The 72,089-nt window shown below is 37.2% G+C and overlaps 1 protein-coding gene across 1 annotated transcript; it reads left to right on the forward strand.

Moving 5' to 3' along the window:
• The first annotated feature begins 25,510 nt into the window (after nucleotides 1–25,510).
• Nucleotides 25,511–34,058, forward strand: stx19 (syntaxin 19). The gene is made up of 5 exons (XM_088415525.1): nucleotides 25,511–25,673; nucleotides 29,695–29,948; nucleotides 30,191–30,427; nucleotides 31,496–31,708; nucleotides 32,767–34,058. The coding sequence occupies exons 2-5, from the start codon at nucleotides 29,724–29,726 to the stop codon at nucleotides 33,001–33,003; spliced, it is 912 nt and encodes a 303-aa protein (XP_088271651.1). The 5' UTR covers nucleotides 25,511–25,673; nucleotides 29,695–29,723; the 3' UTR covers nucleotides 33,004–34,058.
• Nucleotides 34,059–72,089: the final 38,031 nt, after the last annotated feature.

Here is a 72,089-nt window from a genome sequence, read left to right on the forward strand (position 1 = left end):
ATATATATATATATATATATATATATATATATATATATATGCAACCATCGTTATATTTTTATCTCCAGTTTTCATATTGGGTACCTCAACAATAATTTGCATTCAATCCCAGTCAAACAAGCATATTGGAAATTCATTGTGGTATTAAATGTATCCTGTTGATGATATTTAGGAGTGATCAAAACCCTCACATCATTCACATTACAATATGGGAGGACATGATTATGCAGAAGGCTTTTCAAAACTGTTACGTCAAATCCAGAAATTAAACTTCTATTTCAATCTGCGGTATTCTCACGGTGGTTATGTTGAAATTATCCATCCATTCTTCCATTTTCTACAAATATCTTGGTGCTAAACATGCAGGTATGTTCAGTCTGTTGAAGATAGGATGTTTATGTAATCAGGCAATTAAAATAAAGTTGAAAAAAAATAAAAAAAACCTCCATATGTCATCTTTCTGCATAAATATCTGATGTTACGATTTGCAGTTTATAGTCTTGTTGAGACTTAACCATGACTATATGTTTTTTTGTTTTTTTTTTCAAATGTGAATTTTTAATTAATACTGGTAGTTAGCACACTACCAGTTTTCCTACTTTTGACTAAAACACTGCTAGAATAATGTGAGTTTAATGATTAACATTTTGCACAAGTACTAAAAGCGTGTAACAGTTTTCAACAGCTGAAATCACGAAAAAACGGTGAGAATAATATGGAAGAAAATGGCCCAAAAATGGTCAACATTTTGCACAAAGGTTAAAGCGTGTAACACTTTCCAACAATTGGCACTTAAAAATAATCTTAACTGAAAAAAATAGTAGATATGGCAGGTTGTTCACATCCTGTCCGCCATCATCCCACATCCATACCTGATCATGCATTCACACATTTACCGCACCATCTGTCACCTTGCTGATTCCAGACCAATAAGTGAAATTTCCCTCCCACCCCTCGCTTCAAAGTGGAGATAATATTTCAGCCCATTTGTGATTTTCACACAATCATAGATCATGTCAATTTGCGAGCAGGCTTCATTTTTCTAACCGTGTTGGCACTTGGTGCATGTAAAGGCGGATTTTTGAGGATACAGGTTGCTACTTTACGACGTGTCTAATACAAATGATTCACAATTACATTCCCTCCTGTGGAGAATATCTAATTAACCCAAGCTGCATGCCCTCGGACTGTGAGAACAAATATACAGAGACGCTGTGGGGGGCCGGGGGTGGGGGGGATGCATGTTCCAAATGAAGCAGCTGTGGGAGCCATTCGAGAAACTTCTTGCTGGGAAACGGCATTAGCAACAACTGAGCCGTTAGGTTAGAACCATTCAGTGTAAAAATGTCCAAAATAACCCATCTCCAAAACTCCCAATGCGGTGATTTTCATGACGCAGATACAGAAGAGCAGTGAAGTATGCAAAGTATTCTGAGTCAAACTTGAGTAAATCGGGGTACTTGAATATAATTTCTAATCAGTCTGACCCTCAAAAATGTCAAAAGTGTGCAGGCGGACTCTTAAATGTATATTTTCATGGGATCAACAAAAATTGCTTGTTAAGAGTTTTTTTTTCCATTTACAAAAATATATATGCATATATATGCATATATATTTCAGACACATGGGCACTCCTACAAGACACATGATTGGCTCCAGAGGTGTAATCTGCTCCCGCTCGAGATTTGGATCAACTCCTGCCCTCGTTGGTCGATGGTTACGCCGGGAGCCAATCAAGTGTTTTGTAGGAGTGCACATCTCCGTCATGAAACACACACACACGCTTGTGGGAGACCAAGCTCCTTGACATAATGTCAATATTTAATAAGAATCATTCCTAATTCTGAATAGGCCCCTTTTGCTTTATGAAGCTATCGTATTTCTTCAAGGACAAGTATTTTTTTCCTAATTTTCAGCCCCCAGGGGAGAGGTCGATATATAACTGTATAACTCAAAAAGACTTTTTTATTTTTCCATGTATCAGATTTTGAATTACATTAATTCAAAATGCAAATAAGTAATATCATGTTATTAAATTTACAACGCTTAAAATGATTATCTATACTTTAGGTTGATATAGTTTGCATCCTTTTAGAGAGTTTGCGCAGAACATCACAATAATACACTTTCGTCAAGCGTTGCCTACTTGCCTCTTTGTTGTCAACAACAAGGCTGTGCAGATAATTTTTAGGCTGACTTTGATGCATTATGAAATGGAAAATACGGCATGACTTGCCTCCTTCAGTCCTTGGAAGTGTGGAACGGCATGGACATGGTGGGGGGAGAAACAACGAAGGGCAAACTTCCACACACTGATCTAAGAACAGTCGTCACTTGGGTAAAGAACATCCCAAGTAAGATGATCAGCAAATCATCACTGAAGACCTCCATTTTCAACAGATTGGATGATTACCCGTGGAAGAGCCACGAGCAGGAAAGAGGATGTGTCGGGCTTTTCGACTAATTCGTATTGAGCTCTGTCAAAAAATAAAGCACTGAAACTTCAAATCGTTTCATTGTTGCAACAATAGTTTCACCATTTTTTTCTACTTGCACATTGCGTCGCACTAGTCTCGTTTATGTCCAGTCTCTCCTCCCATAACCGCAAAAATACGTTATTCGATATACAATGAAGAAATCAATCTAAATGTACTGTAATTTTGTCATTTTGATAACACTCACCATGTGTTATAACTGGACAGCCATGACTTATGTAACCACTAAAGTCAGCGGCAGACTTACACCCACGTTTTTGTAAAAAGGAGCGACTTATAAGCGAGGACGACTTGTACTTGGAGGAATACGGTTATATGCAAAATAAGCCATTGCTGACATGTTAATTAGGAGATACTTTTTCGAACTGGAAACCCGAGATAGGATGATATAGAGAGGACTCTTGCAGGACAAATTATGGCACACTTTCTGTTGATCAATGAGAGCTGCAGTACAGGACCAGCTGTGTTATCATTGCTTTTTCATCCCCATCTGCTGCTACTATAGCTCAACTGACACTCTTTCTATTCATTGGCTGTTTCTTCAGAGAAGAACACGCACACACATTGCACGTATTTGATTATCACAGCTGTGTTTCTGCTTTTTATTTTTGGATGTTTGCACTTTGTTACTAACGTGCTCGCAACATCGCAACCCATTTTAATGCAAAAGCTATTCTGTTTTTATTCCGTGATGGAATGGAATTCTCCTTCAATTTGGATTTGATAGAATGAATATAACATAATGGAAAAAGACTGGATTTGTTCTGCAATGGGATCTATCTGCTGTGTTTGTACCAGACAATGAGAATGAGACACAGCCGTGAGAGCTAACTATACATAATGTAAATAGCGTTTGCAGCTCTATCTTGTTTTACATTTATTCCACATATTTCTTGACTAGTTTATCCCCCACCCCAAAAAAAAGGAACCATTCATTAAAAACATTTTAAAGGGTTGTGTTGAGTCCATTTGAAATAAAATTGTAAGTGAGGGAAATTCATTTGTCAGCACAAAATATTGTGCACCAATATGACCCCAGTAACCTCATGCTTCTTTTCCTCGATAATCCACAGTGCTCTTGCTTTGACACGAAAGAAAAATCCATGACTGTTTCATGAAAATCAGATGTAAATTGAGGCTGGAAGAGAGCCTTGCTTTTTTTTAAGCACTGGAACACAATTATACCAAGGTAGCAAAGGGCTTGACAAAAAATGCTCAGACAAAGACAAAAAAATTGTCAAAAATGTTTATTTAAATAAATAAAAACACCACAATTTAAGAGAGTATTAGTAATAGATCATATGCACTGAACGGTGTTGCATGTCGTAATTAAAGCAATTAAATGTTGCACACACACTTTAAAAAATGCTGTTGGATTTTGAATTACATTTACTTATAAAAATATATATATATATATATATATATATATATATATATATATATATATATATATATATATATATATATATATATATATATATAATTATTGAATTGGTAGTCTTGCATTTATGCTTGTTTTCTGCACTTGTGACATTCCCAAGCCTATTTATTTTTCATTTAATGGCATAAAACGGAAAACAACCCAAGGCATCCCTGAAGCAAGAGTGCTGATTTCACACATTTTTCTTGGGACGGCAAAGAGCTGTTTACCTGCCATCATCTCTGGGGTGAATGTCAACTCTAATCACACACTTAATTTCTGCCTGTTGTGTTTCTGCTTTAAGTAGGATTTGTTAAATCATGTTTTTTCTGGGTGTACCTGGAAAAAGAAACAAAAAGAAATTAGTCTATTGCATATTAACAAGAACAATACAAATGTAGTGTATTTGGATTACTGACAATGATTTATGACCTCCATAACTTAATAAACAGAGCATCGTAGATGTATTTTTCTTGTACATACATGGAACTACTTAGAGCGCAATAAAGCCTACACAGTAGACAGATGGATTAAGTTCCAACCCGATTGGACAAGCGTTTGTGATCTATTGTGCGATGAAACTAAAAAGGTCCAAATAAAAGGCTGGTTGAATCCAATCTTTAGTTTAGGTTTTGCTCTTTTTACTCTCTGAGAAGTCCCAAAACCTTCTAAAACAATTCAAGCCTGTGATGTTCCGGTTCTAAAGGGTGTGCAGAGAAACACAGGAGAAATTTCTCCATTTCCAAACTCTCAAAAAATGAAACCTAGCAACAATCACACATCACATTAGTTGACCCAAAGGACAACGTGAAGTGCATTTACACTGAAGAGAAAAATAAAGTGCTATAAAAATGCGAGACACACAATCAAAACAAACTGTTCATTTCCATATTGTACAAAACAGACATTTTAGAAGATAATCTTATCTGCATGGACAGAAATACAAAGTACAGAAAGAAAAGGGTGATCTCTTTGAAAACCATATTTTCATGGATTTTAGGCGTCTTTCTCAATGAACAGGAATAGCATTACATTGTTGTATATACGCTTGTTTTAAAATTGTGCAATCCTGCCTTGTCTGGGTGTTATAACAATCTTGTTTCTTTCTAATCTCAAGGATAATTATGCTCCAGAGTCTGTAGACGGAAGAAAATGGAGACAAAAAGTTATGTAATTCCCCAAAATAAGACACATTTTTTCCCCAAAATGTATGAGTGGATCCAGTAAACGCTAACTTAAAAATTTGATTTATTTTCTTTAGTTGACACCATTTGGGGAAAATTGATAAGCACATAAGCCAAGTTTTGACGCGCAGATGTGCATTTTAATATCGGACGTATTCTAACTTAGAATAATTACTGTTACAACTGCTGTTGCCGCTAACAGCAGCTTGTATTAGCTGATACGGCAATATTTTCAATAAAAGAAGGGAGCAGACTAAACCAACGTCTGAGCCCATCCTTGTTCACACCCAGGAATATTACTAAAACCGTAGAGAGGATCATGTAAAGGTTATCCTGCCTCCATCCGATCCATTTAAACTGCACTCGTTAGAGAACACAGAAAGGTATTCAATTTGACTGGTTTAGCATCTGCGGTCTATTGGAATATACCTACTGTTTTGCTAGTTTTTGTGCATAATAGTCTTGCACAAAGTCTTATGCGTAGTGCATAGTCTTATGCACAAGTGCATTTTATAATTGGAGAATTAGGGTAGTATCTGTATCTGTAGTTTGGATCACTTTTTGATAAGTAAATTTGTTTAGTTTTGCAATTGTAGTATGGGATTTTAAGTATGCCTTATAACATGAAAAATACGGTAGGTATCTTATAACACCACGCTGAATCCTCTTTCATGTTTGGTCTATTGGCGGTCAGTTGTCCACCACTCACCAGACCCATTTCAGAACATTGTATGGTAGGCGCCACTCAAGCTGAGATTGAAAATCAAGTTCAAATCCTGACAACGCAAGCCTTGAGGATAAAACATCTTCACCGCGCGAGAAGGATGATTGCATTCCATTCAACCTTTGTGAACTACGGCAACTGGGATTCGCATCAATGAACATTTCTGAGACTTATCCTCGAGATAAATGCAGGTTTTACACCATCACTAGGTATCAGCTTGACTGGAAGCAGAAGAGTTCACTGCAGGGGGACTGCAGCCCTCACTGTCCTCTGTCATGCCTGCAGGAGAGAGCGAATCAGAGAGAACAAGAGTTTGATGGACAGACTGTGGAAGTGGCTCAGTCAGGGGTCCATAATGGAGATGTGCATCTGCTGCGTTATGCAAAGCGCTCACACAGAGAGCGTCCGCAGAGACGGCGTGAGTCGGATGATCAAGAAGAATTCAAAGAAGGAACGGGGGAGGTTTTGAATTCGAAACAGCAACCTGCTCTGCTATATTTTTACTAGCCTCGCAGAATCACGGTTTATGTAAAACTGTAAAACCGAAAATACCTCATGCGACTCCTACCTTTCCGAGATTTGTCTGTTTCTAAAGAATGCCGGCAAAACAGGCGTACCTCTTCAGAAACTGTCCTCCGTGAATATATTTATCTGATATATGACTCACAGTTATGCGTGAAAGATGAAAATGACGTGAAGTATAAAAACGCCAGCGCCTCCACAGACACCATGACCGCATATAAATAAATATAACCGGGTCTATGAATCACGTCAGTATGGAACCTGAAGCTCTGCCGCGTTCGTTCCCGGCAGCCTTGACGAACGGCAATAACATCTGCAAGACAGTGATCAATCTGCATTACATTTACAAAGTACTAAAACAACACTCACCTTTCCTCCTTGTCGCACAGCACAAAACATTAAGGCTGAGTCCAACAGCCAGGGACACAAAACATTCAACTAAAAGGTCATCGCTCAGTTATTAGGCATGGCGCTGTTTGCTAATAGCTCTGCCCAGAGAGGCAGCTATTGATCAGGACCTGTCCCCGCTCTAACAGGGAGGATTACACACATTTCATTTGTTCTATCTAATTGAGCAGGGTTCACCTTGTGGGGAATCTTGGCGTATGTACACATGCAAAAGCGCCTACAGTAGATGCTCGGTTTATCCTAACATGCGCCTATGTGTACATACGAATAAACATCCAAATGAACACGATGGAAGCGACAAACAACAGAAGCAAATATTGCCAAAACATAATATTTGCACATTGGACTGCAGATAAACTACGGTCTTACATAAATATGTTGACAGTATTGTGTGAATGATCTTGCATTTGATACTTAAGATAGAATGACTGTATTTTTTTTTTTTTTACTACAAGACACACTCAAAATGCTTTTGTTTTTTTTTAAAACCAACAGTATGCTTAGTAATCAGGCACACCTTCTAAGCCTGTGCACGTCATACATAAAGCATGCCTCTCACCATTTGCATCTCAAAAAGTTTTTAAGGTGTCATTGAGTGTTCGTTATAAGAAATCCCCATTTGCATCATATAAGCTCATAAAGCCTTTGATATCTGTTAGTCTTGATCTTGAATGTTATTTAGGAACATATGTCACAATTTGTCTTCCAGCCTTTTATTTTGTCTAGCATATAAAGTTAATTCCTTCTCGGAATGTTTGCCTGAATATAACAGACGTGACAATTTAGGATATTTGCTCTCCAATCCTGCTTTGTTTTTCTTAACAAATAACAGAAATTAAGCAAAAGTTGCTTCTGGATCCTATTACACTACATCGTGACAGGAAGGAGATTTCAAAAAACGGACCTGTTCCATGACAATGCATGATGATCGCTTTGGGTGTTTGGATGAATAGGTATTCTATAAATTTGAGTTCACCCACCAAACACCAAAGAAAACGACAGCAAGGACATCGCAATATAACAAGAATTGACCTTTGCCCGTGGCTTCCTTCTATCGCGGATGACCCGCTGAATGTGTTGTGTTGTTGCCTATTGTTAATCCTCGTGTGTCTGGATCGCTGCTTTGCATTCTACTTGACTGGGAAGAGTTGTGTTTTCACTTTATGTCCGTGGAAGCCCTTTTCGACATATTTGCCCAAGTTTTGTAGGTTCCACGCTATTATTCACTGAAACCAATGGTGTTATGTATTTGTATTTGCTCGTGCACGCTCTCACTCGCGTGGCATATGCTTCCAGAGTATGGCCTCTCTGTGACACTGTAGAGCTCGTTGCATTCATGTAACACCAGCTCACGGCAAATCTAAATTCTTTACAATGCGGCTTTAAATTCTGGATTTGGTATGGTGTTCAAAACTCACAAGTTTTCTCTAGAAAACTCACAAAGCATATTATGTCACCGTGGGTTAAGCTCCTCGAGGATGAACTTTACAAGTTATGTCCATGCTTCCTATTTAATTGTCTTTCATAGGTCATGGGTTACGTGGTTCATTTATGCAAGATTTCTTGCACGGACACATTTTGAATCGAATGAACGAAGCAATATTTGCAAAAGCAAATTGACTTTTGTTCAATTCATCAAAGTCTTGCAAGATTCTTAGGGAACGTTTGATGTATTGCTGCAGTTGCTGTAAAGCCTTTGTTTTGCGGGAGGTCAATATCTCATCTGCGATCACGCAGTGTGACCGTTGTGACGCACTCTGATCGAGAGAGTACGACTCTTTTGGCGATCAGCAGCAAATCTGTCACTGAGTGACACAACCTTAAGAAGCATCTTCAACAGCCCTTGTACAGTGTTTTATCACAGCACAAAAGCTTCTATAGGGCATTTGCTGCAAACATTCATCATTTTATAATTATGCATTGTATGCAAGGCCTTGGCATGTTGACAAATTAAGCAATCTAGAAAGGCGGAAAGATTGAGGGGGGGTTTTAACCAACTATTATCAGATAAGTTTGGACCATAGCATGTTATTGCCAGAGAATAACGTACTATAAGAGGTGTTGGTTGTAAAGATTCACCAAGGATGTCAGCTTGTATCCTTTATAACATCATACGCCTACAGAGCAACTATTTTTGGGAGCATTCTCACAAAAAACCTTTCCTCATTTGGCTCACCCATATAATATATGCCGTGTTACATAACAAACACGTTAGGAAAAAAGTGTTAGATGATATTTCTGCTCGAAGCTGAGGCCAATTTATAATTTCCAGAAATATTATGACAAACAAAGAGATGTAATCCTTTGTATTCTTCTTGAACTAAAGTTTGACAAGATATTTTGGTGAGATTTTTGATGAACTTTTGAAAGACATGCTGAGCATCTGTTCTGTGCATCTACCTGAGAAAATTAGTGTGCACCATATAAAGCTTCCTTGAAATTCTTAAAAGTTTGTAACAGAGGTATTTTCCCCCCATTCTTCAGATTTTCCACAAATCGTCATTCTTCTTAAATTCTGATTGTCTATAAATAAAGTTTGACTGCCTTATTTGTTTTGATGACACTCCCTATAGCACAGCTTTATTTAGTGGATGCAAAGCGCAACCCGAGTCACTACTGTAGCTTCTATTCTGTGCACCTTATAATACGGTGCTTCCTATATATGAAAACAGTTTTAAAATAGGCCATTCATTGAAGGTGCGCCAGTGTTCTTTTAGTGTGGGAAATACAGTAATTAAGTATGCCCATTTAATTATTTCATTTTTTTCCATTCAGTTTTTCATCTCCATTACATCTATCTGCAAATAATTACATATCATTAGTATTTGTAATATAATGTACAGGAACTTAATCTAGAATCACTTAATTTTTTACTTAAATTTTACTTAAATTTTATTTATATGACCATATATGGAAAATTCCAAACTCTGGACTTGCAAATAAATAGATCTACATTCCACAACTCGTTTGAAGGTAAGGGTAGCCAGCCACCATTCAAAATTAAAGGTTTGAATTTCTAATCATAGTTATTGTTTTACCTTTGAACCTCAATATTAATTGTTGGAAAAGATTAAGTCAACATATATTGATGCGAATGTACACTTAATAGTTTTACTCCTTAAATTGCTGTCTTCAAAAGCTATTTTTCAGTCTTTCCTTAGTTTTTTTTTTTTTTTTTTTCCCATTTTAGGAGTACAGGAATAAGTCTGCAATTGGACATTCATACATTAGGCACATCTGGTTATAAGGTGAACTTTGAATTTTTGAGAAAATTAATTAACTCTCAAAAACATTTGTTTCAGACATTTGTTTTCCTGAGTATCAAAAGTCATGATCAGATTTTAAAGTATTGGAATCAACATCATTTTTCGGTAAAGCACGTTGTGAGTGATAAATATTTGTACTTTGTTAAGTCACAAGACGACTGTTCGTGACTGTATATTCCACACCAGTGCTTGCCTACTACACCATGGACAGTTTCAATTTCACAGCCAGTGTCCATTATGCACACGGCAGATTAAGGGTCTTGTGCAGCCTAATCGCAGACAGAGTCAGATTGCCCTCAATGTGGCTTCGCCGGCTCTTAATGAGGCCATTTTCCTGCAGCGAGGACCACTCAAGGGGAACTAATCTCTGGTGTGAAGTCCAGGGGGGCAGAGAGTACGAAAATGGCCACCAGACTTTTTGTTATTTTATGGACTTTGTCTGCTGTCGGGCTATCGAAGGACTGGGCAAGATTTTAGTAAGAAATTGTATGACACTTCAAGTGGAGGCTTTTTAAAGCCACTGTGCCAATGTGCCAGCCTGTCAAGAATTGTGATCTGTTTGTTTTTTTCAGAATTGTGTCATTAAATTATTTCTCACTTGAATAGGATTCAGTCATTGGTCGGAATGAAAGTCAGAAAACGACCATCTACATTTGATGATTCCATTTGCTAAAATGAAGAGTACATTTTTAAGACATGACATGTAATCTAAATGTGAAAAAAAAAAGAAAAAAAAATGTCTGGATTATCCATTATAGCAGTGTTGTCAAACAGTTTATAATCGTCGGCCAATTTGTACTTTTGAATTCTGTTGGAGGGCCGTGATGGGTGCTATTTGGGTGAATTTTACAAAAATGCCATGATATTCCACCCTTGACTTTCGTGGTTACATATATCATGGCTGTCCAATTACAACACATGGTGTGTGTCATTAAAATGATGAAATTACTGAACATCAAACACAGATATGTGGAAAAAAAATGTCCTGTTCTGAGTTATGCGGTTATAAATCGACTTCGCTAATATGGGGATTGAAAAACAGGAAAAAAAAAACAACCTTGACTTGTACTCTGAAAAAGACTATACCTATCAGAGAACCAGTAAAAACACCACAAAAGGGGATTGGTAAAAAAATGCTGGTTGTTTCCTAAAAAGTTGGCCAATAGGAGGTTGTGACGGGCCGGATTTGGCCCCATGGGCCTTGGGTTTGACATATGTACATTCCAATTCGACGAGTCATCTCACAAAAATGCATTGCTTCCTGGCAGTGCAAAACTGGAAATCATGAAAAGGGGGGAACTTTGAAGATACAGTGGGAAAGGTAAACAATAAGAATAAAAACTTGGGTAAGCAGTGAGTAGGCAAAAAAAAAAACATTAATGAATAAATAACATGCGAATCCAAGCAAACCAGGACAAATTCCAGAAAGTAATGAATACGGAAGTGAAATCTAAAAGCAAGAGGGACACTAACAACAATAAAATGAGGGCCTACTGCTGAGTTGGGAACACTTGTCAGAAACAAAGTTTGAAGACACTGTCCTAGTAGCCCTATTATTTCCTAAACAAAGTTGAGTTTTTTGTTATTTTTTACATTTTTTTATAGCAATATTGGATAGACTCTCCTCACAACGTTAGTTTATCGTGTATGTGCAAAACACACCCCAATTTTTTTTTGTTTATTTACTCCACTATTGCTCCCAAATAAATCATTGACGAGCAAATAATGTATGCTTCAGACTGCTCTGTTTAATATTTACTTTATGTCCATTTTGGATATCACAAAACAGTTCCTCCAGTAAAGCCTTAGCATGCATATTTCTGTGAAATCAAATCTTTGCAATGCTGAAGATTTATTTCTACAGCGGGCTGGAGATCATATTTTATCCTAGACACAAGCAGATTATTGATTGAACTGCTTGCATCATCACAAACATACAGTGCTAATCTATCAGACCTCAGGTGCTTTTTCTTCAACAAAATAATCAAGCACACAGTAATTAACGAGTTGTCAATGAATGTTGACATGAGAGGGTAATTTCGCAAAACAATGTTTGTGAATCAATGATCAGTGATTGTTATACAAGTACGTTATTTGTGAAAGATTTTGCATTGTTTTTCCCTCAGAAAGCATGCATCTACATAATAATGTTTGGTCAATAGAATGAGGGTATTTACCATGAGAGCCGGTAGTTTACTGCACATAAAAAGTTTATTCTTCTTTCCTGTCAAAATACATGCTGACACATTCACTTGAACATGAGCATTTTGACCATTGGGGGGGAGGGGAAAGTCTCATTAGTCCCAAAAATATACCATTATAATAAATGAATTCACATGCGAGACGTGATGCCCCCCCCAGTCATGTACATGTTGTGCGAGATATATTGTAGTGTCTTTTTGTTGGTGCATGTGTGAGATTTCTTTTTTTCCAGACTTGAGCCACGCCCTCTGTTTGGGGCATGGCTGAAGACTTGTTTGGTCCCCTCCCCCAAATGTAACCTTATCTCTAGTAAGATTATCTATCTATCTATCTATCTATCTATCTATCTATCTATCTATCTATCTATCTATCTATCTATCTATCTATCTATCTATAAAAAAAGTTGACAAGTATCAAATGTAGAGGAAGAGCTGCTTTTATTTCTTAAGGAAGGATTGCTATCACTAAGTAGTCATTCGTATTTTCTGGAAATAAATAACTGAAAGGAACCTCCGAGGGGAAGGCCATTAGCAGCTGCATGGTTTCCATTGAGATAACAGCGCCCAAGTAAAATGTTATAACGATGGCTGACAAAGACCTTGCCAAGACAGTCAGCGTGTGATGGATTACAATTTGGACACTTAACAACTGGCCACTTGCGTTCACTGACCTGCTTCTGTGGAATATTTTCAGACTTTTCATTTCCTGACAGCTCCAAAAGGTTATGATTTACATAAAGGAAATGTGATTTTGATTAAGCCTTTAATAATGGAGGAGCAAAAGCAAAAAGGAAAGATGGCTGTTTGGAGACCACTAAGAAGTTGAAGCCTTGACAGTATTAGTGAATACTTGCATTAATTTTGTGCTATTAATTGAACAGCACAAACACTGCACATTGATGCAAAAGCAATTCCTGTGAGATCTGTCGGAGCAAATAGAATAAAAAACAATACAATCAAACATTCATTGTCATTGTGCAGATATATGACTAAATTGATTATTTTCTTTCAAGACCTGCAACTTGGCACTAAGCATTCGTATTTTCATTTCATGACCATAGTCATTACAGTGTACAGGATACTACATTAAAAAAAATAAAAAATAAAAATCCTAGCCTGAATGAGGCTTGTGATTTGGCCTGAACGCACCATTGCGGAGATAATCTGTGCCATAGTGGTGGCATGTCTCAAATGAGGCAGTGCATGAGCAGGTGTGAATGAGTCAATTAAAAGTTTTAATGAAAGGGAGGCTCTGATGATGGAAAGGGGCGGTAGGAATGGATACGCATACCTAAGTACGAGACTTTGTTCTAACGAGGCTCTCGTGTGCGTCGTCTTAAGGCTGACGAACCGTCTATCTGTCGCTGCCAGTTAAGCACTTGCTTCGTTTGCGAGATCCCCTTTGAGTACGAAAGTAGAAAAAAGTAAGTGAAAAAGTTTGACACAACATTAAGTATTACATGAATGTAATTGACACCCAATTGATACATTTACTTTTGGGGCTAATGCAAAACATCACTTTCTTTAATAAAAGTTGTCCTATCATGAAAACTCAACTTTTTTGGAGCTTTTAACCATACAACAATATCGATTTTGTCACCCCTAAAGTGTATATTTTAAACATGACTTGGGAAAAGATTTGTGCCCTTCTACACCAACCTTGTACTGCCCATCCATGAGTAATTACACACCGGCCTTATCCACATCTTTGAGTTTCGTTGAGTTTCTGAGAAAACCTGTATAAAGCGATAGTGAGGGTTTTTACAATCTTAAAGCATGTATGATATTTGTAAAAACTTTAAGATGGCTACTTTGTGGCTTTTACATCATTTTAAAATGTATTCCTCGTGATACAAGAGGAACCATTGTATTTAACTGTGAAAAGTGTAAAAATATCATGATCTAGGTCAGGGTGGGCAAACCTTTTGATTCGCAAGCCACAAAAAAATTTGACAAAAGGGCTAGACCACGAGAAGACATGTGGAGTATTTTATAAGGAAAAGGAATGCGGGATATTTTGAAGATGTGGTTTAATTTCAATAGAAAATGAACAAATGAAACAATAAAAATCACATTTCTCATATTTTTTTCTGATTGATAATTTCTTCAAGTTCAGGCATGCATGGTTTGCGTCCTAACAGTTTTTGTCGGAATCTGGGCTTTGATATTGTATTCTAAACATCCTGGCGTGGCTCACGACTGGCATCACTATGTTTAAAAAGAAAAAAAAAAATGGATGGGGCTGTTAAAAATAGTGACCCAGTTTTGATAAAACCACTTTCTCATTCTGTGCAGACGCCGGATTGGCTTTATATCAGTTTCATTTTCATTTTGTGACCAACTCCTTTCTCCTGCTCGCCGAGTGGGCCTTGTCCCCAGGCCAGAAGGGATAATTAGATTTGGGAATGCAGGGAAAAAGTCAAGGCGCTTGCCAATACAGTAGCACATGCCCAATACGGTCTAGATTATGCAAATCAGCAGCTCCTGCTTCCTTTGAAATGTACGGAGATAAACAGAGGGTTCAGACAGAGGACAGCAGAACGAGTCACATCATCCCGCTGTAATTGAGGCCGCATCACTCTCATTAGCTTTATTGCTTGTTAAAGCTACGGTACGCCGTGTTTCAGCAATTGAGAAGGTATTTATAAATGGAATTCTATCAACATTATAACTGACACTCAATCGGCATTCCCGTAATCCCCAGCCATGTTTCGCGCCACTCTTTCCACTACTGCTAAATGGCAGATTACTTTTTTCAAGATATTACAATGGCTCTTTACAAAGACTCGACTTCCATCATTTACAGGAGAGAGCTATTCAAAAGACTCGTTTTGTGAACGTCATAACTAGATATTGCAGATTTCACTTACTGTGGAGGTGCTAGTTAAATTCAGTGTTGGCAGGAGATTGGGGGGGAGTCAAAGTGAGAGGGGTCAAGTTGCTGTAAAGTCATTATCAGAAATGTTCAGCTAGTATTGTAATTTCTTTCATATCAATTAAGTTTACTTATGTGGGATATTTAAAGGGGCCATAACATGAAAAGTCCATTTTTCTGAGCTTTTAACCATGTTCCAATGTTGATTTCTCAACCCAAACACTCCCAAAGAATTATCTTTCTTCATTTATGCATTTCTAAGTATTCCTTGCTTGTGCTGCGCTTCCTCACTGGCCCCACCCATGCATATGAAAATGGATTATAGTTCGCTTATGAGGACATGAGCAAGTAGCTACTCCCCGCACCGCCCATCCGAGAGAAAATACACGCCAACCTTATCCACGTCTTTGAGTTGCGTTTTGGTTCCATAGTTGAGGAGGAAAGATTTTGCACCGAGTCGGCCAAGTAAACGACAACATTTCATTTGTTAACTGCAATATTTTACTGTAGAAAATGTAGAAGTTGCCAAAACGTGTGTTTAGGAGCACACAGACGGACATTCATCATCAGTAGTAAACAATTCACCTGCGGGTGGAACTATTGTTATGAAAACTGGGTCCCCTTGGGGACTAATTTGATAAAAGGAACGTGTGTTAGTGATAGTGGCGTATTGACACCGCTTTCCATTTTATCGTCAGTAAAACACATGTTTTCGGCCCCGTTATTAATACTAAAGTAGTCAGCAGCAAGCCTCAGGAGAGCGAGCGGTTAGGGTTAAGGATGGGTAAGGTGCAAGGGTGCGCGGCAGCTTCATGGTAAGAGCAAACGATCTGTTTTATTTCCTGGTTAGAAAAATCGGTACCATAAAACGCATATTTAACAAGAAATTAAATCGCCAATGTGCCAAAATGTAGTTTATATGCACATATTACCCAATGAAAAGTATTTAAATATCATGTTACGACCTCTTTAATGTCCAAGATGGAATGATTTTATTTCCCTTCAAATAAACAATTCGGAAGTCCCCTTTGTCATTTGCATGTGCTCCCCACGTCTGTGTGGGTTTTCTTCAAGTACTCCTTAGTGTGAATGCTTGTTTGTCTCTGTGTGCTCTGTGATTGGCTGACAACCAGTTCAGAGCTTAAGACAGCTGGAATGAGCTTCAGGACGCCCACGACACTGGTGAGGATAAGTGGCAAAGAAAATTGATGGATGTTTTTCTCAAATTTTACATAGTTATTAAATGAATAGAAAAAATGCAGATTTGTACAAATTTTGCAACAATATCATATGGATGCACCTGTGCCTTTGGGTCATTGTCAGTCCTACGATGGTTGCAAACATTGTCTTTGTTGCCCTTAAATGACCAATAGGAAACAAGTCATTTACGTATGCAAAGACCGCAAAGAGACAGCAGTAGAGGAAGAACAAAAATTAATTTGTTCTGCATATAATAATTACTCATATGTTTAACTATTATAGGAATGGAGCCCGCTGATATAAATCCAATTAGGAGAAAAAGCAGGGTGACAAGGGAGTGCTTGTGGAGTCTGCATTTTAATTTAACTAACAATCCAAACAACAAAACACAGACCTATCCTTTTTCAACTGATTTTCGTATGCAGACCAGGTTAGCTTGAAACTCAAGGGAGTCAATCGTCGGTGATACAAAAGCAATAACTTTGGAGACAACTACCCAGTTACCATTACTGTTATACACCTGAAGGCACGATGATGTTTTTTTTTTTTTTCTTTCAGATTTTAGTTCTAAATGGTGAATTTTCTGTGGCCTGGAGAAAGCTGCGGCAAACATAATTTGCATGAAAATGGCCAACCTGGCTGTTTTGCTAGCGAGAGGCGATTGAATGTGTCTTATGTTTCCTTAGTAGCCGAGTGGGCGATGGCCTGGCCTCTGTCGTCTATTAAGCAATCTTATTAACTGAAACTCAAACACCATGCTTCATCATTAGCCTGTTACAACTCTGATGTAATCTGCGCTCTTTTATGAATTAAATTACCTGTGTCCTACATGAATTTAATAGACTCTTTGCAAGAATTTATGACAGCTCTGGGGTGATCACTGAAAGGAAATGAATCATTCCTCCGGGATTGGAAATGTAACTACTCTGTTTAAGGTTGTCTAGGTGAATCACTAGACATGATTTTACCCTCCAAACAGAAGGAATTTATTTGCAGTACTATTGGGAGGGAGACATGCTTTCAATTGCCCTCTTGCATATTTTATTATGCCAGGGTTTACATTTGAAAAAAGATTGGGGTAAGTAAAATCACAACAAAGGCCTTTCGAACAATTGTCTTCTTCACCTGTCTTTTACAGGAGTTCACATGCAGGTCATGACAACTTACTCGAAGAAAATAACATGTCAATAATCAGAGAGCAGAAGCCATTCTGCTGCCAAGCTTAGAGAGGCATAAATAGCCTGGAGGTATGACTTGATGAGTTCTAGCCAGGGCTAGACAAAACCTGGTACACATTTCACCTGCTGTTCTTTTTTGGGAACATGGAGTTTTTTTTTTTTTTTTTTTCTTGGCAAGAAATAAACTGCACGGTTTAAAAGATTACTGTAAAAGAAAAAGTACCCCAAAACTCCACCGCAAACAGACTGCAAAAGAGGAGTGCTGCTGTGTGATTTTCTTTTGATTGGTGAAAATCAGATATGTGCTGTAAATAATAGCAATATTTATACAGGTTTGGCCCATTTAGCTAGCTGTAAAATACACCGATTTCCCATAAACTTGCCGACTTAATATTTGGATAAGAAATAGATGAACATATAATTGATATTGCAACTTGGAATTAATAAACAAAGTCCACCCTGCCGATAGCCTAAAGAGTCCCAAAGCTGTACTATCTTGCAATGAGAGATTAAAAAGTAGAGATGAGAGAAAAAAAAAATCCAAGTGAATGACATTTGCCAACCCCTGTTTTGTGTAGTGTGAAGCAGATTTCTGGAGGCATTTGTGCTATGCTCATGCTTTATCATCAGTCGGCTGTATGTTTACTCTGACTGCAGTGATTCGCAATCCGTGACTGTGATGTGTTTACATAATGTATAACTCTGTGGTTTCAATATTCTGCACCTCACAGCAACGGGCACAAATATTCCTTGTAAGAAACAACATTATATCAACATGGCAATGTTATTATTATTTTATTTTTGTTTTGTTTTTTAATGTCACACAAATGCAGACAATATCCCAAATAAGTTTATATGCCACCCGGGTTACCTCTTTACTAATCTGAATATGTAGTTATGAAAACACATTCAGGTTGCCTCTTCTGAGGAGGCATTGGTCTGTTTTGAATATGTTTAATATACATATGCTCGTTACGTGAGGGTCTTTTTAGTATCTATCCGCATCGTGGAGGGGTCACCATAGGGAAAGGTAGAAGCTACACGCGTTACATTGCCACATTGAGAGAAATTCAAACGCAGCATCAAACCACACATTTGAAACGAGGAAGGGAACAATTGAATGACATTTATACAATGTGTTTTATTGACACTAGAAAGTAAGAGAATTTAAACCATTTGCATAATGATGTTATCCATATGTTGCCGTTTCAAGGTGACTCAATTAAATAACCCCCTACGATAAAGTGCGTATAAGGTGCGTATTTGTAAATGCCCCTGGCACTCTTCGGAAATTGTACTACTATAGTACACATATTTACTTAAATCTTAAATTGTTAAAACCGTATACAGTGACTGTGCTGTTATCCCTTCCTTTCGTCCTTCTCTCCCTATGCATCTTCCTAACAGCGTGTGTGAGTTTCATGAGTAAGATGGGCACTCATACAAGACACATGATTGGCTCCCGGCACGATCATCGACCAACGAGGGAAAGAGTTGTGATCTACTCCCGCCCGGGAGTTGTATCTACTCCTGCCCTCAGACTACAGCTAACGGATGGAAACGGTAACGGATAACTGTACAGTTACTGTATAAGGTTTAATGATTTAAGATTTAAGCAAATATGTGTACTGCAGTAATATTTGTCCTAAATATGTAAAGTATGCATAATTATCAAATTAAAAAAAAGATCAGGTATCCACATACGCACTTTTTGCAGGAGTTTTCGGTCCTTATTAACTCCTAAAAACAAGGCATTACTGTGTTTCTAATTATTTAATATAAAGTCATTTCAGCAAGTGCTTGATTTTCAAATGATCACATCAATAACACTTTTTGGAAATTACGTCCAATCACGTCAGAGCTACTTTTAGACCAGATACGTGGCCTATTCATGAGGGTCACCAAGTTAATGACCTTACCTATACACGCCAGGATACAGTCCTGAAAAAAAAAACAAGGACAAGGAAATATAGGGAATGGTTGCTCGGATTGGAACAAATAGTAAATGTGATAAAAATCTCTATGATGTAGGCAAAAGTTTGATATTGTCTGCTGCGGACAAAGGGCTTAGCAGACCGCAGAAGGACACTAAATCTGAAGAATTTTAACTGCACAATAAAATCAATACATCTGGCCTTCCTGCTCAGCGGATGTACCAGTGGCATGGCCTTGAGATGGGATGTTTTTTAGTCTATTGTTTAGCTTTTCTGCTTGAATGGCGCATACACATAGGCGAAACCGCACTGAGACAAAAGCAATTTTTTTTTCTTTCACCTAAGTGCCTTCAGAGGAGCAACAGGGGATGGAAGGCCCTTGGCATTGGCTGCCGCGTTTAACGGACTGGAAACAAGACTTTATATTCAGCAATTTATGATCTCAACATAGGAAAAGGAGTATGGAAGAAAGGATCGGGGAGGGAATAATGGGAGAGACCTCGGGAGGTGAAATGAAGGACAGCGTCCAAGACAAACTCCCATCAGCAGATGTCAATGAGAGACGCCCAGCTAACAGGAACAAATGGGATTGCTTCCATCTCAATTTCACGTGTCGTTTTAGAAAGGCTCTTCTTGGCATTCGCTTTTTGTCTCCCCGTATCTGACCTCCAATCTGTACTTTATGTAGTTTATTTTGGAAGCTCACTGAAAGGTGACAGGAAAAATACAAATACAATATCATATTATCTTTTTTTTCGCAGTGATGCTTTCCAAAGAATAAAACGGGCATCGCTACAGGCACATTGAAAAAGAAAGACCGGCGCCATAACAAAGCAAGGATGACAAAAATGTTTATGGGAATATGAAGCGAATTAATGTGGTTAATTTCTCTTCCCTGCCATCTCTCTCACTTCCCCCTGCTGTCTCGCAGTTTAGCAGTTGGCAGAGTCTCCCTATCTCCTGACAAAGATTATGTTGGCAGGTAGTAGGTAGGTGATTAATCCGCCCGTGAGGGAAAACAACATTAACCTGCCTCTCCGCATTTGCCACCATATCACCTCGCCGAAAATACATTGGTCCAACAGTAAATTACCCATATACAGCTTCTACAAGCTCTATAGTATTTTCTTAGCAATTATTGGATGAATTAAAACGAACACATCAGAATAGGTCATGGTAAATCACAGCCCTGAAACATTTCATTTGGGACAAATGCAATAAAAGTCAAATTAGATATTAAAGATAGATATTAAACAGTTTTTTTTTTGTATGTTTTTTTTTCCAACGATTATTGTACAAAAATATGCTTGCTTCCCTCCAGGTCGAGTAGAAACACTTGTGGCAAAAGCCAAACTGCGGCAGGGACTTTCTTCTGTGGACCTGGATTTCCTGCCTCAGATGAGGGGACGAGTGAAAGATGTTCTCAAAGTGTTGAATATTGTCCTTCAATGGGGAATGATATGGTACTATACGTCACTGTCAACCAATCGACAAGTGACTTATCGCATCGCAAACACCTGAAATCAATCATTTTGAAAATGTATTTTTTGGTCTATAAACCACAACAACAATAAATGAACAGAAAATAAATGTTGTCATATTTAGGCTGCGGATTGTGTCATTAGATATTTTCAAATTGTAATAATGGAAAAAAGATGGTAGATGGAACTGTTTTAAATGTTCTTTTTTCCAAACTGTCTGGTTATAGAAACATCATTCCTCCAACACAGACTAAATATGCCTGTGTGTAGAAATAAGTGCAGCACCCATATATTTTCAACATAGCACCGACACAAGGATTGTAAAAATACTGCACCAACACAACAGTAACGGGCCTGTGCATTTACTAGTGGAGAGTGCCCCGTGCTGGTAGGTGAAATAGCAGTTCAAACTCAAAATCAATACTTTGATAGCATCTTTTTGTGTCTCCCTTTGCTTACCGGGAGAATGCCCCCTGGTGGCCAGTTAAAAAAAAAAAAAATATATATATATATATATATATATATATATATATATATATATATATATATATACATACATATATATGCCGCACTCGATTATTATCCATAGGATTCAATGCATGAGAAATGCATGAGAAAAAAAATCAATTTATGAGAGTTTAAAAAAAATAGATTGCACAATAATAAATGTGGCCAGATAGATAAAAACATAGAGATGTATTTTATAGTTAACAAAATATGTTTTGTTCATCTTTTTTGATGCATCACTCCTGCCTCTCTTCCAATACAAGCCAGTCCTCTGCCATCGTCTCCATCTGTCTTCCTCTCTGTTTGGTGCAGATGGAGCAACATGACAAGGGCATGGAAGCCAATCCATTCGCACCTTGTCATCTGAAGGCATTTCGATCTGCTTCTCTGTCGATTAGGGCCGGCCGGCTGCTGGGAGATGAGTATGGCCATGTTTGCGAATGTACGTGTGTTTCGTTGGGATATGCAGGAATGCCGTCTATTGCATTGGTAACCTGTCCCGTGACACCTCCCACTTCTTCCTTCTTATCATTAACCTGCCGTTGTCATCGTGTGGATATGAAAAATGCTCTCATTTTATTCCCACTGTTCTGGTTATGTTAATGGGCATGTATTGCATCTTTGTCTTTATACACAAATATATGTTCAACCCTTAGAGGTGCATTGTGAAAGAGATTAAGTTATCATTTGGAAAAATACAGGCAGATGCATACATGTTTATATGTACTGTAGATATACTGTACAAGAATACACATATATACAAGTAAATGTGGTACACGTATACATGTGTACACCTGTGTATATGTATTCGCGAAAATATGTCAGTCTCCAGTATACAAAAAGTACCATATATTCCCAAAGAAAATGTCAGCCTATACTGTATTTGTACATATATATTGGTCAAACATATGGTTCATGTACCCAGATATATATATGGATATGTATTCCTGTAGGATGAGAGTCAATTTATCTTTAAAAAAAAAAAAAAAAAGTGTGGGAGCAGACAGGAGCGGGAATATGAAAAAGAAATAGAAAAAATATTGAATAGATCTACACAGCCATTTGTAACTGGGAATGTTGTGGGAGAGGAACTCATTCTGACGAATGAGAGTAAGGGGGAATTTGAGTAATTTTGAATGAGTTGGGTAAGGATTTTTTTTTTTTTTTGTTCTATGATCCTGGATAGGCTACAAGAGATTTATTCTTTTATTTTTTTTTTTGCTGTGGGATGGGATGGGAATGGAGTGAAAATACACCTTCCTGTTTACACCTCTCGTGTATAAGTTTAAATCCAGTTGGCTGTTTAAGGCTTTGTGGGTAGTTCAGACCAACTTTCTGCCACCAAATTGTCAATCCAAATGGCAAGTTTACAAGGACACACTATCATGGCACTGGAAAGCCGATCTTGGCACAGGCCGGCCAATTTGGCAAAGATTCACAGCAAACATTTACAAAAATTAGGATTCACCAGCATTTGCGCTGTGCAGCAGATGCGCTATGAAAAGCTCTTCGAGTACCTCAACAGTTAATTTGAACAGGATAGTAATGACACCCTGTTCCTTAAGTAACATTAGTCATAAGTTCAAATTGCACCGAAGGGAACATTGATACACATTCTTAATTCTTCATTTGAGCGAGCAAGGCCACAACCTCAGTATCAATCTCTCTCATTGGCTTAATGATGGTGGCTTTGCCCTCATTATCCTTGCTCCTCTGACCAGCCATAGCACCATACTCATTTATCTTCTCTAGCATCTTTCTCTTATGACACGTTGGTGAAGTTTATAGGGGTTGTGATGCCACTTCATTGTCATTTGGAATTGTCTGATTCAAGCTAAATATAAGACAGCAAACGCAACCATTTTAGTAAAAATTGTTTTGGTTTAACCACACTGGCCAGCAATTGTACTTTGGCTTGTTCACTGTCTCCATTGTATTCTACTCAGTGAAAATGCATCACAGATTTGGCGGTATTGGGATACCACTTCTGACAGAAAGACATTTCCTGGTATTTCATAGTGGCAGTTATATATGAGGTCTTACTATAGTTTACGCTCTACAAACCACATTTGTAGAATGCACCTTTAAAGAATGGCCTATTTTAAAACTGTTTTCATATAAAGAGCGCACCGGGTTATAAGGCACATAGAATAGAAGCTACCATAGTGGTTGCGCTATGCATCCACTAGATAGAGCCGCGCTGAAGCGTATGTCCAGAAAAGACGATTTGACAAAAAGGCAAGAAGGCAGATGAATGTTTTGATAATCCTCCTCTTGATAGAAAAAAGTGTGGTATATTTCAATAGGAAATTAACAAAAGCATTACAACAGTGTTACTCAAGTCCCATACTGTATATGTAACTATTTATAGAAATAACAGTGTTATTCAAGTCCCATACTGTATATGTATCTATTTATAGAAATGACTCTAACAAAAACTGAAAATTAAAATGAAAAACACCATTTTACTGTTTTAACGCACTGATAGTCCAGTTATCACTAAATTCAGCACCCTGGATTAAAGAGTTTAACTGGCCTCATCTGTGATGAATGTAACAATGATTGTGATTGACAATGATTGTGAACTTCCTCTACAGTGACAAAAGAAAAAAAAAAGTACTTTTTTCAACTGACTGCCGAGACAGTCAGTCAATCAGCTCAAGGGGCACTCTAAGAAGACATGGGCACTGCTACAAGACATATGATTGGCTCACGGCGCGACAATCAACCAATGAGGGCAGGAATTGTAACCAACTCACACTCAGAAGTTGCGTCTTGTAGGAGTGCCCCTTTTTTAGGTGCGCCTTATGATGCAGAATATACAGTAGATGTAACTCACTGTTGACATCATTAGGCAATACATTTAGTCAGCAAACAAACAAACTAGCCTTGTGGAGGACCGAAAAATTGACCAGGTGCTGTAGTATGTAAATGTCGGTATGTGGCATTATTTTTAGTTTCTTTACTGACAATAAAATATGCATTCTGAATTATTTTGATTTACAAATGTGCAAAGATTGATGATCTGACTCATAGCTTGAGCTAACAGTTTCACTTGAAGCATAGGTAGCTGATGAAGGTGAATTGTGAAGCTGAGAAAACCGGTTTTGCTTTGTTGTCATAATATCTCGCCTTTAGGGATGACTGACTCATGGTTAACATAACAACGCAGCCTAATTACATTCACAGAGGTATAGTGGAATTAATCTTCACCGAGATCATTTAGCCGAGTCATCATATATCTAACGTGTCTTTTAATTGTCACGCTGTATACGAAACAATACCACCCACTACAAAAACACCGAATGATGATTTTCAAACTTTTAGAGATTTAATTGGTCCACATTGTGCTGGAAAAATGAATCAATTAGGCCAACCTGCTATGATGCAAAAAAAGAAAAAATGTAAATTAAGCTTCAGAGTCAGACTAAAATATGCATTAAGGTTAATTAACTCTCTGACCCTTTAACCTATGTACTGCCTCTGAGGCATATTTAGCAACCACACCAACAACATGCTTGCTGCAAGGTTATGAACACATAGTAGGCAAGGGGAGAAAAAAAAAGAAATATTGCAAGCCGCCTTCAAAGTTTTACGTGACCCAGACAGAAGTGTTGACCTCCCCAAACTCGTCTCATCTACAAACTCGTGACACCAAACTTTGAGCTGCTTAGCCGAGTGTGTCGCTGAAAAAGCGTAGAGGTTTTGGGGAGCTTGTCACTTGAAATCTGTCAAAAGTGCTCAGTGGACTTACTGAAGCCTAAGGAGAACAATACCCCAGACCCAGAAGACTTATTCCAGGAACTCGGACATTTCAACTTTGTGCATCAGAAACCTAACCCCAGTCCTATTGTCTGGCTCCGGCATAGTACATAATACATTTGTATTTGCTGTGCTCTGTTTACCTGACCAGAAATAAAGGGAGAGATTCCTCATGTTGTCTTTCCTCTTTCCTTAAGTGAAGGTAATCACGTCATCTGTTGTTTCTTTAGATAAGCAAATTAGCCTACGCTCGGCCCCTTTCCTAGTGGCTCAATCCGGGCCTTGATCAAAAAGAAGGGAGGTGCTCCAGAAGACTTCCTGAAAAGTTTCCCAGTTTGTGAGCGGAACTTTTCCCATGAGCAGCTGGCCGCTGCTATCCAGAGCTCAAACACCACCAATGAATGTTAGATTTCAAGATGACTGATGCCAAGCCTTGTTTACCGTGGATTATATCTCGGATACAATTGTGTAGGACAACTTAAGTGAGATCTTACAATGGAATCCTGACTTCTCAAGGTAAATCGAATCTGTTCAAATTTGATTTTGACACACATTCGGGTTACTTTTATGTTGGTGTTTTTATTTTTAAGTCTTGGAGAAAATAGGACTGAAATGTGTCAACTATTACAATTATGAAGTGTAGGTTCATGTAGGAAAAAAAAAAGACTCCTCTTCCACCTCTATGAAGTCACGGACTGTCACTTGGCAGTGTAAACAAGAAACAGGCTCTGTTTTACAAGAAACAATCTTTAGTCCGTCGGTTGTCAAACATACGGCCCGCAAACTGGTTTAACCCTTCCAATACAGATTGTGTTTAAAAAAATAATACAACTTGTTTATAAGTCTAGGGTACTTGGAAAATTAGTTGAAAAAATTCCCACTTCCATAGATTAGGTTACAGGCCCTGGGATTTTATCCCATTAGTATTTTAGAATGATAATAATATAAATGTGCCAGAGAAGTAAAAATGATCACCAACGCCTGTAATAGAGTAAAGTATAGTCACATACAGCTTTATAGCACATATTATCAATTCGTATATTTCCGCAGTACTAGATCGTTTATTCACGTGACAATTGTAACACAACCTACCTTGTTGACATTGGGCCCAGCACTGGTTTGTTGTGTATGAAAATGTTGCTAAATGCCACTAGAATCTGTAAATTGATGTGTAAAGAACTGCTGGGATGTCATTTCATCTTTTTGCTACCATTTCTATACACACCGCCATTTTTTAATCTTTTTTTTTTAAGCTGTGGGAAGCACTGTCTCAAGGGTAGTGAAAGGGTTAAATGATTTTGTAACGTAAAGCATAACAACGAGCTGATCTTTTTTCACTAAATGAAGAACCGGAACTGTTTTACGATTAATAGTAATGTTAATGTTTTATGCTTAATAGCTATAATGTGCTTGTACCATTTTGGACAGTGTTAAGAAAGAATAAAACAATCTGAAATCCTTGTGGCATTATTTTCAATTTATGGAAATTAGTTTAATTTATTTATGGTACCATAAAAGAATCAATGGGGAAAAAAAATCACTAGGTAGCTGAAATTTCCAGCAGATAATTGAAACATGTAAAATTCCAGATTGCAACAATTCTGACATTTCTACGTGATTGCAGCTGGATATGCAAGATTTTGGTTACAAATGCAATCATTGTCCAAAATTTGGACCATATGAAACCATTATAATTACATTTCATTTTAATAGGATTGCTTTTCAAGCGATTTTTGCAACATTCCCTTGATTGACGGTCAAACTATGTCAGCAAATAGAACATGTTTTTTTGTGCATTTGTTTTTCACCTCAAGACAGTAGGTGGCGGTAAAGTCCAGCTAATAGCAATGTCTTAAAGTGTAATTATCACGTCACAGACTACAAAGACAAACCATACAATTTTTCAATTTTTTGTGGGTCTTAATAAATGTAACCTACATATGTTTGGACAGAACAGATGCCACTGAACAATTTGAGTAGTTGAAGGAAAAAAAAATAATTATTACACCTTTAAAAGCATTTATGAAATTAGGGGAAACAATGCAATGTGTATAGTTAGCAAGGTATTTGCACAAGGCTTAGAGTTGTATAAATACATACCATGATTTTATTGGTATGGCCCGCTCAGGAAAAGGTTTTCCTGGTACCGTCGGGTATCGTAACAGAAATCATTTATTCAAGTGAAACAAACCGGGTGTCACTTTCTACCAGGTTTTCATTTGAAACGCCAGAGAATGTGCTTCCAAATCCTCTCAATAATTTTTGTAATCGGCTCTACTGGGCCCAGCTTTTACCACCACCACAAAAAAAAAAAAAAAAAAAAAAAAAAAAAAAAAAAAAAACAGGACAGAAAAGGGAGGGGAAAGAGATCTTGGACTCAAAACTTATGAATGACATTCTATTCTTTAAGCTCCGATAATCTTCTGCAAGATTATCTGCTTCACCATTTGTTTACATGGCCCAAGAAAAACGACTTGGCCAATTCCAATCTTGGAATTCCCCCAATTCTCTTTTTGTACATTTTGTTAAGTAGCCTACTTATGAGATAAGATGGATGCCCTTGGACATGTTACATTCACTGGAGATACACACTCCCACAATGTGGCACTTGATGAAATCACAATGAGAAAAAACCTCGTAGCTCCTCATAAATTGAATACTTTGATTAAAAGTAGCTTTCTTTGATTTGTCCATCCAACAGCAGCCAAAAAAACTGTCTTCTTGTTCCAGAAAGCAGCTTTAAGTTCACTCGACATTTTTTCCAGCGCCAAAGTCCCGCAAGCTTAATTCTTCGCATGAATGTTTCACCCTTCAAAGGAATTCCCAAAATGTAGCACTTGAACCATTGTCAAAAGCGCCTCCTGTGTTTACTTCAGCTTTAGCAAACATCACCTTTGCAAATATATGTCTGTGTGTTTATTCAAGTATAGGTTCAACATTGCAACTTTGCTTCATAATGATGGGCCTCACGAAAATAATGCCCCGCTTCTTGGCGTTTTCCACGTCGCTGCATATGTAACTCATTTATTTTTGTTGGCTGGACGACACCCACACTGATCTCATGGCTGAACGAGTCAAAGATATATTGTAAATATGCTCGAAATATGAGACATCACAAGATTTTAAAATAAAAAACTAAGACAAACATTTTGAATTACAAAGTCATACATGGCATGAAAAATAAGGAACGTCTGTCAAATGATCACGTATTAGCAAAAGTCTTAAGACTACATCTTGAGTTGACGTTGAATAACATTAAACTTATTTGCTGCACTCGTATTTCCAGTAATACACCACTGTCACCACAAAACCCGGTGCACCTTATATTTCTTTGAAATATATTAATTTTCCCTAAAACTGACTTGTTCATTAAGACTGCATTTTATGATATGAGGGGATTAAATGAATATATATGTTTTTTCTCTCAATGTAAAGTAAAAAAAATGTGTTACATGGTGATAAGCAAAATTACTCACATTTAATATCGTGGAGCTAGGCAGTTGTAGCGAGGGGAAAAACAAGAACCACATAGCTTTACGGTCGAACAAAAGTGGGAGAGGATGACTTTTCAGGATTAATTCGGCTTGTTTCAGGTATTTTGTGTACCGTATTTTCCAGACTATAGGGTGCACCTAAAAGCCTTCAATTGTCTCAAAAGCTGACAGTGTGCCTTATATTCCTCTGCACCTTATCCACCGCATAAACAGCGAGTTTTCACTTTTGGGGGGGAATGAAAAAACAAAATAACTTAATCGCCATGTAATTTCTTTAATTTTTACCTCTACATTTCAGTTGTAAATGTATTTTTTACAATTAAAATTTTGCAGCACGTTGAAATTTTGATATGTTATGTATATATGCTCCAATTTTGAAGCAATTTATTTTATTAATTATCATAGCTAGTTTTTGTAAAAGAATGTGCAATCTTGTAGAATAAATCCAGAAACTGTTTTTAAATAGACATGTAAATCAATACTGTATATCTTAAGGTTTTTTTGGTTGTAATTTCATTTAAAAAAATAAGTTTCATATTCAATGAAGTCATAATTATATTCTTGATATGCCTTGGCATTGATCCAAGCAGTATTTGAATGTAATCAAGATTTATTTTCTCCGGTTCTTCAGATAGTACTTTTCACAAATCATCTTTGTTCTTAATTTCAAATTGTCAATTAATAAAGTTTGACTGCTTATCTAATCGTTTTGTTGACATTCTCTTTAGCACATCTCCATCTAGTGGATCTATAATGCAACCACAGCCTCCATTGTAGCTTCTATTCTGTGCACCTTATAATCCCATGCTCCTTAAATATGAAAACAGTTTTAAACAAGGCCATTCGTTGAAAATGCGGCTTGAAGTGCGGAAAATACAGTACGTCATATCCCAGTTGTCTTCACATTTATTTGAAGACATGAAACATATGAAGACATGAAACATATATAGGCTATAAAATATCAACACAATCTTTCAGTTCAATTTTTCCTCATATGACCCTTTCATGCTCCTCAGTGACAGACTCAAATCCCTTTCCCCTAGGAACATTCCATGTCTGGTGCTCCACCACAATGAGAGACCGCCTAAAAGAGTTACTGGAGAGGAATCGAGACTTTCCTGATGCAGGAAGTTTGAGTTCCGATGCGCAGTCTGAGGACGAGGTTGACACCGAAAACTCTGTTGCTGTCGACGTCATAACCCCGGAGGCTGTACTGTTTGAGGAAGAGCCGGTCCTCGACAATTTCCTGTCAGAGGTTCAGCAAATCCGAAATGATATCGTCTCGATGGAGATTGAGGTTTGCTTCACTCGAAGCAGTCGTTCACACCTTCTTTTGATCCGATGCAGCTATTTTACACAAAAACTGCAATAATGAGGACCTTGTATCAAAATAACTTACAATTTGACCCTTACGGTTTGAAATTCGGGCATGTTGAAATGTTAACTCCCAAATATGTGGTGTGTTCTAATGCAGGCAGGCAGTCAGATACTCACATTGCTTTTATTTGTTCCTGACAACACGTCTATAATTTCAACCAGGTCCTTAAATTCAGCCAACAGCAGAAGATGTTGGTTGCGACTATGCGACGCTTCAGTATCATGAAAAAGGAAAGCAGCATAACCAGGGACATTAAGCTTCAAGCTGAGAGCATCCACCGACGTCTGGACAAGCTTTCCAAGCAAGTCCAAAAAACAGAAGAGCAGAACGGGCCTACCGCTGTCAGGACAAGAATACAACGCTCCCAGCATGCAGCGATTTATCTCAAATTCCAACAGGTTGGTAAATGCAACTAAATAATAAATATATTCATTACCGTATTTTTCTATTCGCGTAAAAGGTTCACCAATGAATTGCCTATTCTAAAACTGTTTTTATATAAATGGCACACTGCATTATAAGGTGCAACGAATAGAAGCTACAGTAGTGGCTGGGCTTGCATTAAACATCCACTAAATGGAACTGCGCTAAAGGGAATGTCAAGAAAACAATCAAATCAAGTTATTCAAACTTTATTAATAGGCAATCAGAAATGAAGAATAAAGATGGTTTATGGAAATTACTCTCTGAAGAATGGAAAAACAATACCTCTTAATTACATTATGTTTGGTTCAACGCCAAGACGAATCAAAAGTTTAAAAGGATATAAATATGATTCAAATAAATATTAAACCAAAGTTGAAATTAAATTGCAATCAAAATCCCTAGCATTTATTGTTTTGTTTATAAAAACAAATTCATTCTTCAAAGGTTTGATTTTTTTTTTTCTTTTTTGTGCCTTACCCCTGTACAAATTGCTTCAAAATTGAAGCACACATAGCATCTCAAAATTTCAAACACGGTGCTATATAAATTTTAAGTGGAAAAAAAAACATGTGTTATTGAAATGCAAAGGTAAAAAGAACTCGCAGCTTATGCACCGTATAAGGCTCACCAGATTATAGTTATTGTCAGCTTTTGAGAAAATTAAAGGTTTTCAGGTGCGCCTTATAGTGCAGAAAATACAGTAGATATAAAAAAATAACTGAGCTGTTATCTCAGCACAAACAAACAACTAATGCATTTTAGCTAATGAACTAAATACTTAAGTAAAAGGTATGATAAAAAATCAAAAATAAAAAGGGTGATTTTTTTTTTTTAATTTTGCAGAATATTAAAATTGTTACAACCAATAAAGAGAATCACTTCACTTTTTTGCCATCTGTTTACTTTATTACTGTTTTCCTGCCCGCGGCTCCTGAAGAGTTTAAGATGGGACCCGAATGTCTTCTTCTCATTAATTTCCATATTTCTTTTTCATCCTCTGGCTTTATTTATTTTTTTTTTTACCCTGATATTTTATGCAGGTATTGCGGCAGTATAATGAAGGACTGTTGACCAAGCAGGAGCGCTGTAAGCACTTCATTATACGGCAGCTTGAAGTCTCTGGGAGGGATACGACGGAAGCGGAGGTGAACGAGATGGTTGCCACAGGAAAGTGGGAAGTCTTCAATGAGAACCTGTTAAATGATGTCAGGATCACTCGCTCCCAACTCTCGGAGATTGAGCAGCGGCATAAGGTGTTGTGTTTTGGTTACGACTGTCCCTCTTTTTTTAAGGTTATATACAGTACATATTAACTAATTGATCTCAATTTATTTCTAAACTCAAATTGACTACTGATAGTTCATTTAATGTTTTAAAATATGAAATCTCATGTCAAAAATGGAATATATTTGTATTTTATTATGCATAATTTCCAGACTATAAACTTTTAAACTTTAAAATTATAAATGTCACGAACAAAAATTTAACAGAAAATTGTATTTTTGCCTTGTAAAGGTACACTAGACTACAAACTTAAAGAGATTGAAACTGTTTTCAGATTGCAAAGTTATAGTCTCCAAGCTCTTACTGGTTTTAATTGACACAATCTACATTCAAGATTCAAGTTTTTTTGTCGTATGCATAGCAATATTTGACAATGAAATTCTCATTCTGTTCACTTCCCCGAGCAGACTACATTCCACATTTGCGCAAATAGTAAATTAGGCAACAAAACAAAACAAAACAAAACAGGAAGGGCAAGGGCATTTTAAGTATTGAATTGTCCGATGTATTGTTTTTTTGTTTGTATGTTTTTATCCGGACTGCGGAGTTTCTGCTGCTAAAGAAAATTTACCATAAGGTATAAATAAAGAAACCTTTAACCTTTGCAATAAGGGCAAAACCACTAATAAACGAATAGACTTACATTCTGAGCATACTATGGAGTAGATCAGGCATGTCCAAACCCGGTCCTCGAGGGCCACCTATCCTGCGTGTCTTTGATTTTTCAGTCATCCAGTGCAGCTGATTCAAATGATCAGGTTTGTTGTCAGGCTTCCGCTGAGCTTGCTGATGAGCTGATCATTTGAATCAGGTGTGGTAGGAGGACAGAAACCTCCAAAATAGGCGGTCCTCGAGGACTGGGTTTGGACATGTCTGGAGTAGATGGAGTGGAGCAAACTGTATATATATGAGGGTGATAGTGCAAAATATCATGTAGTGCAAAATATGACATATTTAGCAGCTTTCCTGCACCGTGCAGGATTTGTAAGGTGCACGTGCGGTAATTCCATATGCTATTATCCGTCAGGAGCTGTTGAGCCTGGAAAGCAACATGAATGAGCTGAGGGACCTCTTCATGGACATTTTCATGCTGGTGGAGGAACAAGGGAGCCACATAGAGCACATCCAGACCAACGTAGAGAGGACCCAGGATTACGTGGCAGCCTCTAATGAGAAGTTCAAGTTGGCCGCCAGGTACAAAAAAAAGAACCCTCTCCGTCAGATCTGCTGCTGCTGTTGCCCTCCTTGGAAATGTTGCTTTTAAACTCCTACCAATTGCAACCCAGCGGCTTGTATTTAAAGCGTCTCCCTTACCTGTTGGGAGTAAACAACATTGGAATGGAGTGCCATTAAAGTGAAGGTTATGCTACTGCGCTTCTCGCTGTTGAACACAGCAACGGTGAAGACGGATTCAGCAGAGCATAGAAAACAATTAAGGCAGAGGCCAGGAATTGATATTTGAGGCTCTTATTTCTTTGAGGAGCGTGTGAAGTGACTACTATTGGAAGAGACAGTTCACTGAGTGCTCTTCACCAACATGACTGTTTATTGGAGACCTTCACCGTCATCTGAGAGAGGTTACCAACAAGACTTCTACCTCTGCGTCTGTCATTGCTTCATGGCAAATTCCATCGTTCGCTTTTTTGCTCCACCGCTGGCACAAGAGTCCTTTTCAATTGTTATATTTAGACAAGGCACTTTATTATATTATTGCAGGGAATTATTTTTAATTAAGACGCTGATGATGGGGGATGTTTTCCAGCACGTATTAACAGGCTAAGCATTTATTTTGTTTGATCATTTTAATTCAAGTTGCAGTGGAACCCAGAAGGAAAACAGTATTCTTATTTTTTACACGTGACAGTTTAGAATGGTAAAATAAAATGCTTTACCTGGAAAAAAATACGTGCCCTTACTCCCCTTACCTGACTTTTAACTGCAGACCATTAAATTAATAAATACCGTACATCTAAAATAGGTAATACATGAATATATTATCGTATTTACTGGACTATAAGGCAAATCTAAAAGCCTTCAATTTCAACAGCCTTCATTAGCGCGCCTGACATCCAGTACGCCCTATACAGTGCATAAATTGTGAAATTTCATTTTTTTGAGGGACAAAAAAATGAATCACCATCTAAATACTTCAATTTTTACCTCTAGTGTATTTTTTTTATGATTACAATCCTGACAAGGATTACGACACCCTCGTTGAAATTTTGATATGTTATATATGCTCTAAGTTTGAAGAAATTTATATGGGGACAAAGCGTAGTTGCAAGGACACAATGCTAAAAATCTTATATATATATATATATATATATATATATATATATATATATATATATATATATATATATATATATATATACTGTATATCATCTCTGCGTCTTCATAGAAAGCAAATGGCACTTGGGTGTGGCAGTACAAGACAGGAAAAACGGGTTTGTCTGTGATCATGAGCACTGCGCCTTCAGTTCCCGAAAGGCAGTCTGTGTAAATAGAACCGTTAACTTCTGCTAAAGATGTGTTGTTGTTTTTTTTCCTTTCTGGTGACATATTGCTGTTTGAAAACAAACATGTTTCAACTTGAACTTGAACAGCGCAAATGACTGACAGGATTGACATTTAATAAGTCAGTTTGACATTTTCTCCCAGACACTGGCCATTCACATGACATCTAATAAACGCTACCTATCAATACGGTGTTTTATTTAGGGAACATGTTATTTACAATGATCCCCTGGGTATGGTCCAGGAACCAGGTGGGATTACTGTGAGGTGTTTACTGGCATTTCAGCAGCATCTGAAAGTTTGTGTTTTCCCTCAACCACGCACTGATTGAGGTGACATTTTGAAAGAAAAACATAAATGTTTTAAGCATGTAAGCTTCAAAAAATGGAAAGGAAACGACAATATGTTATTTGTCTAGCCTGCATGCAGTGCTGCATAACCACTCAAAAAAAAAGAGGCTCCTGAGTAGCAACAATGCCATCCAGTGTTCATTGACATAATTGCCATCTGATTTTACTCCCCCATGTGTCAAATGAGACCGACGTGCGTAACATTGAACCTGAGTGAGAATCGTCATTTTATAATATAATATATATATATATATATATATATATATATTTATTTTTTTTAACTTAAAAGTAGTTATTGGTCGGTAGAGAAAACGATAAAACCTCAGAAAAGGAATCTATGTGCACAAATGTTCGTGGTTGACAACTGAAGGCAATCAGCCAGTTTCATGCACACATTCCCTAAAATTCACTCTTGAATATTGTCTTCCCACCACGTGCCTCCAATTTGCTTCCATTTATTTATTCATTTATTTTCCCTACTATATCAAATTGACTTTACTGGTTTTATTTTATTTTAGTACATCGTTCAGCTGGAAAATGTGTTCACATCATATAGTGCACCTTATAGATAGATAGATAGATAGATAGATAGATAGATAGATAGATAGATAGATAGATAGATAGATAGATAGATAGATAGATAGATAGATAGATAGATAGATAGATAGATAGATAGATAGATAGATAGATAGATAGATAGATAATCAGGCTTATAGATTTCAGACTAGAGCCAAAAAGTCAATGAAAAATGCAGCGCTGAAAATGTGACTTACTTTCAGTTGCACAAACAGTATTTACACAAACGCATGACACCCGCCCAGGAGGGAAATAAATGCGACCAGTAGAGGGAGCTAATAACTAATAATTATAATGGGTATTTGTCAAGCATTGGCAGTTATGCAAACATTTGTCACGTATCGGGACAGAGGTGAACAAAAAAAAAAAAAACAACTGAAATATAGGATGTCTCCGAGGTCTCAGTCTCATATTATATTTTTGGGAAAAAGAATTGCTGGACTGAGCTAATTTACCCCCCACTGTAAAGACATTCAACTATCTCATGTCTCACAGACTTTAAAATGAGTGTGGCCAAACTCTCTTTTCTGGTCCAATATTCTATTCAAAGGCCATGTCCAGTAATCAATTAGATTTGTTTTTCGTTTGTCTGACCTTGTGAATGAGCTCAGAAGCCATTATGAGCAAATAAGATGATGTTGTCTGAGCTTAGTCCAGCCAGCGGGCCACGAAATACGATCTTGACTCCATGTTCTACTTTGCCCTGTCGACAAATAACACAGAAATTGATTAGATGGCTCCCAAAGTTTCATAATGTTATTTACTCGATTGGATAACTGAGAGGGGAAACCGTGTGCGGTCCAGTGCAGATACGGTAAGTGCATTCAGCACAATTCCTGCAATCATAATCGAAAGTGGAAAGTTGTGTGTAGTCTACAAGTCCAATGTAATTGTGCTTTTGACATTAAGATGTACAGTATTTTACTGTGTACATGAATGTACATATCAGATGGGCTGCAAAATGTCTAACACGGTTACGTGGCAGTGATGTGGTCAGTGTGTTTGGACCGCTCTGTAAAATGGAGGACACACTTTTAAATGAACATACACTGTATAAAGCTATAGTATTTAACAGAAATAAAAACTTGCCATTTTGAGATGAATTTAACCTTTGTCTGGTAGTTTTTTTTAAGTCCTTAAAACATTACATTATAGGCCTTTCTCATCAAGGGGAAAGCATTTAAAAAAGACTAAAAGGAGCAGAAATTTCACCCAGATGGTGACAACATGTCAGATTTAAACATAGCATGACCACTTAGTGATCACACTTCTAGGTGGGTGCCATCTCTTGCCAAAACACCCGCAAGGATGATATGGGGAAAAAAAAAAAAAAAAAAAAAACTGACCAAAAATGGTCAAAATACTGCAAATGGGGTTAAAAAGTCAACTTTAATGATCAGCAGGCACGATTAGTAACTCATTTTTAGCAAAGAACTACCATATTTCCTTAAATATTAGGCACACCTGGTGAATAGAATGCACCTTTAATGTTTGTGTCAAAATCTGGTATTTTTTATGTTACTGTATATAAGATGCACCAACAATTTGGCATCAGAGTAAAAACTACAGCAAAAAAAAAATAAATCATTTTTGTAAACTATTAAAATTTTAAGTTAAGTGTGTTTGAGATTTCACATATTGTGAGCAGTCAGTGAACGCCTCACCAGTGTAACATTGAATGCGTTCAAAGCAGTTGTTTTTCCTTTTCCTTGCATCGCGCTTTGAGTTCATTTTGCCATAAATCCCTCAAAATACGCAGATTGCGATTACGTGGAGATGCCAAAAGTAAGCAATTCATAAACGTCAATTGGAATATTTTTATATGTTCTCCAACCGGAGAACTCAGCTGCAAACCTTTCCACTCTTAATTCAAAGAGCAACTTTTACATGATCCTCTCGGTTTTAGTAATATTCCTGTGCGTGAACAAGGATGGACTTGAACGGCGGTTCAGTCTGCTCGCTTCTTTTATTGAAAACAATGACATCAAAACCTCAGCAAACATGAACTGCAGTTAGCTGCATCAGGCAATGGCTGCTAACAGCTACATGTTGTCTCCCTCTAGGTTGTACCATTACAGTAATTATTGCAAGTAAGAATATGACTGATATAAAAATGCACATCTGTGCGTCAAAACCCTCCTTATGTGGCCAACATATCAATTTTCCTCAAATGGTGTCGAATAAGAGAAAAGTTCTCGTCTTTGATGTGACGCGTAATTTTTGGCCTTCATTTATGGGAACAAATGTGTGTCTTGTATTTGGGGAATTACGGTATTTTCCAACGATAAATAAAGAGATAACACTTTTACTACAAAATGACAACACACATGAAACGTGATTTGCAGGAAACATGTTTGAAACAGACAGTGCAAAGTCTTAAAATAAAATTGATTTGTAATCTTTACGTTGCAAAGTGTGTTTCTGATGAAATATGACCTGCGGCATGGGAACGGAGTCTGCCCCAACCAAGTGTCACAGAGTAATGGATTACAGTGGCTTGGCTCCAGTCAGGAACCACCTCAGGGTCTTCATAAAGCTCCTGACTCCTGGCCAGATTTTTGCTAGCCTCACACTACCACAAAGGGTATCCCTTTGCCCCAAATCGGACTGACAGTGCGTTTAATTGGACGACATGTGTGGAAAATTAAGTATGAGAAAAATAATTCCTGAATTTGATCTCTAACGATGTCAAAATATTTATTGCATTTTGCTGAGTCATCCTATTTATTATTAGTCCACATCTGATACATATCGTCCCAGCATTTTCCGTTCTTGCATTACAACTAACCACACTGCTGTTTTCACTCAAGTGAGCAGAACTGAAAACAAGACACTAAACTATTGATTTTAGTAAATGTTGGTTCAGATTTGAAGGAACAGCTTTGAAATAATCCCTTTTTCAGATTTCAAAATATTTTCTTTTGATTGAGCAAAGAGGATTAACAAGCTAGTGTGTAAATGCAAATGTAATGTACTGTTTAAATGCCAACATAGAAGAAGACAAACTGTATTTCTCTTATAGAGCTGCATCTATTGAGTATAAAAAAAAATGAGGTTTATAAATTATATATATATATATATATATATATATATATATATATATATATATATATATATATATATATATATATATATATATATATATATGAGAGAGAGAGAGAGAGAGAGAGAGAGAGAAATACAAACATTGGATTGTTTGTGTGTGTGTGTGTATATATATATATTTTTTTCTTATTCTCAAAATTCAATTTGACTTTACTGTAGAGTATCTGAAACCCAATTTTTTTATTTATATAAATTAATTTATCTTAAAACATTTATAACATATTTGTATTTACAGATTTAATTTTATATATATATATATATATATATATATATATATATATATATATATATATATATATATACGCACACACACACACACACACACACACACACACACATGCACACGCACACACACACACAGATTATAACAATGAAGCCAATACGTATTTTTTCAGAACGAGGGAGGCAGCCACAGCAAGCACTATTGCATTATGCCGGTTAAGCTGATAGTGTGGAAAATAAATGATTTTTTTCCAAACTTGAATTCTCTGACTCCCTTATAACAAGTTCAGCGGAGCAGTTTTGCAGTAGTTGAATTCATTTGCTTTATATTGCACTCAGTGGTGTCTGTTTCAAAGATGATGAGGTGCATGGTGGGGCTTCACCCTAATAGTGAGTGCTGACACTCACATGCATTTAACTGTGCCGCGTCGGGAAGATGGAAGTGGGGAAGAAAAGGGGACTAATCATGAATACATTATCCTTCATCCAGAGCCCAGCTATTCTATTTACAATGTATTTCTGTGGATCTTTATACCCAGTTAATGAGATTTCAAAAATGTGAAATGAATGGCATTTAAATTGCCATTCAGTGCGGAGGAGGCGGCTGGAAAGGGGAGGCATTCCGCCCGACGACGGGGAGCTATTACTGGACTCGCGGCTCTCGGTGAACCGAGCGCTTATGGGAAATGAAATAAACAGCGTCGTTGTGCGACTAAGAATTTTAATCGAGTGAGAGTTGGGAAACAGGAAAAAAAAATGTGATTCGGCTTAAAGGAGGATATATTACATATTATATGGATAGTACAGTATGAATTTGCCTTTTAAGGTGTTGGCATTTTCAATCCTGTGAAGATTTTTTAAAGCTGGATTTACTATTCATGTGATACTACATACTCAACATTCTCACAAAAAGCTTTCCAGGCCTGGACGACAGTTTCTCGAAAAAGGGAGATGAAAAGATTTTTCCTTTTTCTTATTCTTTTTTTGTTCTTTTTATGTTTTGACTTGTATCCTATTCTTTGTTTGTTTGTTGCAAAATAAATCACTCGTTGTTGTTATAAGTTACGTTTTTTCAATTTGTTGTAAAAACGAAAAAAAAAAAAATCTACTGCCGCCTAGTGGCTTGACATGTTTGTAAATAAATATAAGGCCTGAGTTTAGTATTAGTTGTTAACCAAGCCTGTTTTTGCAATGTTGAGGGAACTGAATTCCACAAAAATTATAGGAGTACATCTAAATGTCATAAAAGAGATCATAGCTGCTTCTAGTCATTTAATAATCATTATTATGATTATAATGCACCATATTTTTCAGACTATAAGCCACACCAGTATATAAGTCGCAACAACAACATGTTTTAGTCATGAACAAGCTGCTTCAGACTATAAGCCGCAGGTCGTAACTTCAGGTGTTTACACCAAAAGATGCAAAAGATGGTATATGGACGTTTTGTAAGTTCTTTTTTTATTTTAGTTTGAAAAAAAAAGCCACTTAAAAGAACAACGTGAATGAATAATCACATTGAATAATCACATTACATATAATTCATATATGCAATCATACTTCACACTCACACACATTTCAAATTACACGTCACAAATGTTTATACAAGATCCTATTTTATACATCATATTTGTTGTTGTTTTAATACTATATTTTAAAAACTCATTTGGAAGAGAACCATTTATTCACATCTTTTCAGTTCTATTTCATTATTGTTTCAGAAATTTACACCTTGAATAGATACACACATTTGCTTTACTGGTGGGCTGCCTCCTGGTTACTAGTTAAAAAAACGGCAACATTTTTATTTGAAAACTAATTTCCTGCTGTCTGGATGTGTCTTCTCTTATGGCGGTGTCCTATCATCACACACACAGTTCAAATCCCGTCTCATTGTTCTTCCTCCTCGGGACATTTTCGCTTGCACGCCACTTAGTTGCTCGGCATTGAAGCTGCCGTGTCTGTCTCGCTCGCACGTATGCTGGATGAAATCCATACGGAGGAATCCCGTGGAAGAAAATACAGACATCAGCCCGTGATATCGAAGTAACGCAGCTGCCACAGCATTCATAAATACTCAAGACATTTTGACGAAGGAACAGATGGTTTTCTAATGCACAAAGACTTTTCTTCACAGTGGACATCAGGAACCTAAATGATGGTGTATAATCTATCTTGTCAGCAATCCCACTGTGAGAGGAAATGTTTTCTCTTACGAAATGGGTCCGTAGCCGTCATTTCTGAAAAGTTGCTCTTTTTGAGGTTCGGAATCAACGACTCTTGCATGTGACAAGCGATAATCTTCGTCTTTGCGGTCATTGCGATGTCATGGAGTCGTGTCCTTAGAACACAACACTAAAGAATTCTACAGGTGTGCTTGTAGACCAGCTACAGCAGGGATGGGCTGCATATGTTTTTCTAATCTTCTGTGCCGCATTAAGTGGGGAAATGTGTCTCATGTTTGATCTATATGTCAGCCTGTATTTTAACACAGTGCTTCTCAATGTGTAGCCCTCGGGGTGTATGAAGACACTTCAGGGGTTATCTGAGAGTTTAACAGATTTCTGCAAGGTATCAGCAATTCTAATAGATAGATAGATAGATAGATAGATAGGGTTATAGTCTGGAAAAACATCCACGCACATGCATCAACAAAAAGACACCACAACATATCTCCCACAACATGTAGGTGACTGGGGAGTGACGGGTGATGTCAAATGGGGCTTTGTGTAGTCCTTGTGATGTGTGAAGACACTTAAGGGGTGATCTGAGAGTTTAACAGGGTTTCTGCTAACAGGGTTTCTGCAAGGTATCAACAATTTTAATTCAGTTCATTTTAACGCCATGAACAGGTAATGGTGTAAATGTGTAATGTTATATGTGTCACTGAAACGTTTGGTAAATACCCACTGAGGGAAGATGAACCTAATTGTAAATGAATGTAGACTTTTTGGGTGAAAACATTAGAATGATGGGGAAAACTGAATTATTACAATGACAAAACACATAAGCACTCTTGGCGTGAACTTTTGGAACATGATGAATTTGAAATGGTAAGCATCCGTCAAAAAACATGGAAGGGTTTGCGAGTCAAAAAACGCGAGGAATCAAATATAATAATAAAACCGAAGGCGTAGAATAACTAGCGTGAAGGCCGTCAGCCTTCACGCGATTACAAAAGTAATACAAGCTGTTGTATGACATCTCTTTGCTGACAGCTGTTCACAAATGGAGGAAAGTTTAGTACACTGTACCATTTAAGGAGGCCACGGCTAGAATGATCCTACACACAGGTGCTGAAATCCATCCCCCCTCACAAATGACACTATGGCATGCAGACTTCCTGATATATGCGCTGATACAGAAGAGCAACTGTGCCATCCCGCGGGACTCAGCTGATGATTCCTCCCTATCACTCAATATACACTCCTTTTCAAAATACTGCGAAGCAGACTGCAGCGATGAGACGATATCCAAATGGATCCAAGCTGATAAGTCGATCATGGCGCGAGCGCGGAAGTAACTTTTTTTTTTTTTTTTTTTGCAAAAACAGCATATGTTTTGGGTCCACAGTGGCCCTTTAACAGTGTACCTGGGGCCAAATGGAAAAGGCTGACTCTACTTAAGCCTCTCAATGTCACTTCCCTGGCAATAAATATAATGAAAATATATCTTCTAAATGACAAACCCTTCTGACACTTGTGTCATGAGAGCAATGAGAACTTTGAGCATCTTCGTCTCGATCCCTTGGCTCTCCAAAGGAAGCTGATGAGCTCATTTTTGAGAGCTGTTTGACAGATTGGCAAAATTTCCAGTTAGGCTAGTGTAGCTCTTTTTGGGCAATTTCTTGTTCAGGCATTCAAAATAAAAACAAAAACAAAAAAAAATAATTTATGAATGCAGCACTATTTCAAAAAATAAAGTTGCACATAAACTGCAAGTTTTCATTTGTGGGGGTTGAAAAAAAAAATCAAGACACAGAATCGCTATATAATTTCTTCCAATTTTACTTTGGCATTTCAGTTTTGAATATATTTTTAACAATGACATTTTTACAACACCATGTTTGAATTTTTGATATGTGATATATGCTCCAATTTGGAAGCGATTTATATGGGGACAAGGCACAAAAACCGAGAGTATTTGTAACAGAAAGCACGGTTTTATAAAATAAATGCAGAAACTGTTTTTACATCAATAAAATATAATATTTTAAGGTTTTTGGTTCTAATTTGATTAAAAAGATGAAAAAGATTTCCATTGTTTTCCCCTCACTTTACCTTTTTTTTTGATTCACCCTTTTCTCTACATTCCGTTACTCCTGTTGTATTTCTGACAGCTGGTTATACTGACACGTTTGCTAACAACAGACTGGTGAGCACAGACCACTCAATCCTGCACTGTCCAAACATTTCAGACTGTTTCCATTCCAGATTTGAATCATTGGAAACGCCACTGCATTTCTTATTCATGTTTTTTATAAATTATTCTCCGTGATATGAGCCCAAGTCACGTAAGGCAAAGCTGGAGACTGTCTCACACTTTGATAGAGAGATAAAGACGGAGAGCGAGCGGGAGGGAACCGTATTAATAGACAGCAAAGGCTGGAGAAATATTAGCGAGGTTGACAGGTATGATGTAAAAAAAAAAATTGATTCTGCCCTGAACGAGGAATTGCTATCCATTCCAGCTGTGAGTCAAGACGGCTTTTCACAGAATTTGAAGTGTGATATTTTACTCCCTGCACGCGCACTCAACGATTATAACTAATCGATATTATAAAACTTTGTATTCGTCCTGAATGAGTCGCCTTCCAATCACAATGTGACTGGTTCCACTACAGTAAGTAGGAATGTGTCCCAAACAAGCCAGACTAAAAGTTAGTGGATCGGGATGGACCGAGACACAAATTCAAGGAGACAGGATGTCTCATGAGATTGAGTCCACAAGAATGAGATGGGTTTTGCAAAATTGGTAATATACTGGAAAAAAATAACAAGTTTATTTGAATAGCCCTGAATCACCACAATCTGAAATGGCTTCACAGGTGAAAAAAAAAATCATACAGAATTACACAATGGCATCTCCTGAGCAAAGCTCCCAGAAGAGGAAGGAATCTCAAAACTCAAACATCCCACTCTGGGGAGAATAAGAAACCTTCAGAAGGGACCACAGGTAGGAGGAGCCCCCTTTCAGGCTTAGCAGGTTTCACTCGAGGCCGAGTCGCAAAAATAATTCACTGTGTCATATTAAGCATGATATAAGCAGTGCCTTATGTAAATTTTGCAGTTTTTCTTTTTTTTCTATCGAGGAGACAAAAAATTAAAAAGATGTCACGTAATCTAGTGTTCAAATGTAAAAAGAGACACTCGGTCTTGTCTGCCAACATTTTACTCTACAGTTTGGCATTAATGTAAAACAGAATAAATCCCACCATCCTAAACTCCATAAACCTCCATAAAAGAAAAGATGAAGAGATATTCTTATTACTATTTTAAAAGAGAAGAATTCTCATCCATGGCAATGAAAGAGTTAAGAGCATTCTCCAGTGTACCTGTGGAAAAACTACTGCCAAATCTCGATCTTGCCCGATCACTATTAGTTACGCAGGAGGAACATACCAAGGTCTCACTGCCAAGTGGAGATATGAGATACTGACAGACCTCCTTGCCATAGAACAGTTACTTGGACAAATTGTTGTTTATTGTCCTACACCCAAATCTAATGTTATTTTGGTGATCAGATTGCTTCACGTCATCCGAACTAAAACAAAGTTTGAAGAACTACAAAGAGGTCAGACGCTTTCCCCATTAATCTGTCTCTTTGTATGTACCGTATGCAATTGTGCATCCTTGTTGAACCTGCCATACAGAAGCACTTAAAGCCTCTGATGCATGAAGTGCTCAGCTTTGTGTCACAGTGATGGATAAAGACATTATGATTCGCTTTTTGTCTCGGTGCGCTCTTCCTCTCTGTGGCTTGTTATGTTTCCACTTCATATATTCTCCGGATACGTTCTCTGTCACCTCCAGATCCACAATGGCACATGGTGTTATGTACACATAGTGCGTGAAATAGTCTCTTCTGTCAATAAAAAAAAAAAATACTTATTTAGTCAATAATACAATATTCATTGAGAGACGTTTTTACATAGCATATGGCATATTTTCCTATTGTACGAACTTAAAAAATAATACTAATAGTTTTTAAGTCACACAGCATTATACCTGTTCACCCTCTCTGAGTATATATATATATATATATATATATATATATATATATATATATACATACACACATGTGTGTGTGTGTGGCTAAGTAATACTATTTTTTTTACAAAAGCACAAAAGATAAAACCCCATCATGCCAACACATGATCTTACTCTCGAAGTCATGGAAAGATTTTTTTCCATGCAATCAAATTGAGCGTACTGATTTACAGTAATGAGCGGGAGAATGCCTCCATTTCGTTCCAGGGTGACACGCATGTAATTTGATTTTCAATGATGTCACATTCTTAATTGTCATTTTACCATATTTGGAAAAAAAAAAAAGTTTTACCCATACCATTTCAGTGAAAATAGCAAGCAATTCATCTGTATGAAATTCAAATACAATTTCAAACAAGTATATTTATCTTTGAAAATAATTTTACTGGTTTGGAAGTGAACCACAATATAAAGCCATACCATAAGTAATGAAGCAAGAAGTATCGTTCATTCCCCTTAGAATAAGGTGGGTATAATTTCTATGCTTATGCATTAGGTATTACTGATTATATTAACCGAATATGCTGATTTGCACAGGATGTGGAAATATATTGAAATAAGTCACAGGGGATATGCTGCGGTCTGTGCATTCCAAAATGCCGGAGTACATCATAAACACACATTTTTAGAATCACCCCACCAAATGTAGAGCAACAATTGGCCCGGACTCATATCAAAAGAATGGTTATGATATAACCATGTACTGTATGTGTGTGCAAGTACTGTACATCTGTGTCTGATGTATGAAAAGTTTACATTTGGATTTTGAGTAGAGGACAGCTGAGAATTTATTGTGGCATGTGGAATCTAGCAAATGGAATACTGAAAGCCATTGTACCTTATTGGTCCCGTCAGCCTCCTCTGAATAAATATTAATTGTACACGTTGAGGACAATGTGCACAATGGAGAATGAGTAAAAGAGAGTGATTGTCATGATATTTATCATAAGCCAAGAAAAAAAAAATCTATAGCTACAGTATACCATTGATCCTTTTTATTTTATTTTTTTTACACAATTTTAGTTCTTTTGTGTTGCCCTCCCTCCTTTCTATGGTGGCTTTCCTCCCCACCTCCTTTTTTAAATTTTTAAAAATTTTTGTCCTGATTTTAAAACTTTCAATGTGGCCTTAACACGAAAAGTCAACTTTTTGGAGCATTTCATCATGTTCCGATGTTGACTGAGTCTTAAACAACTGCGAGCCTTGTGAGAACGAGCGGTCAGGATGATGGATGGATGCATGTTGCGTGGCCCGCCACTTGCGCTGGAAGAGGGCGCGGCACGGTAAGAGCAACCGAACTGTTTTAGCTCCTGGTTAGAAAGATCGGTATGATAAAAATAATTTAATGAGAAATCAAATTGCTACTGTGCCATATGTAATTTACATGAGATTAATACACTGTGGAAAGTACTAAAATATCATGTTATGGCCCCTTTATTAATATATTACATATATTATTAAATATATAATAATAATATGGTGATATATTATAACAAAACTGTTATAAACATCAGAAATGACTTAAAATACAATATTATTTTAACTTTGTATCAATGGACATCATGATCTTAAGTATCGCACAGCTCTAGTGTGTGAAATCTCCCTTTACCACAAACAAAAAAGGAAAAAAAGATGGGGAAAGTTGTCGCAAGGTCAGTAACATATCAGAATGGCGGCCTCCTGATTAAAGCATGTCTTGTTGATATCACTATACAACTTTGAGTGAAAGCCAGCTGCTGAGGTTTAGACTGAAAATCCCTCTCAAAAATAGAAATAAAACATCACAACAAAATGTCCGTCCAGATATGCTGATTGGATTAAACATGAAATGTAGCAACGTGCTTTTTCAGTGCACACCAGGCGGGTCAGCTGCGCGCCATCTTCAGATGGGATTAACAATAAAAGAAGGTGTGAAAAACAGATTTCAAAGTTGAATTCTTTGAAAGAGGAATAAACGGCGGTGGTGGGAGACTCTGCCATGCTGCAAAAACAATGCTATGAAGAAATCAACATTAGAGCATGGTTAAATGCTCCAAAAAGTTGACTTTTCATGAAACGGCCCTTAACTCATATAAAAAGTTTAATTCTGTTTGTTTGACTTTCCAAGTGTATTCACTTGTATGTATAAATGTTTGGGGAGCTCACATTGCATCCAGATGTCACAGCAAATCAGCTGGTCAGACAGGCAAACGTGTTTCATAAAGTACACAGCAGATGCAAACCCCATTAGAGCTTTCAACAACGTGCCTGTGTTTGGTCAGGCAATGGAAAATGTTAATGCATATAATTTAATTAGCTTGCATTTTCACCCACTTAATTAATATGAGGTATGTGATGATATGTTACAGTCCCGCCCTGTATTAAAAGCATGATCACATTCTGCCTCCTGCTTGTTCGAACATTATATATGAGTAATATATATGAGTAATATATACGAGTAATATATATGAGTAATATATATACACACACACACACACACACACACACACACACACACACACATTAGGCCACAATGAAATTAATACATAAATAATAAATGGGTGTACAAGCCAAGTTACTGCTGGAAAGCAAAAACTATGACACCAAACACTTACTAAAACATCTGAACTGTATCATATAAAATGAATCACATGCACTTGAAATGGTGACGTGTGTGTCAACATGTTTGAATGTGGGTGGTTAAAATGAACACAAGCACACCAGCAATAATAATTCATGCGGGTGTGCAAATTTGTGCCATATTGGGAAATGTTTTTGTTTCAATATTTTTTTTTATATCGGCAAAAATATTTAATATGAAGAAGGGTATGTGGGCATTTTATATCCACTTAATATCAGTTAATTTCAACTGGCCAACTGCTTTGTTGACTGTGAGCAGGACATAATTGCTCTTCCTATAGCTAAATAAAAGGATCTTATCTCTGGGAATGCAAGTTGTGATGTTGCATATTACTCAGGTTTGAATTTGACTGAGGAGCTTGCACTTGAGCTCTGGAAAGAAAAGAAAAAAAAAAACAGTCTAACAATTACACTTTGCACTCCTTTTTTACCCCGTAACACTTGGAGGGCCAGTGTGACGGAAAGTGTAATTCTCTATTTCACACAATTTCTTTGGTGCCCTCTCCTTGGCCTCTCTTCTGGTCCGAGGACGTGTCAACAATGGATGTTGCCATGTCATCCGCACAATGTAATGATGAGGGCCATGCACTTGACCACACACCTGAAACATATCATCTTGGGCTTGCCATGCCGCCACCTGCTCCCTTATTCATCGACTTCACTCGCTTACGCTGTCATAACTCGCACAGAAACAATTTCAGACAAAAGCCTTTGTCAGAAACTCTCTGGAGGTGAGAGGCGATGATGTCACGGTTTCACAACAACAGGTAAACGCTGACTGCTTTCAAAGGAGAAAAAAAAAAAAACGCTAAAAAATTCTCAATCAAACAATAGTCCTGCAGTTTGAATGATTTCAAGCAAAAGGTGAGGTTCAAACAGGTTGACTGATGGAATACAAAGATAGGTGCCATATTACCATAAATCCACAAATATGACATTTTTTTCCAAAATTTGAAGGCCAAAAGTAGGATTGTATCCTTTATTTGGAGAATTACGGTATTAAGAAAAAAAAGTGCATGGAAAATGAGTTGGAATTTCAAAAGACGCTTGCCCTTGAAACCTTTAGGTGACGGGATTCTCATGCAGTACTCATTCACTCAATGAAATCTACAAACTGGGGCACTAAATCACCTAGGGGTTGATTAAAATTGTGTGACCCTTATGTCTTATATTGCTGAAAAAAAAAAAAGAGTCTCCGGCACTTCAAAAAACAAACAAACAAACAAAAAAGAATCACATAATGGGTTATATACAGTAGTGACGGTTCTTTTAAGTGTGCTGGTACATTAGAATCATTTCATTAAAAAATATTGTTCAAGAGATTCCTTCCCTGAATCACTCAACCCCCGCTTGTGATGCACAAACAAATTAGTGACCAATAATTACGTTCACTCAGGAAATGACGTACAGTTCACTCACTGATTTGTTTTGAACGGGAAAGGACAAAAGTTCACAGTGATTCAGCAAAGTCCGGCTTCCTCTTAAGGCTGCCTGCTAATTGGTCATAAAGGAGAGGGAAGAACCAATCGCTTCAGGGAGTGACCCCTTCACTCACGTTCTGTCAAAAGATTAGTTTTGAACTTCTCACTCCCTCTCGAGACCCAATTTAACACTAATATACGGTGAGTGTTATAAAACTTAAAAACTTGATTATTTATCCATTTTTATTGCCTCCTCACTAGGGTCACAGGCTGACTGCTGCCTATCCCAGCTGCCTATAGGCAGTAGGCGGGGCGACACTGAGCTGGTTGGGAGCCAATCATAGGGCGCAGAGGGACAAACAACCTTTCACACACCCAATCACACTTCGGACAATTTAAAGCGTCCAATACACCTGCGACACATGTTTTTTGGAGCGTGCGAGGAAGCTGGAGTGCCCGGAGAGAACCCACACAGGCACGGGGAGGACCTGCAAACTCCACACAGGAAAGCCGGAGTGAGGTGGATTTGAACTCTGGACTCTTTGAACGCCGAGGCAGACTTACTAATATTTAACTAATAGTTTATCAACATTTAATAATTCCATAGGAGTAGTTCTGACTTTTACCCAAAATAACACTAGTTTTATTTTTCTTTTTGTTAATGCTCACAAGCGCATCAGCCATGGCATATCATTGTGGTATTTTGTCAGTAGCAGAATGAGATTAGAGTAAATCCCTGATGTTATTGTAGTAATCCCATGTCTGCTATCCGACAGGGTATTTGAGTCTTAGCACAGATGTGAATCAGTAACAAATAGTATTTGCACAGTTCTTATCTCATGCTATCCTATCCACTGTCATAGAAACCCCAAGCTGATATATACCTCGAGATTCACATGCTCCAATGGAAGACGGCTGCTATATGTTCACGTGAATTGTGGGGAGGGAGATAAAGTAAACAAACAAGGGGTGAGGGGGTCTTTCCGAAATAAATCAGGTTATTTTGAAGAATTGTACACACTGTAGACTCGAACCCGTTTCTTTGTTTTAGTCACGTTGACAAAGCCTAAGAAGCCGAACAATGAGCAGCAACACATCTGTTCTCCACTATACATGCAGGGGACCACCTCCAGCTGCTTGCTTAATGAACAGCTCCTCATCACACATGCACACACACAGACAGACACACACAACAATGCTGCGCCCATGAACATTAAGATGCTGTAATTTTCGGGATAATTAGTTAGACTGTCAGTTTTATGACCGTACCTTGCAAGCGGCAAGATTAAAGCCTTTGAGACCTCCTGCCCTGCCGCTCACATCGCGCTCTGCCATTGTGTGTGAAGAAAATAGAAGACGGCAGAGACCGGGAGGGAGCCAGAGTAGACCACTGAGAACGCCATTCTAATTCTTGCCTTTAATTAGAAAAAAACTCATTTAGCTTCATCTCTTCCATCAGTGATTCCAAACGGCAATATCCATTGAAAATTGCTCATATCTGAGAAAGGTAGCATCAAAGATACATTATCTGAGGTTCCTGTATTACTCACAGATAGAACATTTGTTTTGGCTTCATTTTCATTAATTTTTTTTTGTAAAACCATTGCCCCATTAAAGCTAAATGAAATCAAGCATCATTACTCCATGTGTCTTTGTTTTCAACACCAATCAAGTGACGATCATACAAAGCCCCTCTGGTGCCAGGCTATGAAAAAAAAAATATTTGCACTAATCCCTACCCTCAGTTTAATAATTCATTCCCTCAGATTATTAAATCGAGGGTACGTTTTTGGAAAGAGAAGGAATGGATTAGTAAATCGAAGGTACAGTTTCGTGAACTAAAGGAACAGATTAGTAAACCGAGGGTAAGGTTTACTAAACTGAGGGTACAGATTTATAAACTGAGGGAATGGATTAGTAAACTGAGGGTAGGGATTAGTAAACCAAAGGTACGGTTTGGTAAACTGAGAGTACGGTTTAGTAAACCAAGGGTACGGTTTACCAAACTGAGGGTACAGATTTATCAACAGAGGGAAAGGATTAGAAAACTGAGGGTATTGTTTTGTGAATCAAAGGAACAGATTATGGAATGGAATGGATTAGTAAACTGAGGGTAGGGTTAAGTAAACCAAAGGTACGGTTTGGTAAACTGGGGGTGCGGTTTGGTAAACTGAGAGTACGGTTTAGTAAACCGACGGTGCAGTTTAGTAAACTGAGGGTATGAATTAATAAACTGAGGGTATGGTTTTGTGAAATGAAGGAATGGTTTAGTAAATAGAGGGTACAGTTTACTGAACTAAGGGTATAGATTGGTAAACTGAGGGTACGGTTCAGTAAACTGAAGGTATGGTTTGGTAAACTGAGGATACGGAATAATGCAATATTTTTTTTCCATACAAGTTACCAGATGGGCTCCGGACGATCCAAAAAAAAGTCCAAATAAATTCTCTTAGCTTTCATTTGACTGCTAAACATTGCTCCAATAACACTGACAAATCCCAGCCCTTCTTAACACCTCATTTGTATGATATTTAGGAAATATAAAAGACAACATCATCATCATCTTTTGCGGTCATTTGAAAACAACATTTGGAAACATTTAAACATCCAGGATAATGTATTATTCCGGCAATTAATTCCCAAAGAGAGGATCTATTACTACAATTGTGACTCATATTGCTTGATGGAAATGCTTAAAAAAAAAAAAAAAATGGATGGCTCTCTATCCACCCTTACACATCCTTCCCAAATGATGTCCACTCACTCCATAAATCCATGCAGTGTTTGGATAATAATTTTACTATCATTTATCTTCAAGTGAAACAGTCGACAGTTCATATACTAACTGGCTCCAACAAATAAAACAATTGGGTGGACGTGGATTTCTCATTGTAGACTTTTCAGAAAGTGTGAAAAGAAATACTGTGAACACTTGAGATGAAAAGCAAACTATAATGTGCATTCATTTTGAAAATTTTGAAACTGAATGCAATCTAACTAGATTTTGTTCTTTACTATAGAACAGTGAATTGATTTTCTGTGCTTTCAAACAGAAATGCAAACTTTCTAACTAAATTACTGTATATGAATGTTATTTTCGAATGAAAATAATTAATACAAACGATGTGTGCTTCTGTATTCACTATTATTTAATATTATACACAATATTCATATGGTAAGTGCTTTTGGCAGCTCTTAAACACAAAGAGTGATAATAACCCTTGGAGCAAAGGTTGCTTTAAATGTGACAGCCTTTATTAAGGCTTGAAAGTAAATTACACTTCAAAACTTTAGGAGGAGCAAAGGAGGTCACAAGATAATTTATTATTGCTGTAATCCATTCACTAAATAAAAATGTAGACGTACGTCCAAAATGGCCTCTCTTCAAGCTGCTTTGCATACAGCTGCATCACAGAACAACTGAGGTATCAATTTTTGTTGTTGAAGGCAGAGCCAAGTCAAAGACACACCAAACTATACATTCCAAATCTCAAATTCTAATTGGCTAATACAATGCATCTCCTGCATGTATTTTTGCTTGATACTACCTTCACATATGTTAAATGTAATACGGAGCACATTGACATTGTGAACAAAACAACAAGCGTGAGTCGACTTCTTTTATTTGTCAGAATCCGTGCCTTAGTGCCTCATCTTGACATGTTTGAATCATTTTGGTTATGCTTGAGTAAGCACAGCTCCAAGCAGGCATCCGTGGATCTGATAAATGAAATGTGCTGGCTGAGCATTTGTCACAAATAAAAATTACATTATTGAATAAATTTAAAGGAAAAAAATACAACAGATATACCACTTTACTAGTTTGCTAATTTGTTACATGATGTATAAATACTAGGTAAATATATATATAAAAATAATGCAATATGTCATAAATAAAACAAAAATACACACCTCCTAATCCAGTTTTCTACAGAATATTACATTTTATACATGATTCATTTATTTAAACAATACTGTTTTTAATCCTTTATTTGAAGACAGTACATGATTCCAATTTTATTTTTCCAGATCTATTCCACAATTTTATTATTTTATTAAGTTCACAGCTTTAACAGACACACACACATTTGCTTTTGTTGGTTTTTGTCTTTAATTTTTTGAAATCACTTTGTGCGTCTCAGATTATAGCATCCCTTTTTTCCAAACATTTCTCAATTCTGTGGTATAGTTGATTGCTATATGCTTTATCATTTATTTGTGCTGTTTAGTAGTTTCATTTCATGCATAATGAATGACTTATTTCTTTATATTTTGAATAATTGATCATTCTTCTGGCTTTTTTTGGCAAATAAAAAAAAGTGCATCAAACTGACTGAAATTCATATAATGATGCCGATCCTTATTTTGTTGCAATTACACTTCACATGGCAAAAACAACATTTTTTTCTTTGGGTTCATCCACACCCCCCACAGGAGGCCCCGCCCCAATATTTGAAAAAGACTTATTGTAATGCAAAAACCTTCAAAAAGCTTCACACACTAGTGATGTTGACACATTAATATGGTCAAGGGAGGTGCAGAATTATGTGTGTCAACATAACGCAACATTAACGCAAAGCTAAAGGTGATAACAGTTGTGAATATACAATACATGTACAGTGTCTGCGCATGGACTAATTAGCATCTTTGTTATCATGTTTTATGAGTCTGGTGGGAAGAAGCGAGATAAGTATTCACCATGCTTTGCTCCCCCTATGGAGACCCATCTGGCGTGCGTGCTCACTAAAAAACACAAACCGATAAAGGAATAAGAGCCATCAAGAAATGCTGAGGGACAACAAATTGCTTATGATTGATGGGATCACTTGTCTGCAAAAAAATGTTTGACTGACTGCAGCACTGCAGTCAAGTCTCCTCACATTACCATAACGTAAAACCGCACACTGAGTTATAATTTTAGGATTCCGGGGCAAATATGTAAAGAGGGTTGTCGGGGGGAATATCGAAGCAATGAGGGATGTTTAAAAAAAAAAAAAAAAAAAGGGAGTTCTGTTCGATCCAACGGCGGAGATTATGAGATCAGAGAGAGAAATGAACCACTGCAATTTTCTAGATAGTATTTCATTTCAAGTTGACTTATGGCAGTGGAACAATAATTTGACTTCTAGCTGAACTTCTGCAAAAAGGCCAAAATCAAGCAAAACCTCTGAGCTTCAACAAAATTGTGACAGTTTGGATTTTCAGAAAAAACAACCAAGGAAATATTGGAAGAATCTGGGTCAAAGTTCTGCCATCATAAACCTTTTCATTTTATGCAATTACCTTATTCTTTATGTAATATTCAAACTGATGTTTACAATTCATCACATTATATGTAACAAGTTATTTATAAGTTCATCACTTTATATGCAACACCAATGATTACATTGTTTTTCTGAATGCCAAGGCAAGACTGCACCAGATGTTTGTTATGTAGGGGTATGAACACCCCCCCCCCCCCCATATGTGTCAATCAGTTGAGACTCCGATGTTGTGTCTATTTGTTTTATATTCTTCAAATATAGGACACAGTTATTATGTCCACAAAATTAAGGCCATTTGACCCGTTCATTATCATGTTCAGTGCTATGGACGAGAATTATCATACTTTAAAATAGTAATAACAATAATAAATGATCCAATTCTGGTCAAATACGTTTTGTTTTTTGTTTTTTTTATGAGAGAGGAGCAGTCACCCTTGACTAAGGCTTACCTAATAAAAGCCAATTGAGCTCTGTCTTGATAACTGTGACCATTGGATAGCAGTGTTTCCACACTATAATGCAGCTATTATCTACATGCATTACAAAGTAAGAAATTGAAGTCATAGCACACAGGTTTCTGTTGGCCTTGAAATGTGAGTGAAAATGCTAAAAATAATGGCCCTCTAGAGGTTTTGCTTTCCAATAACGCTTGGCACTGAAAGAGTTAAGTGTGGTCTTTTGGCATATATACAAACAATCATAAACTTGGTGGAACACAGGATGTGCACAACCTCGGGTATTTATAGCAAGATGAACAGGAGCTGTGTCGCAAGGAAAAGGTTACACTGGCGTGGCATTCACCGACCATTCAAAATGTGGGAAATCTTAAACACTTAACCCACAACCATATAACGTAGAAGAAAATATGATATGTAATATGTACACCGCTATGAAAAATGATAATGCTAATAAAACGAATAATTGCAATTTTCAGTTATAAATATGATATTTATGAACGAACTATGTCCGACGTATGGCACGTCGGTGAAGCGAGGTATCTGTTTGCCTGCACGGCCACATAGAAAGTTTGAGCAGGTATACGTTTAGTGGGACCTCCGATCCATTGATTTGTCAGGCATCCAGGCGCGTCTCCAACGACACTCCCTCTGCACGGCCAGCTTGGCGGAGACTCTTCTGCTCAGTTGGCACGCGCTGCAAGCTTTGTGCTGGCTCCAAAATCTGAATCCGCTGGCATTTTTGCCGCATCGCAGATGTGTCTCTACAGAAATAGAAGCCACCATTTTAACTCTAATGAGGAATGGTTTGGGTATAATATGAAGGTGATTTGCATGGGGGATGCCTTAGGCTTATCTGACCTATTAGTTCTGAATCTGCATATTTCAGGTGACTGTGAATATTATTTTCTTCTTACTGAGCCTTGCTTTTGGACTTAGTAATGAAAAAAACAGAAGCGAAGCGTCACGAGGTCCACTGATGTTCTGCGTGATATACGCTGACATTCCATGTGATTACTCAGTTTGAACCCGTACGATTTCTTCAAAAGGATATTTTTGTCTTTGGGAAAATGGTGGTGTACTTGTAACTGCAAATTCAGGGAGAGTCAAATTTAGAGCTTTCACTGCAGTTCAAGAAAAACATTCAATAACCCTTTTAAAGGCTGAATATTGGCATGATTCAGGTTAATAATTGCGAGGTAATGACCAATAGGGTCAGCTTTGAGTTGAGTTTTTAAAAACGAAAAAAAAAAAGACACCTCAAAAAATCCTTTTCAAACAAAAATATGTGGACATGTAAAAGCAGTCAAGTCTTCTTTTCAAATGGACCTTGATTTGTGTCCTGTGCATGCTCTATTCACAAGGAATCTGTCATTTTGAGATTAAAAACAAATATGCTCCGCGATGCTGTGCTGGTTCGGTAAGGAAAAGTTAAGAGAATCCATTCCTTGTCAGTTTGGGGGTCTATTTTGGATTGAGTAGCACTCAAATTGTCTACCTTGAGAAGTCATTGTTTGTTCTCCTGGTATTGCCAATTAAAAGCTTTCTTTTTCTTCAAATCTGTAGGCTCGTCACCTGTTTCTTGACTGGGCCTTTTCCCCTTCCCAAAGACGTCTGTTTCTTACTCATTTAACTTATTTGTGAGTGACAATTTGGCACTCAAGTGACCGAAACCAACCCAAGAGAATCTGGACAGTTTTCAAAATACACTTTTCTTTCAAAATAAAATTGCCTTCTCAATGGGATAATACATAAAAAGAAAATACTGTACTGTAGTTCATTATTTTGGGTGTGGCTCAGTAACAGTTGATTCACGAACCGGCTGTGGAACGGCCACAGCTAATGTTTCCTTATACATATTCGACCTGTGCACCTGTGAGGGATTTTGAAGGGACAAGTGTGGATATGTGTATCGCATTAACTGACTCGATGGCGCCAACTAATGACGTGGGATGCATATTACAGTTTTCAGTCTGTTTACTTTAACATATTTGACGTTAGTGGAAAGAGGATTTTCTAAACCACTTTTATATTGACATATTTCTCCTAAATACAGTTTTTGCACTCACACCTCCCATTTGATCCCGTTTGGCATCGGTTAAAATATCTATTGATTTTATACACTATTTTCCTACCTGTCTCCATCTGCTCCCCCACAGGTAACTGGCAGACTAGGATAGTTTTTTTTTCTCAAAAATAGAAACTTATGCGCTTTGCTGTTTCTCCATGATATTGATGCCAACAAGGTTACTGTTCTTGGGAGTGCTTCATTCTCTTAGCAGGCTTCAGGCATTTCTCCAATACCATAGCAACCATACCTCCAATGACCCATATATTTCACACCCTTAAATGTTTAAATCAAGCTAATTGAATTTAATTATTCACGTTTGTCTGGTATTCAATTAAAAAATGCAAAACGAACAGCCTCACTTTGAAGACTCCATCCCATGAGGACTTTATTCAATTATTACATTCTACGCAACACCGCAGTTTCTTTATCGTGGGGTCTGAGAACTTCCCAGTAAAAGAAAGCAAGGTAGAGAAGTCAATATTCCACCTTTTTCAGAGACGCGTAACTCTGGGGCAGAGTAATAACACATCATGTGGTAAACTCTTTCTCACTCGGCTAACCTTGGATGAAATCTCAGATGAGAAGAAAATGCTATTTTCACCTCACTCTTCAGCCAGAAGTGTCCTTACTATGAATTATGACTGCGGTATGTGTGTGTGTGTGTGCGCTGGTGTTTTATTTTGAAGACTACTTTCCTCTAGGAACATGCAATTAGCAGTTTATTAGCTGTCTGTATATTCAGTAAGGACTAAAATAGTCTGACTTTTTTTTTCAACTCAAAAACAAATCAGTCAGACACTGCTGCTGTTTTATTTTTCACTTTTAGGTCACATTTGCTTCTCCATGTTTTTGTTTGTGATTGTGATTAAGGAACTTCAGATATTGTTGTGTCAAATAACCTGCAGCTATTAATGGCTATATAAAATGTTTATACCATCATGCCAGCAACAGCCATTGCCAAACGTGTTTAGTGTCCAGCTTGTTTGCCCCGTTCGTAGAAACTTGATAGCTCAGGAATGCCTGTGGGGAATTTTGTTACATCTGGCATTGGCATACACTTGCCCTCAAGAAGGATCTATTTTGTTGGTCTGCATTTAAAAACGTGATTTATTGATTATATAACTATGAAATTAAGTGTGAACAGTGAAATTATGAAGACTTTTTATGAAGGAGAAAAAAGGAGGATATACGTTTTGGTCCTACCCCACCCCTGCAGTTGGGACACATGTTTTTGGCAATTGTTTATTCCTTCTGACACAGTTCCATAGTTGCGCTGGAAATAAATACTCAACCAGAACAGGAACTTCAGCTGCATATCTTCTGGAAACGTTGACAGTGAAATGGCAGACCGACAATTCGGGAGATGATTTATTTGGTATGAGACACGGCTGAGATCTGGGAAGACATCTGTTCTCTTTGCTGGTGCTGAGCGGGTCGATCTGGTTAAACAGCTTCACTGCCGAACTTGCTTGAGAAACAGAGAGAGGAGATGTGCAAATGAAAATGTTGTTGGGAACTCCTAAATGAAAGGCTGCCATTGCCATGAGAATGGACACTAACCATGTGAGAGGTCCAAGACTATTTTTGTAAATATAAATAATATTTGTGAAGCCAAAATGCCCAAAATGTGCTCCCACACCCGTTGCCCTTCTTTTCCTGTTAGAAGCTCTAGTTTAAACATTTAATTTCAGAATGATCTTCAAGTGTTCACAATTGCTATTGTTTTTTGTATTAAAAACTGTTTTCTTCAAAAACAAACAAATGGGGAAAAAAATGTTCACAAGAGAACACGTTCATAATTATCCAACACTGAAAATCAGGGTGCTACAGTAAGTCCTTTTCAATTAATCAGAGGGAGGCAATATAAAAAATATATCAATCAAATACTAAAATAAAAACTAAAACAAAGGACACAAGACGTGTGAATGCAACAAAGAACCAAATCAAAATGAACGCAATGAGGGACTTAAATAACAGCAAACTGATGAGTCAACGAGACGCACATGGACAACACCTGATCGGATGGAGGTAGCTGGTAGCTGATTGGTTGGTATGAAAAACAGGGCTAATGAGAACAGCTGAAAAGAGGTACTTAACACTATGACAACAGTAACAAGAGACAGAAAAACCTGAGAAAATTGAAGGAGAAATGAAGAAAAACTAATTCAAATACAACCAAACACAGATTAGGCCATTAATGATCGTGATTTGAAAAATATTATTGGACATCTGAAGTGTAAAATATCACATCCAAATATAATATTGACAAAACAACAAGGATATTTGATTTTCAATTGTGATGTTGTAAAAATAAATACATAAATAAATGAAGCAAAACAAAAAAAAAAAATCAAGCAAAAAAAAAAGTTTTGGATCAAGTCCATTGTGATTACCGTATTTTTCGAGCTATAAGGAGTTTTAGGCACTTTCAATAAAAGGCCTGTTTTAAAACTATTTTCAAATTCAGGGTGCAAAGCATAATAAGGCGCATAGAATATAAACTACAGTAGTTGCTGGGGTTACGTTATGCATCCACTAGATGGAGCTGCGCTAAAGGGAATGTCAACAAAACGATTAGATAAATCAGTCAAACATTAATAGACAATCACAAACGACAAAGATGATTTGTGGAAAGTACTATTTGAAGAATGGGGAGAAAATACCTCTTTATTACATTAAAAGACTCTTATGATCAATCCCAAGATGAATTAAGAGTTTAAAACAATATCATTAGGATTAAATTAAACACTAAACTTAAAATAGTCAATCAAACTGCAGCTAAAAACCTTAAAATATTTAGGTCTGTTGGTTTAGAAACAGTTTCTGGATTTATTTTATAAGAACGTTTACAAATATATGGCTCTTGTCTCCCTATAAATTCTTTCAAAATTTTAGCATGTAAAGCATGTCAAACTTTCAAACAGCGTGTTGGTTTTTTTCCGTCCCTCAAATGAAAACGTGCGGTTGATGCCCTGTATAAGGCGCACTTTTGAAAAAAATTAAAGGCTTTTATGTGCGCCTTATCGTGCGGAAAATGTGGTAACCTACAACACAGTTTGCATGTGGACGATCGTTCAAAAGACATCTGTGACATGGGCTGTGGGTTAGAAAATGATGAAAACCAAACCCCTTGGATGTTCTTGTTTTTTTATTTTTTTTCACTAGTTAATTCATGTCTCACACTCATCTTTGTCCTTGCTTCACGTGTCAGTCGTCATATCTCTTTCCTGTACCCATCTCGCTCCCTCAGTGGGATTCTGCAGCCTAAACTACTTTCCCTGTGGCCTGTATAACCTCTTAGGTCACATCCTCCCGTTCTTGACCTTGAGAGTCACAGCAGCCTTGGGAAAGCGTTGGCGGACTGATTTACTGATACACAGGACAGTGGAGCCGCAAAGAGGTCAGCAGGGGCTCGCATTGCCTCACTATCCCACCAACGAGCCCTGTACTTTGGATTAGTCATGATTTAGCGACGGGCTGTTCTGGATCTGTGGCGCAATGTTAGAAGACATAGTGGGAGGCATGTGAGTTGGGGGAGGAAATGTCTTTCCGTGCACCTATGTCACTGACATAATCAAAGATCATGTTCTTTATGTGTTTTTTTTTAAATATATAACACACAAAAATGTAGTTTTGCTTTCCATTTTCAGTTGTTATCCTGCCAGATGACGGAAGATTTGCAGTGTTGAGATTTTAAATATTTTTTCTTTATTAAACAAACCCTGCTAAGGTCAAGGGTCGGCACCACTGGAGGTGGAAAATGTGGGCAAGTTTGAACTTTAGGGGTTCAATACTTACCAAAACATTGTGGGTATTGCCTTACAAAATGATATTAAACAAATGAAACAAGCAAAATAAATTTAACAACACTATTTTCACAGGTAACATGCGCTTATCTTTAACTCATTCACCATCATAAACAAGTATCCTTGTTAATAACCTTTTTTGTCAAAGAGGATATGTGGGGGAGTATCGGATTTCGTTCCACTGTATGTGGAACCACCTTTATTGATGTTTCAGAAGATAACAAAAATTTTTCATTTTAGAAACAAGATCAACAAAGTTTGAGAGTCCACTTAGAGAAATGGCTTCATTTTGTAAACCTACCTTTTTTCTCTTGCTGTTTATACAGTATAAAAAAATGAAACAAAGACATTAAGGGGACTGTCAATGCTTTCCTTTGGGCATTCAGGGTATAGATTTAACACAATATCATGTGGTTATTGAAATTGTCAGAATCATCCAAAATGCCTGGGACTGAGTACTGTATAAGGTATTCACAAACAAATGATTGACCGTATCTTCTCTGACCATAAAGCACACTTAATATGGAGGGGTGTCTTTTTTAAATTATATTTCACAATTTTCAGACCATAAGGTGAATAATAGATAAGTTGCATTCTCAATGAACATCTGTTACTGGAAATGTCCTTTTATAGTTTAATGGCACATTGGGTTATAAGGTGCACTGTGTTATAAATTGCAACCAGCTAAAGGCACACTGGGTTAGAATGTGCATGGCTGCACATTAATTTAAATAAACAAGTAGATAAGTCAAATTTTACTAAACTTCAACTGTAGCTTTAGCTCTATTAATATGGGAGTTTTCCTATATGTAATGGTTTCGACAGATTTACCGTATTTTTCAGACCATGAAGGTAAAAGGCCAAAATGATGGTAATATAACCTCTCCACAGTTAAACATATGCATATAAATGTTGGGTGAATTATGTACTACTATGTTGATTGCTCGGCATTGTGCTCCATTACACATTTTTGCCACTCAGACATTTTCTACAGTAAGACTTTCTAAATAATGAATGAAACACTGCTCAGTGCAAAATCTCTCCTCTTCAACCCCGGAATGAAAATAAAATTTTGAAAATGTGAACATCTCCTCAGATATGGTGGGTGTGTATTTACTCTTGCACCGGTAGTATGCTGCATTGTAGAGGCACTTTGAGGACAGTCCTTCTTACTTTACGTTACAAAAAGTCACAAGATGCCCCTTAGTATCTATCATCTAAAGAAAATAACACTTTGATGGTGTTTATGAGGAAAAAAATTACATTGTAACAAGGTTCAGAGCTCCAAAAGTTTTTAAAATGAAAGAAAAGGATTTTTAATTGAAATTGACAAACGAAAAAGCTAACGTCCAACCTCCAGGTGCACCTGCTAATCAAAGATGACTGTAAACTAAAAATCCCCACACATATGGCGGATCACTGATAAATTGATAAAATACAAATATTACATGTATAACAGGATAGGTCAATGCTTATTCCATCCAAGGAACAAATTTGTGTTGAAAAAGTGGAGGTGAGAGTGACATGAGCCTGTGCCGGCGGTGGTAACTCATCTTAAGTTGTGCCGCACGGACACTAATGCACAATGGAACAGACAGCACTGTTGGTGGATTTACAGTCCAATCTAAAGGATTAACTTGACATTCAGCATACCTATTGTGCATTATCAAACAGCAGTTGTGTGATCATGTGTTTATCATGTTTATCTGACCAACAAGATTAAATGTTGATTTGTGTTGGACTATTCTTGGTTTGTTATCCTGTTTTGTTCCTGCTTGGATTTCGCTCAATAGTTTCCTTGTGCAGCACACTGATTGTCTGTGTCACCTGCTGTCGTTTGTTCTGTCCTTCATGCATCAGCCAATCGGCTTCTTTTCAGCTGTCTCTTGTCTGGTGATTAGTTTGTGTATTTAGCTCCCCTTTTTCTTCAGTTGTTTGATGTCGGTTTGGTTCACGCAATGGTGTTTACCGAACCTACTGAAGCATGGGTAGAAAGAGAACAAAACTCTTTACTTCAGTATATCCGGGCAAAAATATCATACAAAACAATATGCCTAAGTGTTTTAAAAATATTTGAAATAGCTTACTATTAGAATTAGGTGTTTACATTTCTAGGGTAAGGTTAGGTCAAGGGGGTCCAAACCCTGGCCTGAGAGCCATTTAAGGCCCATCATCCATTTTTTGGCAGCCCACGGCATACAATACATAAAAGAGATTTAGACACAGAAATAAAGTTATAAAAAAAAAGGGGGGGGGGGGGCAGAATAAGAAGCAATGATGTCCCTCCCTCCAAAAAGATGGTAGTGATGACCAAACAAAGCTTCATGAAGCACTTGAGATATTTTGTGACTCCTCTAGATGGTGCTCGTTTCAGAAAGCCTGTGAAAATGTAATATATTTCCACTACTTTAGCATTTATCTAAATCGAGCATGCCATCTAGAAAACAAAATATAAATAAAATTTACTTCATTAAGCATCATTACCAAATCACTAAAATTTGGTGTCACTACAACCAATAAATTTGTTCATGTTTGAGCTTTTTAAAATAAAAAAAAGTTTGCTTGATTCATGATTTTTAATCATCCTCAAGTAAAAAAAAAAAAAAAAAAAAAAAAAGAAAAAAAATGCTTTTCTCAATTGTCAACATGGTTATTCTTGAAGTGCAGGATTGGCCTTGAAAGCTGTCGTGTCACATTTTGTAAAAACCTTTAAGTAAAACATCAATAAATAATTACTCGCCCGCTTGATTTTTGTATAATTAAGTGGCCTTTGCATCTTTCCATTTTTTTCTGTATGTGGCCCTCACATGTGAAAGTTTGGACACCCCTGGTCTACATACTGTATGAACCTTACATAGGGACATTTTTGCTAGTATTCTATCCTGGTGGTCCTTTGTTTATTACCCCTATTAATCATATGGCCGTCATTTATTGAGGCAAAGATTTGTTCCCATAACAAAAACAAGCTATTTCTGGCATTTTTGGAAGGAATGTCAGATCACCTAATGGCAGTTTGCATTAAACATAACAGCTTTGTGGATGGAATGTTTTCAATTGTTTTCATGCTCTGCGCTTTACTGGAACAAACATCATTAATATCATTCTGCCAATGCATTGCTTTTCTTTTCCTTTTGGGAGAATAGCTTGAAAAGATCTGGATAATGACTATTTGCCTTCTGTATTATTATTATATTTTTTAATATATTCATAGTTTAGCAGCAGTGATATGAAACACTGCTTCCCCATGACTGCGGGGAGAGTTAGCGGGTGCTCACCATGCTCAGATGCACTGTGTGTTGCAAAAGAAAATAATGTTATGCTCAAAAAGAAACACATGCCTATTCATTCTCCGTACTACAATTAGGAGATCACATTTTCTCAGAGGCTTGTGCCTTATAATACAATGCACCTTATACAGCGCATAAACAGTGAGTTTTTTATTATTGGGGGATGGCAAAAATAACTCAATCACGATGTAAATTCTTAAATGTGTACCTATGCATTTCAGATATGAATGTATTTTTTTGCAAACAATTTTAAAAACACCCTGTTTGAAATTTTGATATGGTATGTATGCTCCAATTTTTAAGCAATTTATATGGGGACAAGGCTCAAAAACTGGGTGTTTTTGCATAAGATAGTGTGGGTTTATATTTATTTTCAATTTAATAATTAAAAAAGTTTAATATTTAATTTTATCATAATTATATTCTTTTAAACTTTTAATTGGACTTGACATTGATCTAAACAGTCTTTTAAACAAGAGTTACTCCCCCCACACCATTCTTCAGATAGTACTTTCCATAAATTAGCTTTATTCTTAATTTCTGATTGAAAAGCTTAATTTGTCTGTTTTTTTTGAGCTTCACTTCAGCGTATCTGAATCGAGTGGATGCATAACGCAACCCCAGCCACTGATGTAGCTTCTATTCTATGCGCCTAATGATATAGTGCACCCTATATATGAAACCGTTTTAAAATAAGCCCTTCCTTGATTGTGCACCTTATAATCCGACGTGCCTTATAGTACGGAAAATACGGTACTTGCACTTCCTGTCAGGGGGGGTTTTCCGGTCCCGATTATCCATAAAACATTAGGGAACACTGTATAAGATTTATATTTTGAGTGAGGGAATATACCAGAGGCATTGTGCACCATCACTGTCTCACAAATCTACAAGTGCACAACCTAGTGTGCCTTCAACATCAAACACATACCGGCAAATCCCCTAAATGACCGTAACCGGCCAGCTCTTCACATATAAGTCATCATGCCAGCCGCATCAGACACCAGAGTGTGTCAAAGTGGTATAACCTTACATCAATACGTACAGTATGAGAGCCATTCAAATGCCACCCCTTCTGAAACACAACAGTTGCTTTGGCCCATCCGTAATAAGCATAGTCAGCCCTGCGGCATGCATTAAACATTAACGCCGGGTCCATAGAGCCCTTTAATCCAGAGCGCGATCCCTTCATGTGAGCCAGGGGGACAATTCATCTAGCCTTAACACAGTCCTTAACAATACAAAATTTAGTTTCTTTCTAATAAAAACACATCATATAAAGGTTCTATAAAGATGCCATCTGTTCACTTGTGACACTCAGTACAGATAATATGCTGTTTTGTTGTTAAATTCAAGTATTAGCCTTATGATTGACTTTTTGAGGGTTTTATTGCTTTTGTTTTTTTATGCAAGATCCCCTCTTTTAATGTAACACAAGATACTTGCTATCAACACTTCTGAATTAAGACTTTATTTTTAAAACTATATTTATAAAGGTGTATGGAATTTGAAGACTTCATCCAATAATTGTGCCTCCCGTATTTTAAAGTGGCAATAATTCCCAGAGTTAAGTGGCGATTGTTTCCTTGTAATGTAATACAGTATATTTTATAACTGGTTGAACGGAACCGCACACGCACATTGCAGGCCTGGACCTGGTTTTAAGAAATGAATTGCATTGCAGTGTTTAGTGGTTTGTAGTTCTACTCTGGTATTAATAGAAAGCTGGTTAATCTACTTTTATAAGGAGCAGATGGCAGAGATCATGTGTTTTAAATTGTATTTAGGAGCTTCCAAATATATCGTTTTATGAGTATAAAATAGAGATGATGGTGTCCACGTTCGCTGGACTTTAAACTTGGACTTCACTTGAAGTTTTGTTGGCTTTTGACATTTATTGACATTTTGGCATGTTATTTTTTTATTTACCTCTTTATGTTTTCTCTTTTTTTGGGATGTGTAATAGTTACTTGGTCAGAAATTTAACAAGGAAATTGAATAATAGTACAATCACACTCAATTAACATTGGCAAAGGAAAAATGGATTGTTAATCTTTATCCAGTTTGACAGCATTGCATTTTCTTATTAATTGTAATCCCTGAAGGGAAATTTCATTTCCACTCTTGATGTTTGTGAGTAGCGCTGCAAGCAATAAACTATCCAGTTGTGCATGGAAAATGTTAGTTATGTGGCACACAGTAGCAGTTTTGCATTCTTGTGTTACTCCGGTGCCTTGCTCAAGAGTTCCTCGGCAACAAACTATCTCTCCAAGTTGACATGAGCTTGTTTACCTGCTGGTTGATGTGAAAGCTAGAATGTGGCAGGATTTTCTTTCTGCACTATAAGGCACACCTCCAATGAATGACATTCGAAAAAAAAACAAAAACAAAAACATGTAGGGCGCACCACATTATAAGGTGCATAGAATAGAAGCTACAATAGTGGCTGGGGTTGCGTTATGCAAACACTCGATGGAGCTTCGCTAAAGGGAATTTAAATAGAACATTCAGATACGTCAGTCAAATTTTATTAATAGACCATTAAAAATTAAGAACAAATATGATTTGTGGAAAGTACTCTGAAGAATGGGGAAAAATACCTCTTGATTTTATTTAAAAAAATGTTTTTACCAATGCCAAAATGAATCTAGTGATCAAAAGAATATAATTCTGATTCAATTAAATGTGAAATATTTTTTTAAATGAATTGCAACCAAAATCTTTAAACTATATTGTTTTGTTGATTTAAAATCAATCTCTGGATTTATTTGATCTGATCGTGCTTTCCTTTATAAAATATCCTGTTTTTTTGTGGCTTGTCCACATATAAAAAGATTTTAAATTTGAGAATAAATAGCTTATCAAATTTCAAACATGATGTTAAGTGTAAAGAAAACATTTATAACAAGCTCAGGGGTAAAAACTGAAGAAATCACACGTCGATTAAGTCTCCCAAAAATGAAAACTTGCAATTTATGCTGCATCTAAGTGTAACGAATTAACCTCGGAGCACAGACAGGAATTGGACTCCATATCAGACATGAGGCTCACAGAACGTTCAAACAAGGTTTAAAAACAAACGCAGTGTGCATTTGTTTTTAAACCTTGTTTGAACATTCAGTGAGCCTCATGTCTGAAGGTTTAAAAACAAATGCACACGTCGAGCGTGGAAGAAAACACAAAAATGCCACGATGGAAAAGTTCAACTAAAAACTCAGGGCAAAAATTCAAAGCGCAAACAAAAGCGAGACCACAAAATATTTATACAGAAAATACACACCAAAGAGGTTGAGGGGATCAGAGTCCACAGGAGAACGACCAATCACGACAAAAAGTAACTTACCGAAAACTTACTATCAATGAGGAAAAAAACTCAGAATAACAAAGTATCAACAAAAAACTACAGAGCAGATGATAACTATGTTGGCTGACTAAATATTCGGGGCTGGTACACAAAGGATGCGAAGGAATAACCCGGCATCATTCTCCTGCTCCGTCCACACATAAGAAGCCTCTTGATGACTGATGAGAGCCAGATGTGCGGCCGGTGACCCCGCCCCCTCATCAAGAAAAACTCTCCGCCTCTAAAACAGAACAGTGAGCAATGAGCGGGAGACATAACAATAAGGCGCACTAGATTATAAGGCTCACTGTCAGCTTTTGAGAAAATTGATGGCTTTTTGATGCGCCTTATAATACGGTGCGTCATTTTGGAAGCCTTATCAGAGTGCCCGGGAATTTCAAGCACAATACAAGACAAGAAAGAAATTTACATTGAAACACTTAGTAATATAAATAAAGTCCACTCCAAGCCTTCATTTATCTTCCACAAATGTTCCGATACACACTCGAGTGACACATGCTTGCATTTGCACACGCACAGCACAAACATTGGTGCAGGTGCAGCTCTGTTTGACCGACGAGTGTGTTTCCAAAGTGCAAGCTGCTCCGTGACAGCTGTCTCCACACTGACTCTTAAACACCAAAGTCTACATCCCACTCTCACTCCACTTTTTTTTCCCCCGTCCCTGAATCCACTTGCTTGGATTCCTCTCTCTTTTTCGCTCTGTGCTAGGCATGCCCGAGTCAATTTTTCATCTCCAAGAGAGAAGTGCCAACCCTCAAGGTACGGTAACAAGAATAAAATTCTATGTCATCTAAAAGAACTTAACTCTGGTCTATATTCCGCTCCGGGGCTGAGTGAAAAGCAATCTGTGGTGGTTCGAGGGTGGGGGCGCTGGGGTCACACAGGAGAAGGGGAAGCAGCTGCAGCCACGGTAGTGCCAGGATTGCATCTCCACATATTGACCAGAAAGTTCAACAATTATCCGTTAGCCCAGCCTCGCAATATGATTAGCATGGACTCTGATGATAATGGATTTTACATGCAATCACGCCTAAGGGGCAATTGACTGTGTTTTGGGAATAATGCAGTAAGGGAATGAGACAACTGCCGTCTTAATGCCTGTTCTATTTGGCTGACACGCTGGAAATAAGACTTTCTATTCAGACAGCCTCTGCTTAATCATGATTGCTCATACAAAGGCAATCATTCAGTTTGCCATATGGAGTCTTAAGTTTTGTGGACAGTAAGCTTGACTGGCATGTGTCACAGAGATTCTACCTAAATATACTGGTACTATATATTTGGTGGTTTAATATATTCAAATATTTACAGGTCTAATCAACATACACAGTTTTGTTGCTTGTCTGTATTTATATATTTATTTTAACTATCACATTTTCCTGTCCAGAAGTTGCTGTATTAAACGCCTCGATAATGCACATTAAGCCAAATAAACTAGTATGTCCAATGAGTCCAACTTTATTCAAATTCAAATATACATTTAGCCCTATCAAAATTTTAGATTTGATAATACAATATGTAAACATTTGTAGTTGATGAAAGTTAAAAAAAAATGTGGTAAATTACTGGTTTCAAATTCTCATTTTCCCTGTGAACGTTCATAAAAGGTTCAATAAAGTTGTATGTATATAAAAAATATGTTCCATGAGATATATATATATATATATATATATATATATACTGCTTCAAAACTAATGTAAAAAGATTTCAAGAGTGTCTTGTCATCCAAAACACTATGGTATATAATAAGATCGATCACCAGATACTTCCGAACTTAACTTTACAGTTTTTCATCTGTTGTTGACGTGTCATGAAAGAACGTGTAAAAGTTCATTCGTAACTGTTATTGAAAACAGAAGAAGAATATCATCTACTACATTCGTTTTGGGGAATACCCGCAAGGAACATTTTTCTTTATAAGTTACGTTAACTGGATTTGCAGAATATCCCACAGCACCAATGGTTGTGACCCAACAAGGAAAAGAACAATCATTCTTTGGATGTGACACACTCCCAGGGCTCGACTGGAAGCCGAGCAACACTTGTAAAGTCGTTTGGGGTTCGACCTCTGGATCTGCTACTTCTCACATTTATCAACACTTGGGAACACATTCAGATGAGTACTACTTACACATTTTCTGGTACAAGGTGCACTTAAGATCATTTAATTTTCTCAAAAACTGACTGCATCTTATGGAGGTCGAATTAAAGTTGAAAAAAGTTTTGCTGTCCCCTTTTTTTTTTCTTTAAAGTGTCATATTGCACCATATAACTCATAACCTGGTCCACCGTATGTCCTTGTGTGCCTTATACTGTTTATTGAGATTCCCAAAAATAAAACTGCCCATTGAGACGGTGCCTTCTAGTACGTTTTGCCTCATAGTCCCTCAAACACAGTACTTAAACTGCAATTAATTCATTGCATGGTGACAACTACACTTTACAACAGTTTCCAAACAGTGATTGCAGATGTGACAATGATAGGACGCTGGCTGAGCGGCTGTCGGTGTTGGGTGACCCGGACTCGAAGCAAGGTGGCCTGCCTTGGTGTAAACAGATGCCCTGGACTCTAATGAGGACTTGCTGATCTCATCCAGATTGTGATTTTGACTGTCAGTTGAGATTTCCATACCCGACAGAAGCGAAATGACCGAAACGGTTTGAAATATGAGAAGCGCTCATTTAAGCCCCGAGCCAGAGGAGTTCTATTTAGATCTCGGCATATGAACTGCGTTAATACACCAGTTCCTTACATGTCAAATATGTTCTGGTTGTGCCAATCTCGATACAATATATCAACCCAGAAAAAAAAACAAAAAAAAAAACCATGAAAGTTCGGCCAGGAACTCAATATTAGTGATGGAACTATAAAAGGTACCAATTATGATGCCGAATATGACGATGTACTCAGTAAGTTTCCAATGGAATATTTTTGAGTGTTTACATAAAAAGAAAATGACTTCTAAATATCGATGAACAGCCATAGGATTAAGTGTTATCCAAGCAACAATTACATTTCAAAATAGTGAAATGGATCTGAAATCTGGGTTTTGCTTGTTAAATATTATTGGCAATAATGGAGGGAAATTATTTGGTTTGACGTAAGACCATGACGCACAGCTATGACTAATTTCCATGATCATAAGATCTGATTATAACCTTACTATACACCACAGAGCACAGGTGTCAAACTCAAGGCCCAGGGGCCAGATGCGGCCCATCACATCATTTCACGTGACCTGCAAAATATGAATTATTACTTCAGGTTTCTGAATAAAATACCAAATGTAAAAGATGTCTTACAATCTAAAGTATTTTGGGTATAAGCAAGCATTTGATGTGACTGAAGTCTCTTTTAGAACAGTTTGTATATATGACGATCATACTTAAAAAAAAAAAAAAAAAAATATATATATATATATATATATATTACAATTATAACACACAATTATTCACAATACAAACAAATAAACGTTTATACAACTAAAAATGAGTTTGACACCTTGGAATTTACACGTGTTTCCAGGGTCCTCTGTTCAGATGCTATGGTTGCAATCTATGGAATGAAGCATAAACTGTCAAATCATTTTGAACCAAAAGTCAATTAAAATCGAATTGTAAACCTAAAAATCTGAATCCCAACATTTTGAGAGACTGTGAAAGATTTCCAAAAATGCACTAAACATTAACATAGATGTCAAAAAGCAAAATACATGTCCTAAAAAGGCTTTCCTAGGTCTTCATCTTTTTCCTAATGCACTTGCAATTTTTAGGGTTGTCCGACTACAATGCAAGGCATAGCATGATTAACAACCAACAGCGGCCTTGACCCTCACACCACCTACAATACATTCCTCATATGCTGACAACGTTTGGTCCAATTTATGATGTCAGTTGGAGAGCTGCGTATTCTCCAAACACGTGACGGAGACTTTCCGAGTGGGATGAAACGCTCATCTCTTTTTGGTATTCACTTCCTATAACTTGTACATTTGACAATAACCAAGGGATCCAAATGAAGCTGTTAAACCTACAAAAAAAAAAAAAAGTCCTCCTGATCTCTCCACCTTCTGCGGAAGGAAGGGGAAAGAGAAAGGATTTGGAGTATTTTAAAGGATTGCGTTTGATCACAGCAAACCTTTACTCTGATCTCTCGTCACATTTTCCATCCGTCGACGCTGAAGCACTAGCAGACCATCACATCATTATCAGGCCTTTGATAGCTATACCTCTCCAGTAGGAAAAAATGGGCGCTGTGCCATGTTAGCGTGCCAAGATTTGATCCAAGCTGGAATGTAACATCAACATATAACGTATGGTCCGTCGGTTCCCTCTTCCTCTGAACACTTGTCCTTTGTTCACTCGACCGTAAGATGCAAAGCTTTTAATCCCGCAGGCTTTATGGGTTGTAATTTTGTAAATTCAAAATTGATTTACATATGCGATGTGTTTAGGTTTTGCACTGTTGCACGTCGCTTTGATACATAAGTGCAATACTTAATTATTGGAAAATTATCCAGCCATCCTTGTCCTTTACCACTTATCCTCACTTGAGTAAAGTGGAGCCTCGCCCAGCAGTCTTTGAAAGAAAGGGAAAGTACAGAAAGGTGATTACATTTTCTTACATTTTTACACACTGTCTTGTCACACAAATTTTTGTCACACTGATCATTTTGATAATATTTTCACATTAGCTTTTGCAACACAATAGACACTAAACATATATAAACCGTGATTTTATATATATATATATATATATATATATATATATATATATATATATATATATATATATACCGTATTTTCCGCATTATAAGGCGCATCCTCAATTAATGACATATTTTAAAACTTTGTCCATGTATAAGGCGCACCGGATTATAAGGCACAACCAAAATTAATGACATATATTAAAACTTTATAACTCTCACATAATAACTCTAAAATCTCGCATAACTCAATGTCAATATGAGCAACCTTGTTCAAGTGTAAACACACAAAAGAAACAGGTAAAGCTTACT

This window comes from Hippichthys cyanospilos, chromosome 5 (assembly GCF_059441005.1).
Source record: "Hippichthys cyanospilos isolate Australia breed blue-spotted pipefish chromosome 5, RoL_Hcya_1.0, whole genome shotgun sequence".
Taxonomy (NCBI): Eukaryota; Metazoa; Chordata; class Actinopteri; order Syngnathiformes; family Syngnathidae; genus Hippichthys; species Hippichthys cyanospilos.

Coding starts and splice junctions, on each gene's coding strand:
- stx19 (XM_088415525.1), top strand. CDS start 29,724: ATGAGAGACCGCCTAAAAGAGTTACTGGAGAGGAATCGAGACTTTCCT. Junction 30,428..31,495: donor TTTATCTCAAATTCCAACAG/GTTGGTAAATGC, acceptor TATTTTATGCAG/GTATTGCGGCAGTATAATGA. Junction 31,709..32,766: donor AGATTGAGCAGCGGCATAAG/GTGTTGTGTTTT, acceptor ATTATCCGTCAG/GAGCTGTTGAGCCTGGAAAG.